The 72089-nt window shown below is 41.0% G+C and overlaps 3 protein-coding genes across 3 annotated transcripts; all 3 read left to right on the forward strand.

Annotated features, from left to right (window-relative positions):
- Positions 1-9751: 9751 nt before the first annotated feature.
- On the forward strand, positions 9752-10641 carry LOC140362017 (ictacalcin-like). Its single transcript, XM_072448011.1, has 2 exons — positions 9752-9927; positions 10343-10641. Exons 1-2 carry the CDS (start codon positions 9790-9792, stop codon positions 10484-10486), a joined length of 282 nt encoding a protein of 93 aa, XP_072304112.1. The 5' UTR covers positions 9752-9789; the 3' UTR covers positions 10487-10641.
- Positions 10642-20868: 10227 nt separating this feature from the next.
- On the forward strand, positions 20869-21805 carry LOC140361455 (ictacalcin-like). The gene is made up of 2 exons (XM_072447166.1): positions 20869-21113; positions 21507-21805. The coding sequence occupies exons 1-2, from the start codon at positions 20976-20978 to the stop codon at positions 21648-21650; spliced, it is 282 nt and encodes a 93-aa protein (XP_072303267.1). The 5' UTR covers positions 20869-20975; the 3' UTR covers positions 21651-21805.
- Positions 21806-27287: 5482 nt separating this feature from the next.
- On the forward strand, positions 27288-55941 carry snx27a (sorting nexin 27a). The gene is made up of 13 exons (XM_072448012.1): positions 27288-27712; positions 34198-34423; positions 37095-37287; positions 38542-38606; positions 39055-39159; positions 40397-40475; positions 40973-41136; positions 45616-45705; positions 47109-47258; positions 49010-49141; positions 49922-49981; positions 50110-50158; positions 51171-55941. Exons 1-13 carry the CDS (start codon positions 27420-27422, stop codon positions 51239-51241), a joined length of 1677 nt encoding a protein of 558 aa, XP_072304113.1. The 5' UTR covers positions 27288-27419; the 3' UTR covers positions 51242-55941.
- The last annotated feature ends 16148 nt before the right edge of the window (positions 55942-72089 follow it).

Raw genomic sequence — 72089 nt, forward strand, 5'->3', positions numbered from 1 at the left:
GTATGCTTTAAAACAAATAAGGCATATATTAAAAACAAATAAGGCATGCATTAAACAAATAAGACATGCATTAAACAAATAAGGCATATATCAAAAACAAATAAGGCATGCATTAAACAAATAAGACATGCATTAAACAAATAAGGCATATATTAAAAAGAAATAAGGCATGCATTAAACAAATAAGACATGCATTAAACAAATAAGGCATATATTAAAAACAAATAAGGCATGCATTAAATAAATAAGACAAGGACTTTGCCCCAAAATGGCAGATTAGAGATGGGCCGGTAATTACTCAGGACTGCGGCATCAAGACTGCTCTTCTTTAGGAGAGGCTTTATGCCTGCAGTTTTCAAAGACATTGGGAATGTTCCAGATTGAAGCGACATGTTAACTATGTGAGTGAATGGTGCTAACAAACTGTTCAGCACAGACTTTAGAAATCTTGTGGGTAACACATCGAGGCAGCATGTAGATGAACTCAGACTGGTGATGATCTAATGGACAGTTTTGTCAGTTACTGGTGCAAAGTGAGTTAGCTCTAAGTGTCTTGGTGGTTTTAGGGTAATTTTTTGCATTGTGGGATTTATTGCATTTTTAATGCCCTGAACTTTGTCATTAAAGAATAATGCAAACTCATTACACTTGGATGTGGAAATGAGTTCTAACGGCAGCTGAGCTGGAGGGTTTGTTAATCTGTTTACTGTGTTGAACAGGACCCGTGAGTTGTTACTGCAGCTTCCAATTATTTCAGAAAAATATATTTCCCTAGTTCTACATAAGATTAGGTTGTACATGTTCAGCTTCTCTTTGTAAATCTCTTTTTGAACCTGGAGCTTTGACTTGCGCCATTTCTGTTCGGCCCTGCGGCACTCCCTTTTCTGTGCCCTGACCGAATCATCATTTCTCCACGGCGCCTTCTGCTTATTTTTAACCATTTTAGCCTTTATAGGGGCGATGGTGTCCAGAACATTCAAAACACTAGATGTAACAGAGTTCAACAAATCATTTACGTTAGAACAGACATTTTCAAAGTTTATCATTTCCATAAACAGTGCACCTGTGCCATCACTTATGTGTCTCCTCTGAACAACTGCAGGACCAGCCGATGGTTTGGGAGAAACAGACAGGTCAAAGAAGACACAGAAATGATCAGACAGAGCAACATCGATCACATTAATATTTGAAATATTTACCCCCTTTGTAATTATGAGATCTAGAGTGTGCCCTCTGCTGTGGGTGGGGCCTCTCACATGCTGAGTAAGACTGAAAGTTTCAAGGACAGCATCAAGCTCTTTAGCGTTTCTGTCACAATTGTTATCAACATGCACATTGAAATCACCTGTAATGACCAAACCATCAAAGTCTGTGCATACAACTGAAAGCAACTCAGTAAAATCATCAACAAAACGTTGGCAGTGCTGGGGGGGGCTTGTATAAAACAATGAAGAGAATGGATGGAGACTGTTTTAGCTTTAGCTTCATTATAAAGGATACACACTCAAATGATGAAAACACCCCAAAAGACAACCTGCGGGTGATTATTTCATCCCTAAAGACAGCACAGACTCCACACCCTCTTTTGTTTTCTCGTGTTTCAGATTCAAAACGGAGAAGATTCTATCAGAACTACATTTCCTGTGTTTTTGTCAAGCCAAGTTTCAGTTAAAAACATAAAATAAAGATTATAAGAAGAAATTAAATTATGAATTAAGAGTGATTTGTTACATAAGGATCTGACATTTAGCACAGCAAGTTTCAGACTAGTTTCAGTGGGACCGGGCCTTATCTTTTCACAGGGAATATGAATCAAATTTCTGAGATTGGGCCGCCTGACTCGCATTTTGTTTTTCCATCTGTGTGATGTGACTACAGAAATAGCACTAGAGGGGGCTATTTTTACATAGGGCCCCGGGTTGGTTTGATTTTTAATATGACAATAAGTCCTGGCAACGCTGAGACCCAGTGCATCTTAGCTATGGGAGATACCAGGTGAAAGACGAGGGGGGATGGGTGGTGGGGCTTTTGTAGCCGGGGAGAGTTTGGGACCAGGTGAAAGACGAGGGGGGATGGGTGGTGGAGCTTTTGTAGCCGGGGAGAGTTTGGGACCAGGTGAAAGACGAGGGGGGATGGGTGGTGTGGCTTTTGTAGCCGGGGAGAGTTTGGGACCAGGTGAAAGACGAGGGGGGATGGGTGGTGGAGCTTTTGTAGCCGGGGAGAGTTTGGGACCAGGTGAAAGACGAGGGGGGATGGGTGGTGGGGCTTTTGTTGGTGTAGTCGGCTTGTGCAGGGAAGAGTTGATAAGTATAACCAGTGGTACAATATCCTAATTTGAGTCGAATAAGGTACATTTTGGAATTGTGTATTGTTAAGTCAGATAGAAAATAACTTTGACCTGATTTACATTGGTCACCAATTTCAGATTGTTGATGTTGTCCATACGATAAGACATATTTCTACAATTAAGAATTTTACATTTTTAGTTGGTCCACTGCGTATCCTGAGATACGCAGTGGAGTCAACTTCAATTGAATAAAAATATAGCTTTGATTTTCTCATATCTTAAGATTAATTGGATAAGGTATAATTTTGAATTTGTTTATTGTTACTCTTTAGTTAGATAAAAATAACTTTGTTTTTTGATAGACATTGGATCTATTTGTACTCTTTAGTCATTTTGAATTTTGGTTGACATTGGACAACAATTTCTTTCCCATCCGCTGAGATTGGCAAACGATCTTTGAAGTTTTTATCAAACGGACTAAATAACTTGGGAAGTGTTAGAGAAAACACTACGTTGAGGTAAATTCATTTAATAAAAGAAAACAAAATACATCTAAATAAAATACTTTAAAATATAGCAAAATGGCGACACCAAGACTGATAACTCCAGTGGGATTGGTGCAGAAAAACAACCCTCTTGTTAAAAATGTACCGAAGATTTCCAAAAAATGGAGCCGTCGCTGGCCGGACATTGAACAACCCTGGCCAACTGAAGGAACTCTGAATGTGGATGTAATCAAAACACTACAAGTATTGATTACAACATACAGAGTCGACCAAAAGAAAGGAAGAGTCGGACGAAGACGCAAAGAGAAGAGAAGAATCGAATTGGGAGTGATGCAATTGTTCCAGAACGAAGGAGAGAAATGGGTAAAGAACAATAAAGAGAAATGGGAGAAAATAAAGATGGAAATGGAGGATAAACCAAAAGGGGACAAGTTGATGGAATAGATCAATAGACCATACTCACAAATGCAGGCGACACTGAAAAAGACGCCGCCACCTTACAAGAAATTCAAGGATATTGCAAAAGAATATCCACAGCTTCCAGTGATGACTCAAGATGGAAGATACAAAATTGAAGATGAAAATGAACAAGTAATAGAGACTGGTAAAGCTACAACAACTGTAACAAAGTATCCAAAACTCAAAAACAAAAAGAAGAAGAAAAAGACAAGCTCAAAAACTGTGGGACAAAGACTCAGAAAATTGTCCACCAAAAATGACAAAAGTGATGAAGAAGAAGGAGCAGCTAATGGATACGATCCAGCTGTGAAGAGAGTTTTGGCTGCCGCGGAGAAGAAAGGAAAGAAGTCATTAAAGGTGACATGCAAAACACAAAAGGAGAACAATGACACTGAAACAGAGGACAGCGATGAAGAGTCAGAAGATGGATCGGATTCAAATGAAGAGACTCAAGATCAGAGTGATGATTCTGATTCAACATCCTGGAGAGATGCAGAGAACAGACCAAAAGCATCTAGAAAACATCGACTTTCGTTCTCAGAGCCTTCGCATTATGAACTGCACAACAGAACAGTGCCAAAGGGAAGAGACCAGAAGATGTGCCCAATAATAATAAAAGGACAACGTTTGGAATACAAGCCATGGCAAAATGTCGATATGTCGGATTTGATGGAAAAGTTGCCCATACTCCAAGATGGTGCACACCCCTGGATAGCTAAACTGGAGGAGATGCTAGTGGGGACACAAGCGGCAATGGGAGATATGAAGAGACTACTAGCAACTATTCTTGGCATGGCAGGGATGCAAGAAGTCTTGACAAAAGCAGGACTGAACCAATATGCGAAGACAGCAGTGTACGACGCAGAGCTGTTCGTTGCTTGTAAAGGAACCATTTGTAGAGCTATGTGTGAGATGTTTCCAACAAACGTTCATCCCGACAACATCATTCTACAACCGCTCGGACAGGAGGAGAATCCAGGAGCATACGTATCAAAAGCTTATCAAGTCTGGAGAAATGTCACTGGCAACAATCCAGAGTTGAATCAAATGGAGAAATCAATTCTGCGAGCTAAAATTCAAAAAGGCTTGCCCATACCAGTAAAAAATAAACTGGCAGAAGTTGTTGGCCTTGGAAACATGACAAATAAGGTTTACACAGACCACATAGCTCACCAAGTGGAGCTATATCGGAAAAAGAAAGAAGATCAAAGAGAGCAAGATCAAGAAGTGCTTCGAAAACTGAATCAAGTAAAAGTTGGAGGAGGAGAACAACGATTCATGAAGATTACAATTGAGGAAAGACTTCCCATGGGACTAAAACGGAGTCTAACATTTTTGAAGAAAATTTTTGAAGAAAATTTGGCTGAAATTGAACAAGAATCTGAAAAGGACGATTATTCAAAGACATGGATGACATGATAATTATTCACTGAATAAAGACTCTATCAAGTGTTACAGAAACTATTGGAAAGAGGGAGACAAAGTCTCAAAAGAAGTTACCATACTGCAAGAAGAATTGGATTATATAATAATAATAAATAAATAAATAGCAATAGCTAAATGTACTACGTAAATTAAGTGCTCAAAGTCTCACAAAGTGAACAGAACAGCCGAAGAAGCTGCAAACCTTGTGACTGGTGAAAATGCAGTGAGGAGAAGTTCTTTAAGTCACATATTAGGTGAATTTGAAAGAAAATATTAAATTAAAGATGATTTTGATTTTAAAGATTTTAAAGATTTGATTTTAGACTGTTGGTTCTAATTATTCTTGAAGCACATGGTGCAAGGGAGGAGGTTAAGAGACAATTAGACACCAACCAGAGACAATATTTACTTCGAACTACTTACAAAACTTGAACAGAAGAGATGCATAATCTGTTGCCAAGTTTGTGTGTAGTGAAGTTTTGTGTAGACAATCAAAAGGAGGTGGAGCCTGTCAAACAGAATCTTTCTGGTGAAAGACAGAATTTGTGAATAATAAAAAACTGAATAAATTTAGAAATTGAATAAAATTAGATCAAATTGGGGTTCAATTGGATTTAAGGGGATTAAACTAGATTAAAGACTAGATTAATGTAGGAAATCAATTAGAAATAGCGTTTTGGAAAATAATCTAGCAAAATAGAGGTTTGAACTGGGAGAAGAGCTTCCACTGACATTGACAACGTTCAAGTGAGTGACGATTTCAAATGAAACCGCATGAGTGGTGACAGGTACACATATGTTAACGCAGCGTTTGCACTAGTGGTAAGAACCATAATTTAAAGCTATTAGAGAACAAACAGATGTTAATATATGATGGAACATTTGACGAGAAATTATCTACAGACATTGCAGACAAATCGGTCTGAAATGGGGGAAAACGGTGGTGACAATTGGAACAGAAATAAATCTCTAAACTAAGGGTTTAAGCAACTTCCACTGACAAAGTTGATTTGATAACTGGGTCCAAAACCAAATAGGAAGCTAAATTTAGTAGTGACTAAAAAGGGGAAATCTTGAATTAAGGGAAAATACGGAAGAGGAAATAATCAGAGAAGATATATTCTCTATAATAATGGGAGAAATATTTAGATTAGAAGAAATTAGGAATGGCGTTTTGCATTAGAAAATTATAGGGGAAGACAAAATTATAGATTGGTGCTGTTTAGAAATATTTGCATTAATGATTACATTAATGATTAAGTACAAGATGACTGTGAGTGAAAGTCAACGTTGACATCAACATTAACTAGGACAACAGCAAAGATGAAGTTGTCTGTTATAACAGCAAGAACATTGACTATTACATCAACAGCTGAAATGGAAATGGGGTTTAGAATTAGTTAATAGCAAATTAGCTTAACTCAACAGGAGTTATCATTCATGGGGATGGTTCCTTAAAGGGGATGCATGCACATGATCATGAATGATGGTTAGCCTATCACTCACATAGAAGGAGTGTTTTGGTTTAAGGGAGGAGTACATTACAGTACATTACATACATTTTTACATTTATTTTCTATTGTTTTTGTTGTATACGTTCCATGGATTGTTTACTTATTAAATTTGGTTAACCATTATATTATCACACTTATATATATATATATATATATATATATATATATATATATATATATATATATATATATATATATATATATATATATATTCTGTTCACATAAAAAAAAAAAAAAGGATGTTTTTACATGAAAAGATTGCAAGCTACAAGATACTGTTCAGTTATTTTTGTTCCCAGGACGATGCTGAAATGCTGTTAAAAGGACAATGGACATGGACAATAACTGGAGTGGACATTGAGAATATCAGAGGAGAACGCTGGAGCCAAACATCACAACATATCAACGCCGTGAAGACAACATAATCATCGCTGAGAGGAGCGGTGAAAAGAGTTATAATAGAATGTTAAAAGGGTTAAATAAATGATCGGGGTAAATAAGTAAAGGGTTGATGAAATAAATTATACTTCTGTGTTGATGTGCTGATGTGTTGAGGTGTTGTTGATAATCCAGTGCTGATGTTTAGGTTGTGCGGCGACACGAATATCCTCACACAGTAGCGATTAAGGATTGATTCAATTGGATAATAACTTAAGACTAAATACAAATTTACTCTTAAAGTTAATGATAATTAAAGGAGTGAGGCTGTTTAGGTCGCTAGATAACACGATCAAGGACAGCCAGAAGGGGTGGTAGCCAAGATCGGTCAGAACAACTGACGGTTGGTGCCGTGAGAGAATTTTTCCTGCTAAACAAAAGTAAGCATCGACAAGCAGGTTTTTGCTCTCGCTTGTCGCTGATCGTGTCTAATTAATTAATTGATCTGAGAATTTGTCGGTGTAATCCCTCATTCGTCCAGGCGTGTTCCATAGTAGAAAAAGCTTCAGTTGTAGTCATCTGGACTCAGTTTGAAAAAAATAGACGTTTCGACTCTCATCCAAGAGTCATTGTCAATAAAAGAATTTAGATCGAGAACTCCGATATTAATACTGTTCTGTGGTAAGACCCGCCCATTGGGAGGAGCCTTCCTGAAGTAGAAAGAGTTGTTTGTTTCAACAGAAACTCCCCCCTTGTATCTACCGAGCTAGCCTATTCAGAATCTTAATGGGCTATTAGAATCCTCTTTGTCTTTGTGAGACCCTGGCTCAACCACCCTGAGTACCTGATTAGCATCTAAATGTCCTGGTCCTGGTCCTCTACCTTTCCAGGGGTTCAGTAACCCATTATAAATAACAGGAAGATTAAACCTTAGCCCTCCATTTCTGTTTAAAGAAGGTCTTTCTTTTTTAACAAAAATAGCTTCCTTGACTTCTCTTTCAAACCATCTTTTCTCCCTGCTTAAAACCTTCACCTCACCGTCTTCAAACGAGTGATTAGAGGCTTCAAGATGGAGATGCACGGCACTCTGAGGTCCTGAACTAGTATTTCTTCTGTGCTGATAAAGCCTCTTGTGTAGAGGCTGTTTTGTCTCACCTATGTACCGTTCTTTAGAACGGTACATAGGTGGATGAGAGTCGAAACGTCTATTTTTTTCAAACTGAGTCCAGATGACTACAACTGAAGCTTTTTCTACTAATTGATCTGAGCTTAATCACTCAGAAGGGAGGAATCTGAAGTATCTGAACTGTACATTCTGTTCTATCTATCCCCCTTGGTTTGTTTAAATCTTCTACAAGTTGTTAGGAGTACTGAGGCCTGTTGTAATTTATTGCTAGGAGTAAGCAACAGGCGAAGCGATAGGCCGAAAAAGGAGATATAGGTCTGAGCAACTTTCCCCCACGTATGTTCTCATCCTGTAACTTTCCCCTGGTGCTACCCAAATAAGGATACCTTTACATCTTGTTCTCTCATTGGCTAATCCGTTGGTACATGGATAGGGTCATACCTGTCAGATATTGTTTATCGGTCTTTGTGCGGTTTCAGTATATAAGGCGAGGTGCGCCCAGAGACTGGGTTTTCCTGATCACCAGCGGACCCAGGGCGCTGTTTTCTGCTGTCCTGTATTTGACACTGCTTTCTCTGTAAATAAACTACTTTGAAAAGTTGCAAAACTTTGTCAGCGTGAATCCTTTGTCTACACCCTACGCCCCAAACGAGCATTGATCCAGCCACCACAAAGGCCCATGGGTGAGGGTGGAGATGAGAAGGAGAACTCTGTAGTGGGAGTAGATGTTGCAGGGGGGACCCAGGGCTGGTCTGAAGGCAGGGGCGATGACAGGAATGTTGTCAAGCCTGTCACAGATGGGTCCGAAGGCCTTTGAAGATTGCGGTGGTGCTGTTGCTGATGAGTCCTTCGCTGGAGGCGGTGGAGGTGAATGTGGAGCAGCTGGAGCTGCTGGAGCTGAATCATTTTCTGGTGGTGGTGGAGCGGGTGCTGATGAATCCTTTGGTGGAGGCTGAGGTTGTGATGCTTTTGATGTTAAAACATTGGCTCAGTCTCTGGCTGATGGAGCAGGATTATCAAGCACGTCGAATAACTTCAAGAAGTCTTTTTTTCAAAACTTGAGTCTGTTCTCGCCGCATGTCCACTGCACCCACGTGCACAATCAACTGTTTGGCTCCTTCATGTTTAGCCAAAAAATTTGGAAGGAGTGATGTTATCTCAGAAACAGTGGCGCTGGGAAAAGAATGTGTGTTTATCTTTTCATGCGTCACGTGACTTATCACACCGTCTCCGATAAGCAGTGTCTGTGTCTGAGTGACCTTGACGCTTGGCACAGATCCTCCTTCCTGTATTTTGGACACGTCACGTATTACATTTTTCCTTTTTTCCTTTAATTCCGTCTCTGAAAGTGGTAAAAATCTGTTTGTGAGCTGTATTTTAGGTGACTTCACGTTATCTTTGTATCGTTTAGGCTTTGCTCCAAGTTTGTTCCAAGAAACAGCCCGGTCTTTTTGGTTTTGAGACAGTTTTGGAAACGTCACAGAGTCACTGCGGCTTAGGTTGAAACTACCTTTTTTTCTTTGAAAAAGTGTGCTCTTCTTACCATCGGTTGACACAGGAATGGTATCGTGAAGAACTTTTTCAGATTCCAAAACAAATATCCGTGTTTTCAGCTCATTCATTTCTTATTGATATTTCCGACAGCATTCACAGTCTTTCTCCCTTCTTCTCCCGGACATGTCGATGGCGTCAGATATGTCGTTAAAACTGGAAAAAATGTTCTTAAAATCCTTGGTTTACTTGAAGAAGTCATAAGAAAAAATGTTTGGAAGACAAAAACTGATTAAAAAGCAAAATAAGTAAGGAAAGCGGCGATAGCAAGCTGGAGCGCTCAGGCAAAGTGTCTGCACTCTTCGAAAGCACGAAAGCAGGTCAGTTCCAGATACACAAAAAATACTTAAATCTCTCTTAAACACTACTGACAAAAAAATGTATGCAGTAAACGAAATTAATGAAGTGTATCTCCAGCTCCAGTAGTGGGCAGTACGTGACAAACAAATCAAGTATTATGTAATTGTCTTTAATATAAACCCATTACGACTCACATGATCATCAACAGTGATTTATTTGTGTGTTGTTTTCCAGACTTGTATCATGTCTGACGTCCAGCAGGCCATGGCTCTCCTCATCACCGCCTTCCACAAATACTCTGGCAAAGAAGGAGACAAGTACACACTGAGCAAGGCCGAGCTGAAGGAGATGCTGCAGAATGAGTTTGGAGACACACTCGGTGTAAGTCACACAAACATGTGCAATGCAAAAACACAGAAATAAATAAAACTGTATAAATGTATGGTCTGATGTCACTTTTCTAGAGGATTTACTTTTTGCTTGTGTCTGAATAGATTATTTTTGCTTTGTCCAGAATGTTCCAAAGCAAAACTGACCAAACTAAGGTTTTTTTGAGTCATACAAAACTGTAAATAAATAATTGTTGGGTAGATACTTTAATGTAATACTGTGGCGTGGAACATTCCAATCAAAGAAATAAAATCCGAAGCTGTTGATGGACACTCCACCAGAAAAAATACCTATAAATGGCTTACTTACTTATTAAAATGAACACAAACTGTACATTTTCTTGATTCAAATGAGTTGTGCAAGTGTAAAATATAGTTATAGTTTTCTTTTGCGTTTTGTGTCTCAGAAAGCCAGTGATAAAGGTGCACTGGACAACATCTTCAAGGATCTGGACGCGAACAAAGACAACAGTGTGGACTTTAAGGAGTTCTGTAACCTGGTGGTGTGCGTCACCCAGATGTGCCATGAGTACTTCATCAAGAAGAAGTGAGAACCAGCGCCATCAGGTGGTCAGAGCACATGACCAACGGCGATCGTGAAGGAAAATGTTTAGTGCAGTTTGAATAAGACATGGAGATCGATGGCTTTGTGGATACAACTAATCTGACAGAATACAAAGGCTAATAAAGTATGTAGAACCGTTAAGTGTTGTGTGCTTTGTCGTGGTGCGCAAAAGGGAAATATTGTGTTTAGTTAATTTTAAAGACATGAAACATGGTGCACGGTGGCAGAATGGTTAGAGCTCTTGCCACATCATCCAACATCCTATGATCTCTCTGGGTGGAGTCTGCATGTCCTTCCCTTGTTACCGGGGGTTCTCTCTGGGTTCTGTCTAAAGACTTTACATGTGTCAGGTCAATGGCAACAGTAAAAAGAACATTGCCCCTTGTGAATGTTTGTCTGTGTTTCTCTGTGTTTACCCCGCGACGAGCTGGCCTATGTCCAGGGTGAGCTCCGCCTAAGGCCCAAAGTCACTGGGATAGGCTCCAGTCACCCCGAACGGAAACAAGCGCTAGAAAAAGATTGAATATGAAATATTAGAAATGAATAAAATACAGATGATTTAAAGAAATAAATTGGAATGTGTTTAACTTGTGTTTGTCTTTTTGTCACTTCTATAACTGTCACCAGCGTGTGTCTTAACCAGGTCTAGATTTTATCTTGAAGGATTTAAAATAAATAAAGACAACTAAAATGAAATAGAGTCAAAAGCGATACTAACTTTGCCCCCATCCAACAATGCAGGACTGAAGTTATATTAACTATATGTAAGGTAAATGATCCTTTAGCAAACCCTCATCAGGGAAACTCTTTCTCTGTTTAAACTCGTCCTTCAATGAGTCAACACTGTGAGTCAGCCACTGATCTGGAGCTAGGTCAGGACCCCAGAGCTGAGGGATTTGACCTGTTGCATGTTTTTGGGGGAAACTGGAGGACCCTGACCTGGTCAGTGCTTTGTTCTCTCTTTTAAATGCAAATTGTACCTAGTTTGACGGATTACATTTGTTGAGTGATTATTTATAACAGTTTTCAGCAGATTTAGACTGCCTTTATTTCTTTTATCGGAGCTAGAGTTCAAAGAAAAAAAAATACATTAAAAGCATGTACAAATAAGTAGAATTAAGATAAGATAAGATATTCCTTTATTGTCCCACATGGGGAAATTTCATTGGTGAAACGCAGGTAGATACAGAGGTAGATACAGAAGAACAGAACAGATCACTTATAGGAAGTCTGAAAAACACTTTCAGTAGAAGATCTCCTATAAATAAATAAAAACTCCCATAGACAAATGAATAAATAAATAAATACATAAATACCATTGCATGTGATCACGACAGTAATTGCACATGAATATGTGTCACGACAGCACATAGATTGCACATGAATTTCATAGTAATTGCACATGAATTGCACATGAATTCCAACAGCAATTGCACATATGACAGAATTGCACATGGTTAGGTCAGTATTGCGAGTGTTCAGTACTAACAGTTTTTGTTATAAAGTCTGACAGCAGCAGGAAGGAAAGACCTACGGAACCTTTCCTTCACACATCGAGGGTGGATCAGTCTCTCACTGAAGCTGCTCTCCAGAGCGGAGAGAGTGTCCTGCAGGGGGTGACACTCATGGTCCAGCATAGATGTGAATCTAGCCAGGACCCTCCTGTCCCCCACCTCCTGCACCGAGTCCAGAGCACAGCCCAGGACGGAGCTGGACTTCTTGATGACTCTGTCCAGCTTCCTCCTCTCCCTCTCTGTGATGCTGCTGCTCCAGCAGGCCACACCATACAGGAGGGCTGATGCCACCACAGAGTCGTAGAAGGTCTTCAGGAGTGGCCCTGTCACTCCAAAAGACCTGAGTCTCCTCAGGAGGTAGAGCCGACTCTGGCTCTTCCTGTACAGTGCGTCTGTGTTATGAGTTCAGTCCAGTTTGTGGTTCAGATGAACACCCAGGTACTTGTATGAGTCCACTCTCTCAATGTCCCGTCCCTGGATGTTCACTGGTGAGGGGGCAGTGGGGTGGCGTCTGCGGAAATCCACCACCATCTCCTTGGTCTTCCCCGCGTTGATGAGGAGGTGGTTCCGCTGACACCAGTCCACAAAGTCCTGCGCCAGTCCTCTGTACTCCGCGTCATCGTCGTCCGTGATGAGTCCGATGATGGCAGAGTCGTCAGAGAACTTCTGCAGGACACAGCTGTCCGTGTCATGTCTGAAGTCTGCAGTGTAAAGGGTGAAGAGAAAGGGCGCGAGGACAGTGCCCTGGGGCGCCCCCACACTGCAGGTCCGAGTGTCAGACACACAGTTCCGGGCTCTCACAAACTGGGGTCGGTCTGTGAGGTAGTCCAGGATCCACTCTGCCAGGTCATACTCCACACCAGCAGTCTCCAGCTTGTCCCTCAGGAGCAGCGGCTGGATGGTGTTGAAGGCGCTGGAAAGATCGAAGAACAGGATCCTCACAGAGCTGCCAGGCTTTTCCAGGTGAGAGAGAGAGCGGTGCAGCAGGGAGATGACGGCGTCTCCACTCCGATGCCAGACCGATATGCAAACTGCAGCGGGTCCATGGCTGAGCTCACGGTTGAGCGGAGGTGGTCCAGGACTAGCCGCTCCAGTGTCTTCATCATGTGGGACGTGAGAGCCACTGGCCTGAAGCTGTTGAGGTCTTTGGTGCGCGGTGTCTTAGGCACAGGTACCAGACAGGAGGTCTTCCAGACCTGTGGTACCACCCTCAGCTTCAGGCTCATGTTGAAGAAATGCTCCATAACTCCACACAGTTCATCTGCGCAGGACTTAAGGAGCCTGGGGCTGATGCCATCAGGTCCTGCTGCCTTCCTCACTTTAATCCTCTTCAGCTCACTCCTCACCTGTGCTGCTGTGACAGTCAGTGGTTGGCAGGGGGACCGTGTGCTGGGGGGATGGGTGAGTCCAGGCGAAGTGGGGAGCTGATGGTCCGGGGCAGATAAGCGAAGAGGAACAGATGCAGGGCATTGTCCAGCTGTGGAAGAGGGAGCATGCAGCTGTGCAGGGGGAGGGGCGGGTGACCAATCAAACCTCAAGAAGTGAGCATTTAAATCATTAACATGTACAAGTAGAACTAGCATGTACAAGTAAGCAGAACTATCATGTACAAGTAGAACCAGCATGTATAAGTAAGTAGAACTAACATGTACAAGTAGAATTAACATGTACAAGTAAGTGGAAATAACATGTACAAGTAAGTAGAACTAACATGTACAAGTAAGTAGAACTAACATGTACAAGTAAGTACAACTAACATGTACAAGTAGAACTAACATGTACAAGTAAGTAGAACTAACATGTACAAGTAGAACTAACATGTACAAGTAAGTACAACTAACATGTACAAGTAGAACTATCATGTACAAGTAAGTAGAACTAACATGTACAAGTGAGTAGAACTAATAAGTACAAGTAAGTAGAACTAGCATGTACAAGTAAGTAGAACTAACATGTACAAATAGAACTAACATGTACAAGTAAGTAAAACTAGCATGTACAAGTAAGTAGAACTAGCATGTACAAGTAAGTAGAACTAGCATGTACAAGTAAGTAGAACTAACAAGTACAAGTAAGTAGAACTAGCATGTACAAGTAAGTACAACTAACATGTACAAGTAGAACTATCATGTACAAGTAAGTAGAACTAACATGTACAAGTAAGTAGAACTAACAAGTACAAGTAAGTAGAACTAGCATATACAAGTAAGTAGAACTAACATTTACAAGTAAGTAGAACTAACAAGTACAAGTAAGTAGAACTAACATGTACAAGTGGAACTAACATGTACAAGTAAGTAGAACTAACAAGTACAAGTAAGTAGAACTAACAAGTACAAGTAAGTAGAACTAGCATATACAAGTAAGTAGAACTAACAAGTACAAGTAAGTAGAACTAGCATGTACAAGTAAGTAGAACTAACATTTACAAGTAAGTAGAACTAGCATGTACAAGTAAGTAGAACTAACAAGTACAAGTAAGTAGAACTAGCATGTACAAGTAAGTAGAACTAACAAGTACAAGTAAGTAGAACTAACAAGTACAAGTAAGTAGAACTAACAAGTACAAGTAAGTAGAACTAGCATGTACAAGTAAGTAGAACTAACATGTACAAGTAAGTAGAACTAACAAGTACAAGTAAGTAGAACTAGCATGTACAAGTAAGTAGAACTAACAAGTACAAGTAAGTAGAACTAGCATGTATAAGTAAGTGGAACTAACAAGTACAAGTAAGTAGAACTAGCATGTACAAGTAAGTAGAACTAACAAGTACAAGTAAGTAGAACTAGCATGTACAAGTAAGTGGAACTAACAAGTACAAGTAAGTAGAACTAGCATGTACAAGTAAGTGGAACTAACAAGTACAAGTAAGTAGAACTAGCATGTACAAGTAAGTAGAACTAACATGTACAAGTAAGTAGAACTAGCATGTACAAGTAAGTAGAACTAACAAGTACAAGTAAGTAGAACTAACAAGTACAAGTAAGTAGAACTAGCATGTACAAGTAAGTAGAACTAACAAGTACAAGTAAGTAGAACTAGCATGTACAAGTAAGTAGAACTAACAAGTACAAGTAAGTAGAACTAACAAGTACAAGTAAGTAGAACTAGCATGTACAAGTAAGTAGAACTAACAAGTACAAGTAAGTAGAACTAGCATGTACAAGTAAGTACAACTAACATGTACAAGTAGAACTATCATGTACAAGTAAGTAGAACTAACATGTACAAGTAAGTAGAACTAACAAGTACAAGTAAGTAGAACTAGCATATACAAGTAAGTAGAACTAACATTTACAAGTAAGTAGAACTAACAAGTACAAGTAAGTAGAACTAACATGTACAAGTGGAACTAACATGTACAAGTAAGTAGAACTAACAAGTACAAGTAAGTAGAACTAACAAGTACAAGTAAGTAGAACTAGCATATACAAGTAAGTAGAACTAACAAGTACAAGTAAGTAGAACTAGCATGTACAAGTAAGTAGAACTAACATTTACAAGTAAGTAGAACTAGCATGTACAAGTAAGTAGAACTAACAAGTACAAGTAAGTAGAACTAGCATGTACAAGTAAGTAGAACTAACAAGTACAAGTAAGTAGAACTAACAAGTACAAGTAAGTAGAACTAACAAGTACAAGTAAGTAGAACTAGCATGTACAAGTAAGTAGAACTAACATGTACAAGTAAGTAGAACTAACAAGTACAAGTAAGTAGAACTAGCATGTACAAGTAAGTAGAACTAACAAGTACAAGTAAGTAGAACTAGCATGTATAAGTAAGTGGAACTAACAAGTACAAGTAAGTAGAACTAGCATGTACAAGTAAGTAGAACTAACAAGTACAAGTAAGTAGAACTAGCATGTACAAGTAAGTGGAACTAACAAGTACAAGTAAGTAGAACTAGCATGTACAAGTAAGTGGAACTAACAAGTACAAGTAAGTAGAACTAGCATGTACAAGTAAGTAGAACTAACATGTACAAGTAAGTAGAACTAGCATGTACAAGTAAGTAGAACTAACAAGTACAAGTAAGTAGAACTAACAAGTACAAGTAAGTAGAACTAGCATGTACAAGTAAGTAGAACTAACAAGTACAAGTAAGTAGAACTAGCATGTACAAGTAAGTAGAACTAACAAGTACAAGTAAGTAGAACTAACAAGTACAAGTAAGTAGAACTAGCATATACAAGTAAGTAGAACTAACAAGTACAAGTAAGTAGAACTAGCATGTACAAGTAAGTAGAACTAACAAGTACAAGTAAGTAGAACTAGCATGTACAAGTAAGTAGAACTAACAAGTACAAGTAAGTAGAACTAGCATGTACAAGTAAGTGGAACTAACAAGTACAAGTAAGTGGAACTAACAAGTACAAGTAAGTAGAACTAGCATATACAAGTAAGTAGAACTAACATTTACAAGTAAGTAGAACTAGCATGTACAAGTAAGTAGAACTAACAAGTACAAGTAAGTAGAACTAGCATGTACAAGTAAGTGGAACTAACAAGTACAAGTAAGTAGAACTAGCATGTACAAGTAAGTAGAACTAACAAGTACAAGTAAGTAGAACTAACAAGTACAAGTAAGTAGAACTAGCATGTATAAGTAAGTGGAACTAACAAGTACAAGTAAGTAGAACTAGCATGTACAAGTAAGTAGAACTAACAAGTACAAGTAAGTAGAACTAGCATGTACAAGTAAGTGGAACTAACAAGTACAAGTAAGTAGAACTAGTATGTACAAGTAAGTGGAACTAACAAGTACAAGTAAGTAGAACTAGCATGTACAAGTAAGTAGAACTAACATGTACAAGTAAGTAGAACTAGCATGTACAAGTAAGTAGAACTAACAAGTACAAGTAAGTAGAACTAACAAGTACAAGTAAGTAGAACTAGCATGTACAAGTAAGTAGAACTAACAAGTACAAGTAAGTAGAACTAGCATGTACAAGTAAGTAGAACTAACAAGTACAAGTAAGTAGAACTAACAAGTACAAGTAAGTAGAACTAGCATGTACAAGTAAGTAGAACTAACAAGTACAAGTAAGTAGAACTAGCATGTACAAGTAAGTAGAACTAACAAGTACAAGTAAGTAGAACTAGCATGTACAAGTAAGTGGAACTAACAAGTACAAGTAAGTGGAACTAACAAGTACAAGTAAGTAGAACTAGCATGTACAAGTAAGTAGAACTAACATTTACAAGTAAGTAGAACTAACAAACTGACAAAATCCATAATTTTGATGACAGACAACAAGCTGTTTGTTTCTTAATATCATCATAAATATTTGGTCACCTGAAGACTATCCAGTTACCAAAACTTTAAAGCGTAAGCGAAGCCCATACACTGTGAAATATATTACTCACATATTTCAAGTTGCTCCAGTAAATGTGACTGCAACTGTGGACATATATATATATAAAGTTCAATATTTTGATGCACATCTATATTTCTGTTTAATGGGATTCCAATAACGTTCATTGAATATTGATGAAAATCTCTGTCATTCTTTTTTGAGACAGTGAAATAAAAAAGACGCAGACGGAACTTTTACTTGAGACAGTCCTAAAAAAATAGCATACAATTAAGAATACTGTCGCCTGTCATCCGGGCAAAGTCATGCATTTCCATTTCAAACCTACTGATTGTGCTCTGGTAATGCACTAAAACAACCTGCCAAGTGTTATTTGATGAGCTATTTTTAAAGCTAAACCCATTACAAATAAAAACAGATGCGGGCGTGTCCCCATGTGTCTAGTGACATAACAAGTATACTTCAATCTCCTTTTTCCTGACTTTTAAACAGGACACTCTGCACAACCAGCACATCTTCAGGCAACACATTTTAAAACAGAAAACAGAAAAGTATAGCACATGCAGACTGTAGTTGTGCACATACAGGAGCGTTTACTGCTAAGAAAAGTAGTATTTGTTGACTTACATTTGTTTGTTCTTTGTTTTATTAGAAAACCTGCACATTTCATCTTATCTTTTGAAGACGTTTACACAAAGAGCAGTAAAAAGCATGTGTAATGCCTCTTACACAACCATAGACTTTAATTACACTGTGGCTGAACCAGAGAGGAACCAAACAAGCCTAAACCATATACTTTATACACAATCTACCATTTACTTTGATATGCGCTTGTTTATCGGGCCGCGTTGTATAGTAGTAACAGTTCTTTTAAGCATTTGTTCAGTATTTTCGGTCTAATATTGTTCTGAAGTAGTCCTTTTGCTTCACCTCTTCTATCAGTTGCATGCAAATTTGACCAGTTTGGAGTTGCGTGAATGGTCACTATGGGTTTGTTTGTCTATTACCAAAGCAACAATACAGTGATCCTTTAACTAAATCAAAAAGATGTGAAAACACTGTGACACTGAGAGAGAGAGAGGGCGGGAGAGAAGAGGAGGAGGAGGAGAGGGGGAGGAGAGGAGGGAGGGAGCAGGGTGTGGCGAGGTATAAACGAGGTTCTGCATCCTCCGCTGTCATTACTACTGACCCACAGGGACTCCAGACTGCAGACCCGCACACCCGACATACAAGTGAGTACACGCAGTATTTACAGTAGTGTTTTCTGCAAAGTTACAGCCGTGCAAAGGAGATCAACTCATTCACCAGAGGGAACAGGGGAAAAAACTGTCATACGGATAAAGACGAGGGGAAAATGCAGAACTTTATTTGTGCTTTGTGTGGAGAAATGCATAAGGGTTCAGTGTGCAAAATAAGAAACTATTGCATTATTAGTATTATCACGTTTAAAAGTTAAGGTTAGCACATGTTTTTGACAGACTATTTGGTCAAAGAAAGTTAGTATTAACCTTTAGTATATAAATATGACAGCACACACATATTAAGACATTACACTTTTGAAGAAAACATCTAAGAAAATAAAAACACATCTACATTTAAAAGCACAGACATTAAAAAAAAAAAAAAATTCACTTTCTTTGACTTTTAAAACCGAACAAAAAGTTGGAAAATGCCTCAGATCTGCAAACAAATATCTATAAACAAGACATTTGAACGTGTCTGCAAATGTCAAAACTATACACTTTTTTACAGGTTCAGTTTTCATACATTTGCTGTCATTTGTGTGCAATTTATTGCTTATTTGCGCTCGCACACACACACACACACACACACACTTTCCTCAGAGCCTGACCTGCTCCCCGGGGTCCGACTTTGTGCGAGGAAAAAAAACACTTCAACAAACACACGCCATGACGTGACTTTGGGGACAATGGGCTCATGCCGTGGCCTGCTTCTTTTTTTTTAAACATATATACCTGATCCTGCAGCAGGCTGATGCAAGGGTTGCCATGGCGTTGCATTGTGTTATGTATATTAGAGACAGAGGTAAACCACTCTGACCTGGTCCCGGTGGAGATGGGTCTATTTCCGTGCGGTGGAAAACTGTCAGGGCTGTTACACATTGCTCCTGGGCTCTGCTATGGTCACGTTAAGTATTACAGCTTGTACTGTGTCATGTGACAGTGAAGTATAAGAATCAGAATCATTATTGCCATTGGTGAAGAAAATGTAGAAACTGGGAACTTGCTTCGGGGTTTAAGTGCAACATACAACAATAAATAATGATAATAATAATAATAGCAAATAAATCTCAAATAAGGTATACATTAAAACAAATAGGGCATATATCAAAAACCAAATGAGGCATGCATTAAATAAGGCATGCATTAAACAAATAAGACATGCATTCGACAAACAAGGCATGCATTAAACAAATAAGACATGCATTAAACAAATTAGGTATGCATAAAAACAAATAAGACATGCATTAAACAAATTAGGTATGCATAAAAACAAATAAGGCATGCATAAATGGATGGATAGAATTAATTGCAAAAGCTGCACATTATTGTCAAAAATGTGAAGAAATGTGTCTTTGGTCCTTCACAAAACATTACTCATTGCTGTTCTTTGTTATATTAGTGCCATAATAAAATTACATAATAGTAATCATCATATTACTCATGATCAAACAAATTAATTAAAAAAGAAACAAAACTTTAGTTGCTGGAAGTTTTAACCGTGCTCTTAAGGAGAACGAAACCAAACCAAACTACAACCACAATAAAATGTGATAAAAAGTAAATGTCTGGTGCTTTATACCAGATGTTCGTGTCTGAAGAAGCTGACTCATAGTTTACACCAGTGCCCACTCTTTCCTCTCAGAAATAACTGGGATTTCTGAGGCCCCTTGAACCACTCCCTGCAGTCTGGTCTAAATGATGCCCTTTGTTAAATTTCACCAAGCTGACCACTCCTCGTGTCTGCCTCTAGATGGCACCATCGCAGAACATCCATTCATTAATTACGCTTGTTCCCTTTTGGGGTCGCGGGTGACTGGAGCCTATCCCAGTGACTTCGGGCCTTAGGCAGGGTACACCGTGGACAGTGGCCAATTTGTCGCAGGGCCAACACAGAGACATAGACATTACAGACAGTTCACTCTCACATTCACTAGGGCCAATTTAGAGTCACCAATTTTTGCCTAACACATGCATGTCTTTGGAGGAGCCAGAGAACCCGGAGAGAACCCACGGTAACACGAGGAGGACATGCAGACTCCACCCAGAGAGATCATGTGATGTTGGTCTGGTCCAGGAATCGAACCCATGACCTCCTTCTTGGGAGGCAAGAGCGCTAACCGCCTTTGCCACCGTGCACCCATCGCAGAACAATAAAGCACAATAAAGCACTGTCAGTTCCAGATACACAAAAAATACTTTAATCCCTCTAAAACTCTACTGACAAAAAAAAAATGGTATTCAGTACTAAACTAAATTAATGAAGTGTATCTCCAGCTCCAGTAGTGGGCAGTACGTGACAAACAAATCAAGTATTATGTAATTGTCTTTAATATAAACCCATTAAGACTCACATGATCATCAACAGTGATTTATTTGTGTGTTGTTTTCCAGACTTGTATCATGTCTGACGTCCAGCAGGCCATGGCTCTCCTCATCACCGCCTTCCACAAATACTCTGGCAAAGAAGGAGACAAGTACACACTGAGCAAGGCCGAGCTGAAGGAGATGCTGCAGAATGAGTTTGGAGACACACTCGGTGTAAGTCACACAAACATGTGCAATGCAAAAACACAGAAATAAATAAAACTGTATAAATGTATGGTCTGATGTCACTTTTCTAGAGGATTTACTTTTTGCTTGTGTCCAAAGAGATTATTTTGCTTTGTCCAGAATGTTCCAAAGCAAAACTGAACGAAACTAAGGTGTTTTTGAGTAATACAAAACTGTAAATAAATAATTGTTGGGTAGATACTTTAATGTAATACTGTGGCGTGGAACATTCCAATCAAAGAAATAAAATCCGAAGCTGTTGACGGACACTCCACCAGAAAAAATACCTATAACTGGCTTTCTTACTTTTTTGTCTTGATTCAAATGAGTTGTGCAAGTGTAAAATATAGTTATAGTTTTCTTTTGCGTTTTGTGTCTCAGAAAGCCAGTGATAAAGGTGCACTGGACAACATCTTCAAGGATCTGGACGCGAACAAAGACAACAGTGTGGACTTTAAGGAGTTCTGTAACCTGGTGGTGTGCCTCACCCAGATGTGCCATGAGTACTTCATCAAGAAGAAGTGAGAACCAGCGCCATCAGGTGGTCAGAGCACATGACCAACGGCGATCGTGAAGGAAAATGTTTAGTGCAGTTGGAATAAGACATGGAGATCGATGGCTTTGTGGATACAACTAATCTGACAGAATACAAAGGCTAATAAAGTATGTAGAACCGTTAAGTGTTGTGTGCTTTGTCGTGGTGCGCAAAAGGGAAATATTGTGTTTAGTTAATTTTAAAGACAAGAAACATGGTGCACGGTGGCAGAATGGTTAGAGCTCTTGCCACATCATCCAACATCCTATGATCTCTCTGGGTGGAGTCTGCATGTCCTTCCCTTGTTACCGGGGGTTCTCTCTGGGTTCTGTCTAAAGACTTTACATGTGTCAGGTCAATGGCAACAGTAAAAAGAACATTGCCCCTTGTGAATGTTTGTCTGTGTTTCTCTGTGTTTACCCCGCGACGAGCTGGCCTATGTCCAGGGTGAGCTCCGCCTAAGGCCCAAAGTCACTGGGATAGGCTCCAGTCACCCCGAACGGAAACAAGCACAAGAAAAAGATTGAATATGAAACATTAGAAATGAATAAAATACAGATGATTTTTTAAAAAAATGGAATGTGATTTAAAGGCACAATGGACGATTTTTCGGTGATTTGAGAACTCAGGCGGAAGTGCGCATGCGCAATCCCCCGAGCGGACTGATACAACACACACGTGCGTTTGTTTATTAGCGCGACGGATCGCATCGCATCTCTCGTCTCCCGTAGATTTCAGTCTTCTTCTGAGTCAGCTCGAAACTGTCTTTCTCCGTCTTCATTTTCTCCCGTACACTGAGGGAACTATATTATGATAGATCCATGCGCTTAGACACGTGGAAACGTGGGGATGAGCCACATGCGGCTGCAGGTGAGCGGTAGGTGTGTTTTATGATTGATACGTGGCAGGACTAATCGGCAGTCCACGCCACGAGGAAATAAGACTGCGCCAAAAAAACGTCCATTCAACCTTTAACTTGTGTTTGTCTTTTTGTCACTTCTATAACTGTCACCAGCGTGTGTCTTAACCAGGTCTAGATTTTATCTTGAAGGAGTTAAAATGAATAAAGACAACTAAAATGAAATAGAGTCAAAAGCGATACTAACTTTGCCCCCATCCAACAATGCAGGACTGAAGTTATATTAACTATATGTAAGGTAAATGATCCTTTAGCAAACCCTCATCAGGGAAACTCTTTCTCTGTTTAAACTCGTCCTTCAATGAGTCGACACTGTGAGTCAGCCACTGATCTGGAGCTAGGTCAGGACCCCAGAGCTGAGGGATTTGACCTGTTGCATGTTTTTGGGGGAAACTGGAGGACCCTGACCTGGTCAGTGCTTTGTTCTCTCTTTTAAATGCAAATTGCACCTAGTTTGACGGATACTGTGGACAACTCTTAAAAACAATTATGAACACATTAAAAAGAATAAGATTGTTAAATTTGATCAAATGTTTAATTGACACAAACCACAGAAAGAGGGATTTTGTCTGAGCCTCCTTTCATTAAAGACACATTAGCGTAATCAGGGGGTCTTAACATGTCTACCTCAGGGCCTTTTTTCTGTACAAAGTATCCTGGAGCCCAAGCTGATATTTAATATATTGGATTTTGCGACCCCCAAGAGGACCCGACTGACTAATATGTTTTTTTTATGTAATATAGATAAATATGTCGGTGTAATGCCTCATTCGTCCAGGAGTGTTCCATTGTTCCAATGTTTAGTTTTTCCTAAAAAACAGAGTCCAGATGACTACAACTGAATCTTTTTCTACAATATAGATGAATCCACTGCCTGTCACCAGTTGATCTTGTATTGATGATGTGAGAGAGTGACCACTGCACAAAGCCTTCTCCAGCTCGTCCCAAACACTCTCACCCAGGTTCACATCTGTAGTACATTAGTTTCTGCTTCTCCTTAGAGGTTTTCTCTGCTTAAAGCCAATGATTTGACCCTTTTCAAACATTTGACATTTTTTCCATGACCAGGGGATTTGTCTTTCCACATGGTTGTTTTTGAATTGAGAAGCCGCTCACTGCATCAGTCGGGTTGAAATACCGTGTTGCAGCTGAAAGATCATCACCTGCAGCAGTTCTCCAGTAGGAGGCTCGTACATACCTGGGCAGTGTAGTTTGCTTCAGCACTTTATATTTTTATGCCCGGATTACAATGGGAAATATTCACAAGATAAAGACCATATTTCACTGATATTTCACTGATCATCAAAACACAATTAAAGTGAATGAGGCTGAAATTCTTTTGTGAGGTAAGTGCAAACTTTATGCCTCTTTGATTGTTTGTACGTGCAAATACTCTGTGATTAACAATCTCTCAGTCAGTTTAAACCTCTGGAACATGTTGGTTTCAAGTGTAAGCGTCGGTCATATAATCCTGTGACAGGGCATGCTGACAACTTGCAGGTTCTCATTCCAACAAGGGCTGATTGAAGCGATTTATGGAGCGTCGCATCCTTATGGTAAGCGACAAGTGGCGTCTCTAATGCACCTGACCTTTCGTTTCTGGAAGAAGAACAGAAGATAACGTCAGTCAAGTCACAATCATAGCAGCGGTCGGTATGCGAGTCACAAGGCAGTGGTTAAGGATGAAAGTTGGGGCGTGGCGCAGAGTAAAACGCATGACACAAACGCGAGCCTGACACAGTGACGGAAATGAAAACACTGACGGTCATGTGGCCAAAGAAAAGAATGTGTCCCTCAGGAGCAGAGGTGAGTGTGAAACCTGAAACAGTGGCTCAGAGGGCTTGAAATAGAACACAGCTAAAACAAGATGACAAATTAACGTACCTTAATTAGTATAATGGGAAATTACACCAGCGGGTAAGGCCTCTGTTGAAGTAAGTCTTGATTGTAATTAAAAAAGAAACCATGACTTGTCTCAGCTTGAGCGAGACCATTACGCTTAAAGGTACACTGCGTAACTTTTCTGATGGAGGAACATTACAAAAGGCATTGGCATTATTAAATCAAAATGGGAACATAGAATAAACCATTTCTGATTTTCATTAACAATAGGGCTAGACTTTATTCATAAATATCCTCTATCTGTTCTAGAAGCTTCCAGGCATCGCTCTTGAACCTTTATTCAGTCAAAAGGGTATTATACAAAGAGGCTACTGTATTTTAAAAATCTCAGTGTGCAGTAGAAATAACCAATTGACTTCTCAAATAATGAATTGCTGACTAGTCGACGACTAAAATAATCATTAGTTGTAGCCCTAATTATAATATATATCTTTCCAATATACATCTTTCTTGCAAAGACATTTAGACTTGTTTCAGTGTTTGCTTGCGGCAATAGGTGCCAACGTATCAATGTTATAATGTTTCAAATGTAGTCATCTGGATAATGTTTTTAAAAATCAATACATTTCGAGACTTCCCTTTGAAAGTCACTTTCAATCTGACTATGAAAGATAAACCTTTGAAACCCTTTCTACAATGGATCGCTGGACCAGATACACATCAAATATATTATAATAGTATAATTCTAAAATCAAATCTCTGTGCGTTATGATTGTTGAAAACTAGAAAACACGTCAGAATCAGAATCAGAAACTAGGATCTTGCTGTGGCATTAAGGTGTAACATAGAACAATGAAAAATAAATAAAATAGGGCATACATAGAATTTTGAGACTAGAGGACTGGGTGGGCATCACTGGCACTGTCCTAAACTGGTTAAGGTCCTATCTGGAAGACAGGAAGTACTTTGTTGAAATTGGTAACTGTGTCTCAGACCACATGACCCTGACCTGTGGGGTTCCCCAAGGGTGAGTCCTGGGACCCCTTCTGTTCAACCTCTACATGCTGCCGTTAGGTCAGTTGATACGCAGGGAAAATGTGTCCTATCACAATGATGCAGACGACACTCAGATCTATGTTTCACTGTCGGCAGGTGAATATGGACCAGTGGATTCACTCTGTCACTGCATCCAACAGATCAGTGTGTGGATGCAAAACAACTTTCTCCAGCTGAACTCAGACAAGACTGAAATAATTGTTTTTGAGAAAGTGTTAGCGGTCACCTCCAGAGTCTCGCTCTGAAACCTACAAACCAATATATATACCTGGGGGTAATAATGGAATCAGACTTGAACTTTAACAGCCGCGTCAAATCAATAACATCAGCAGCTTTTTACCATCTAAAAACATTGCCAAAATCAAAAATATAGTGTCTAAGCCAGATTTGAAGGGATTTATCCATGCGTTTGTCTCCAGTAGATTAGACTACTGTAACGGCCTGCTCACTGGTCTCTCCAAACGAGCTGTAAAACAGCTGCAGTTCATCCAGAACGCTGCTGCTCGGGTCCTGACTAGAACCAGGAAGTATGATCACATTAGTCCTGTTCTCAGGTCTCTGCACTGGCTCCCTGTGGCTCAGAGAATAGACTTTAAAGCAGCTCTGCTTGTGTACAAGTCTCTCCATGGCCTAGCACCAAAGTACATCATGGACCGGCCTCCTGCTGGTGCCAGAGTCAGGACTAAACATGGGGAATTTGCGTTTCAGTTTTATGCAGCTAAAATCTGGAACAGTCTTCCTGAAGATGTGAGACAGGCTTCTACTCTGACAATGTTCAAATCTAAGCTAAAAACTATTTTGTGCATATGCACTTTGCACTCTTCTTTTATTTCTTAAACTGTTTTGTGATTTCTGTAATTTCTTTGTAATTTTAATGTGAAGCACTTTGAATTGCCTTGTGTATGAAATGTGCTCTACAAATAACTTGCCTTGCCTATACACAATTTACAGTTTGTCAGAATAGTGCAAAAAATGAGCAGTGCAATGAGGGGTTATTGGTTTGAATAATTGTTAAAGTGGCAGGCGTTCATGAGTTAAATGTTTATTTCAAATGTTTTTGTTCTTGCATAGCTCTGATGTCGGTTGAATGACACAGAATGGAAACAATAAAAACGAATTTAACCATCAGTTCTGGCCTTCTCATTTTGACTGGACTCCCCTTTTTTACTCTAACTTTAGAACTTGCTCTGTTACTGTTACTATTGTTGTTGTTTTTTGTTGTGGTGTTACTTTTAATGGTGGATGGCTTCCAACTGGAAATGTGCATGTTTCTCAATCCTTTCTGCTTTGATCCAAAGGGTTTGAAGACAATGAAACATTTATCTCTTTTTATATTAACATAGTTATAGTAGTAGTATAACAACAACTAATCTCTTTCCTTCTCTCTCTTTTTCTCTCTCTTTTTATCTCCCTCTTTCTCTATTTTTACAGTATAGTGTAAAACACATACTTTGAAGACGTACAACTACAGTAGGTGGCGGTAAATGCTGCCAACCACCATTAAAAGCAACAACAACAACAACAACAACAACAACAACAACAACAACAACAACAACAACAACAACAACAACAACGCAGTCTTTGTCTGATGGTCGTGGACCTGCAGTGACAAAAGTGATCCATATTTACAGCAGAGGCTGTGGGGGGTGTGGAGGGGCGCACGACAGGTAAAGTTTGAGAAGCTCTGCCCTAAACTTCACCTGGTGGATGTGAAGTTTCACCCTGGATTGCTGAACCCTCCAGGCTCAGGCTGCAGGGGGCGTCCTGCAGGACCGCCCCGGAGCTCACGTGACCGGGCCACGTCCCGTGACGAACGGAGGGGCGGACCGTCAACCACAGCGGTCTGTGCGGCGCAGGGACATAGCGTGTGTTGGTTTGAATTTACTAGAAGACACCGACCGACCGACCGACCGACCGGAGGGGGGTAGGGCTCGTGGATAAGATGGCGGATGAAGACGATGAAACTCGGCCAGCTTTTCCCTCTGCGTCCCGGAACGGCCCGGTGGTGGTGGACGGCTCCTCCGCGACCACGGTAACCTCTGGTCCTCGGGTGGTGCGGATCGTCAAGTCTGAGTCCGGTTACGGGTTCAATGTGCGCGGACAGGTCAGCGAAGGCGGCCAGCTCCGGAGCATTAACGGAGAGTTGTACGCACCGCTGCAGCATGTGAGCGCCGTGCTGCCCGGAGGAGCCGCTGACCGAGCCGGGATCGCCAAAGGAGACCGGATCCTGGAGGTGTAAGTAGCTCCTCTCACACACTAGCATGGACATTAGCATTACAGTGCTAGCTTCTGTCTTCACTGCTACACTTGGTGAATTTTAAGCATGTTCTGTTCCGTTCCCTGCAAACGGCACACGAGCATCTGAGTAACACTGAAGCTTTGGATTATTGATGTGGTTAAAATATGTCTGCACCGACATGGCTACACCAGGCTAATGCTAATTATGGAAAGGGAAAGCTAAGCCTTACATAAGTTGGATAACAGCCTGTGCATGTTGATTAGCTCTGGCGCTAGCCTTTAGCAGCTCAGGTAAACCTCATCCCCAGAGCTCAGTCTGCGCAGCGATGTCCCGGGATGGACTTAACCAAACATGACCACATCCGACTGTAAACCTGTGTTCAGGCAGGTCACTGTGGCTCCTCCAGTCAGAGCTGTCATCTTCAGCACCCTCATCATGTGTCCCACTTGTACTCGGACCACCCTCATCATGTGTCCCACTTGTACTTGGACCACCCTTATCATGTGTCCCACTTGTACTTGGACCACCCTCATCATGTGTCCCACTTGTACTCGGACCACCCTCATCATGTGTCCCACTTGTACTTGGACCACCCTTATCATGTGTCCCACTTGTACTTGGACCACCCTCATCATGTGTCCCACTTGTACTTGGACCACCCTCATCATGTGTCCCACTTGTACTCTGACCACCCTCATCATGTGTCCCACTTGTACTCGGACCACCCTCATCATGTGTCCCACTTGCACTCTGACCACCCTCATCATGTGTCCCACTTGCACTCTGACCACCCTCATCATGTGTCCCACTTGTACTCTGACCACCCTCATCATGTGTCCCACTTGTACTCTGACCACCCTCATCATGTGTCCCACTTGTACTTGGACCACCCTCATCATGTGTCCCACTTGCACTCGGACCACCCTCATCATGTGTCCCACTTGCACTCGGACCACCCTCATCATGTGTCCCACTTGTACTCTGACCACCTTCATCATGTGTCCCACTTGTACTCGGACTATCCTCGTCATGTGTCCCACTTGTACTCTGACTACCCTCATCATGTGTCCCACTTGTACTCGGACCACCCTCATCATGTGTCCCACTTGTACTCGGACTATCCTCGTCATGTGTCCCACTTGTACTCTGACTACCCTCATCATTTGTCCCACTTGTACTCTGACTACCCTCATCATGTGTCCCACTTGTACTCGGACCACCCTCATCATGTGTCCCACTTGTACTCGGACCACCCTCATCATGTGTCCCACTTGTACTTGGACCACCCTCATCATGTGTCCCACTTGTACTCGGACCACCCTCATCATGTGTCCCACTTGTACTCTGACCACCCTCATCATGTGTCCCACTTGCACTCGGACCACCCTCATCATGTGTCCCACTTGCACTCTGACCACCCTCATCATGTGTCCCACTTGTACTTGGACCACCCTCATCATGTGTCCCACTTGTACTCTGACTACCCTCATCATGTGTCCCACTTGTACTCGGACCACCCTCATCATGTGTCCCACTTGTACTCTGACCACCCTCATCATGTGTCCCACTTGTACTCGGACCACCCTCATCATGTGTCCCACTTGCACTCTGACCACCCTCATCATGTGTCCCACTTGTACTCGGACCACCCTCATCATGTGTCCCACTTGCACTCTGACCACCCTCATCATGTGTCCCACTTGTACTCTGACCACCCTCATCATGTGTCCCACTTGTACTCTGACCACCCTCATCATGTGTCCCACTTGTACTTGGACCACCCTCATCATGTGTCCCACTTGCACTCTGACCACCCTCATCATTTGTCCCACTTGCACTCGGACCACCCTCATCATGTGTCCCACTTGCACTTGGACCACCCTCATCATGTGTCCCACTTGTACTCTGACCACCCTCATCATGTGTCCCACTTGTACTCGGACCACCCTCATCATGTGTCCCACTTGCACTCTGACCACCCTCATCATTTGTCCCACTTGCACTCGGACCACCCTCATCATGTGTCCCACTTGCACTTGGACCACCCTCATCATGTGTCCCACTTGTACTCTGACCACCCTCATCATTTGTCCCACTTGTACTCGGACCACCCTCATCATGTGTCCCACTTGCACTCTGACCACCCTCATCATGTGTCCCACTTGTACTCGGACCACCCTCATCATGTGTCCCACTTGCACTCTGACCACCCTCATCATGTGTCCCACTTGTACTCTGACCACCCTCATCATGTGTCCCACTTGTACTCTGACCACCCTCATCATGTGTCCCACTTGTACTTGGACCACCCTCATCATGTGTCCCACTTGCACTCTGACCACCCTCATCATTTGTCCCACTTGCACTCGGACCACCCTCATCATGTGTCCCACTTGCACTTGGACCACCCTCATCATGTGTCCCACTTGTACTCTGACCACCCTCATCATGTGTCCCACTTGTACTCGGACCACCCTCATCATGTGTCCCACTTGCACTCTGACCACCCTCATCATTTGTCCCACTTGCACTCGGACCACCCTCATCATGTGTCCCACTTGCACTTGGACCACCCTCATCATGTGTCCCACTTGTACTCTGACCACCCTCATCATTTGTCCCACTTGCACTCGGACCACCCTCATCATGTGTCCCACTTGCACTTGGACCACCCTCATCATGTGTCCCACTTGCACTTGGACCACCCTCATCATGTGTCCCACTTGTACTCTGACCACCCTCATCATGTGTCCCACTTGTACTCGGACTATCCTCATCATGTGTCCCACTTGTACTCGGACCACCCTCGTCATGTGTCCCACTTGTACTCGGACTATCCTCGTCATGTGTCCCACTTGTACTCTGACTATCCTCGTCATGTGTCCCACTTGTACTCTGACTACCCTCATCATGTGTCCCACTTGTACTCTGACTACCCTCATCATGTGTCCCACTTGTACTCGGACCACCCTCGTCATGTGTCCCACTTGTACTCGGACTATCCTCGTCATGTGTCCCACTTGTACTCTGACCACCCTCATCATGTGTCCCACTTGTACTCTGACTACGCTGGATCAGGTCAGAATTGTATGGTAGAATTTGTTGTTGTACTGTCAGGTTTGTTTACCTGGCTTATGGTTCATATTAGTTAGGGCTGCACAATTTGTGAAGAATATCTAATTGTGATTTTCCTCTTAAGAATAGCAATTGCGATTAGATTTGCAATTTATGTTTTATTAAGGCATAAGGATTCTGTTCAATGTTCACATGAAACACACACACAATTTGACATGATATTCTTTTTGGTTTGTGGGTAAAATAATGGCACTTCAAAAATGTCAGCTTTTGCAATTTGCTCAGTTTGTCCATTCAAATTTCAATTCGACTGTGATTTATTTTGCAGCCCTAGTTTGTATCTTTGTTATTGCTGGGCCTATTCACATGAAACAAAAACTGTCACAAAAAAGTGTTGTATATTTTTTTGTTTAGCTTCAGAAAGTTGTGCCATTATTAGACCCAGAAGGCGTGATTGTAGAAAGGACTTTAAGCAATAAGACTGGTCCATAAACCTGCAATATCAAAGAGGAGACTCTTCCAGGCCAAGCACGAGTCGGGTTTGTGGAGCCTCCAAACACTAGGGACACATGTTTTTCAGTGCAATAAAAACATGCTTTTATTTTAGACTGTTTTTTTGGCCAAAAAGTTGTGTACTGGGGCTTTAAATACATCCAAGAGCATCGACATTTGAGAAAAGACTCATCTGAAACTAATACAAGAATCCAATACCTTTTAGACCAGTTTGCAGAGGGTTTTGTACATATAAAGCCAGGATACTGTGTTGTTTGCAAAGGACATATAAATTGCAGTCTTGGTATGCTAATTGCAGCCATTCAAATTGCGATTTTGATCTGATTGCAGTACACTTTGCAGCCCGAGTTTGCATGACGTTTGCATGGGGCTGTGGACGATGGCTGGTGTTGTCCTTGAGCTCTTGTTCAGCGGTGCACCTGTGTATTTGTTCAGTCACCATAAAGAAACAACGTGTACATTTATTTTTAAAAATATATCAGCATGTAAGCGGGCAGGTGCAGAATTTATACAAAAATAGGACGGTGTTTTCTGCTGTGGTTATGCAAATATCTCTAATATGACTGTATATTACTGTATATCTCCAGTATTATGAGAACACGTTTGAATCCCTCCTTGTGATATAATGGAGAAGAGAAACCTAGAAGAAGGAACAGTCGTAATGGCGCTTGCTGAAGCATCAAAAAGGGTTTCACTCGACCTGCATTTTCAGCTGCACTGCTAATCTTGTACTTTGGTCATATGACAGAATAGGTTGCAATCATGTGACATCGCAACCCGCTCTGCTATTTAAGAAAAGATCATTAACTAAGGAGGAGGACAAACACGTGAAATCTGGTGTTTGAACGTGGCAGTTTGAAGTAGCAGGTTATTGAACATCTATAGACGAATATCTTCAACTTATGAAAAGCCATTTGCCCAAAGGCTATTTTTACAATCCTAAACGTGAGGTTAAGAAGTACTGTGTTCCATTGTAAATTTAGTTTGATGGTTTGTTCACTGGCTGATGTGCTGACTAGTATTTCTAACAGTCGCAGTTATGTATCTGTGGTTAAAACGTAACTAATACTCACGTGCCTTCTATAATTCACCTTCTTTACCTGGTGTAAAGTAAACGTGCAGCTCTCAAACTTTTCATACCAAGCCTGAGTCTGAAATTTGGTGGTGTTCGAAAGCTTACTATTAAGACTACTAAGACTATTATTCAGTTTTGAACTACACTTTCACTCAAACCTGACTCATTTGGCTCTGGGTTAATCCAGGACTGAGACTAGTGTCATGTCGTGTTACACGTTTGCTCTAATTATTGTGAAAACACACATCAACATTTGCCTTTTTGTCATTATGGGCACCATCAGCAAACAACTGTGAAATCCTTAATTTTCTCACATTGTCACATTAGTTTATAGACCACTCTTGTATGTGAAGTCTGAATAACAATGTAAATTTGACACAAAGTGGACAAAAATCACTCTTTATGTTGACTTTTTTGAGAAAACATGTTGAATGACTATTATTGTGACCTATATACTCTTCTCCTATACTACCTACTTATATTCTACATCAATTGATTTATCATTACATCCCTTTTCCCCGCTGCCGTCCCGCTGGTTCTCGCAGAGGATTAGCGGTGACACCTGATGCTCGTGCCATCTGGCCACGTCCGAGTGTAGACGGCAGCATCAAAGGCCGGGACGCATTAAAGGAGCTGCCGTGGCTCAGCTCTCCTTTTTTTTATTCGATCAACAAACAAAGCCTGAAGATCTACACTTTTCTTTGAGGGGGTCACCTGTCTGCATCTACATTTCCTTTGCTTCATCCTCGTTTAAGTCCTCTTTTGAGTGTCTGTTGATTTAATATATGGTTTTGTAATGCACGATGTGGGAAATGCACGTTGATAAAATTGCATATCTAACAGTAACTGGACAAGACTGTGGTCAAATGTGTTGTGTTCAAGGTTTGCATCTAGTCTAAATCTACCTGTGCATTTGAAGACTACTCTTTCCTCCACTCGTCTACGCTCTGTCCGCCTTCGTAAATCCATATAACCATCGTGCTCTCTCACCCGCAGGCGTGGAGTGAAGTGGAAGTGAAGAGTGAAGCCGTGCGCGGGATTTTGGATTCATCCCACGGCTTAAATTTACATTATAACTCCAGTATATGTCCACGAGAGAAGGAAAACTGAAAATCTATCAGATATGTTTTGGGCCGTGATAATGCCCCAGTGTTGATGCCGACTCTGTTATTGATTTAAGGAAATGAAAGGCTACGTCGTGATACAGAAAAGTGTCTGTTTGTTTTTTGATGTTTGGTTTTACAGACGGTAGTTAGTTCAGTTTCATTCATACTGCTGCAAAATGCGTCAAGCCACAGACGATGCGACAATATTCACATACTTTAAACACATTGTAATACGTAACTTAAGTAGTGGTTTAGCTGTGTTTTTTGGCCTTTTACCCAAATCAGATTTTTCTTTTCTTTTTTTAAGGTAGAGCGTGAGTATGTTAGTTTTGAGTGTCGGTCCAGTCCTTAGTCGTCGGGGCAGTTTATATCATCCTTTTTTGTTTATGATGGCCTTTTCCCCTGCTGCCAGATTTATGTTCCAAAGGTATCCATTTATGTTGTCCATGGCAGCGGTTTTGAGGCCCAAATACATAGCAATGATTTGTTAATTTCTGTCCCGTTTAGGTTTGGTTTTTGGTTTTAGGACTTTCCTCATTTGTTTTGGCTTTTCCAATTCACATTCTTCATCCAGAACTGTATTTATTGTTCAGAAAGCCAAATATTGCCCTAGCACATCCCCAAACCTTACAAACCGCTGCTCTTATGAATCATGTCCATCTCCATCATTTTCATTGACCCCGATCTCCTTTCATTTCCTCTCGTCCCGCAGGAACGGCGTGAGCGTGGAAGGAGCCACGCACAAGCAGGTGGTGGATCTGATCAGAGCGGGCGAGAAGAAGCTGTCCCTGGTGGTGCTGTCCGTCCCGCAGCAGGAGGTGGAGGGGCTGGAGGGGGGCGAGGACATCCAGCCCAACTACGACTACAGCGACAAACAGGCCGTGCCCATCTCCATCCCCACGTACAAGCATGTGGAGCAGCACGCCGAGAGGTTTGTGGTGAGTCCATTTCAACGCTTCCTTTTCGTAGGTGACCTTTTCATGGACTTTTTGTTTGTCAGTTGTTGTGGCAGCGGTCCTGATTTTACATCACGCTTAAACCAAGGAGACTGTATGTTGAAACGCAGTTAAAGATGATCAATGACGTCTATAAAGGAAGCAAATCCTTATGACTTCCTAATGTTGCCGTGTTCCACCGTTTTCAGTCAAGTAGTCCCCATGGACCTGCGTGACCCATTTTTACAAACAAAAATAGTCTTCTTTACGGTTTGCAATTTTGTACTACTTGTTAAATACATAATCAGCATGTTCATTTTCACATAATAGAAAGTAGGGCTGCTGCTAACAATTATTTTAGTTCGCGACTAGCCAAACCATAATTCCTATTGCACATTGAGACTTAATACAGCTTTAACCAAATAAAGGTTGAATTACAGTTACTCTAACTGAAAATGAACGAATATTATTGACGAAGACCAGTTTGTTATTGTTGTTTTGATTTTAATAATGCCTGTCTTTGTTGTGTCTTGTCTTGTTCTTTTTTAGGCCCGAGCGCCACAAGCTGGCGAGAGGCCTATTAATCTCGTAAGGCCGTGCGAAGCACGGCTGCGAAAGTGCGCACATAGTGCGCACGAAATCGAGCGCGAAGCGCTCGCCCACTTCCAAACACTCACTAACGCACTCCTCCACTCACGCACGCCCCGTGCATACTAATTAGTAGTAGGAAAATGGAACATTACCGTTGTAAACGGGCGAAGCCCGTGCAAAAGTGCGCACTAAACTTCGCGGTCGTCATCCCCATATAAAGCACTCATTTGCGCTAAGTAGCTCACGAATACGTTCCCCATCTCTTGCATGTTCCGTGCATATAAGCATGTAATGCAAAAATTTAACATTATTACTGTATAGAGGGCCAAAAACACAAAGTGGGCGGAGCCCACTTAAAATTAACGAAAGTACCCGTCAGTGACCAGGGACCCACACCATGAGGTAGGAAAGCGCGAGCGCTTTCCGAAAATGTATAGTTTATGATATTTGGAAAATGGGAAACATTGTTTTCGCATCGGAATATTATTCTTTCTTCTTCTTCTCGGGACCAACCCCCCTATTTTTCACCCAGTGAACATTGACGAAAAGTCACAAAAATTTGCACACCTCTAAGAATCGTGCCTCTCTAAGTTCTGGCTATTTCCCTTTTCTAAAATAAAAAAAATTGTCGCGTCAGCGCCCCCAAATGTACCAAAAATGCATTGAGAGATGGGAACTGACCCAAAAAAAATTTGATCGTAGAATCATGAAATTTGGCGCAGAGGTCGATGGTGACAAGAGAAGTAAAAAATATTATTACGGCAACGCCGTCCGCCCAACCAAATGTCGGCCATATTGCTTCAAAAATGGCTAAACATGACTTCGGAGTTTTTCCAAACGTCGTACTTTTACAAACTCCTCCCAGGGCGTTGGCCCTAAAAAGCTGAAATTTGGTGAAAATGCTACTGAGGAGTGGGACATAAAAAGTTATCCAAATTACATTGATACCTGTCACGGTCTCTGTGCGGCGAAGCCGCAAACTGTAGCAAGAATTTCAGAAATCTCCCAAATTTAACATTTCTGCCGTTTGCGCAGATAAAGTCCGAATTGCGTCAAATTAGAATCAGTTGTTAAACTCTTTGCCCTAAATCTACTTGAAGTGAAATAAATTAATTTGGAGCCACAGCGCCCCCTACAGATTTTATATGGAGGTTAAATATTTAGTTTTGCGAAATTATATGAAATTTGACACACAACTCAATTTTGGCATCCCCATCAAAAAAGTCAATGAGACCCATGTCATAATTGTTATGGCGTTGCCGTAGCGATGACCAAAACCTCCCATGTTATTCCAATGGGGAAATCGCCAGAACATGTTTACACTTTAGACTTTCACAAACTCCTCTTAGGGCGTTAGACATATTAACCTGAAATTTGGTGAGACTCATCTTCAGGGGTGGACCATCAAAAGTTATCCACATTTTTATTCTAAGAGTCACGGTGTCTGTGCGGCAAAGCCGCACATTTTGCCAAGAATTCAAAATAAAATTGCTTTTTGATGGTAAAACAAAGGGGAGAAGATGTGACAGCGTCACAGATTCAGCAGTAGGCGTAATAAAAGGACAATTGGGGCGCGTTAGCGCCCCCTCCTCTTGCGGCGTGGCGGCGTGGCGAGGGCCGATCATTGCTGCTTGCGGCTATATTTTCATTTTCTTGTTGTGTTTTCGAGTCTATAGTCCAGATCATTTCTTTTTCTTGTTGTGTTTTCGAGTCTATAGTCCAGATCACGATTATGATGATCAAAATACAACTACGATTATTGTTTTCAAGTCGATTAATCGCTGCCACTCTAATATGAAGTGACTCTAATATTAAGTCATTACAATAATACAAAGTCAAACTAAACCGCAAAGAAACCCATTGCATAATAGTGTTTTAGAATGGAATATATCACAAGATCTGAAATGGTTTTATGAAGTTATAGCCTTATGAATAAACCTCTCCTTGTTACGAATGACTCCAAGTTATTTTAAATGTTGCTTCTGTAAACACACGAATGCGACCACAGTGGGAGTGTTTGATCTGATAAAGTCTTTCCAGCCTGGGTGTAATTTCCTGTGATCTAATGCTTTCATGTGTGCAGGTGTACAATGTCTACATGTCGGGCCGGCAGCTGTGTTCTAAGCGTTACCGAGAGTTCGCCATCCTGAACCAGAACCTCAAGAGGGAGTTCTCCAACTTCAACTTCCCAAAAATCCCCGGGAAATGGCCCTTCTCCCTGTCCGAACAACAGCTGGATGCTCGGCGCAGAGGCCTGGAGGAGTATCTGGAGAGAGGTGACACTGACATACTCTATATGGTTATTCTCTGGATTAATGATGGGTAATTTTGACAAAAATGTCTCTTTGGAACAATATTTATTGTAATTCTTCAGAAATTTGATTAAATGTGCCAGTAAATATCGCAGAAAACTTAAATCTACTGATGTTTCTACTCGTTCTTTTTACCCTTTATTTGAAAGAATACATTGCACAGTTAAAAGTACAGTGTAGTTCACTGTGTTTATGAGTAGCTGGAAGCTATGTTTGCTAGGGCTGTGTGAGATCGATATTTAAGACGTATCAATATAATTTTGGGTAAGATATACGTTTGGCCATATCGTAAATATTTATATATTTTAATAATTCAGTGTGGACTTCTTCTCGCTCAGAGCAGAGCTGTACTTCACGTCTTCAGTCCGTCTGTCACCGCTCTCTTCTGTCCCTCCTCTGGATTGAAGCTGGAATATCTCTCAGCAGTTGTCCAACACGTTGTTTAGCTCACATTTGAGTTTACAGAAAAAGCCGTTACACACAAGTCAACAGATCGGCACCAGTGACTGACCTAAACTTACTCCACTCTGTCCTGCGGAGGACGGTGCTTGTGGGCTGTAGTTTCTTTCATAGAAGTAAAAGTAGCTACATTATTAGCGTCAGGAGCAGTGCTAAACATGGCCGCTAACGCAAAACTTAACTGTGCTGGATGTGCTGCTGTTAAAGTGCTTTTACGCTCTCCAGCTGCTCTAAAATAAACCCTGTCACACAATTACACAAGCAGCACATAAATAAAACTGAAAGTACAAACAAAGAGGAGAGGTGAGAAGTTGATCAATTAGACTTATTCGCTGTTATATGTACCAGTAAATGATTCATCTGCCTATTAGTGTGTAACAAGTAAAGGGAAATATCTTTGATGCATAACATTTATTTTTGATGTTAGATTTAGTTTTAATGAACAGGCTTCACTAAAACACTTATATAGATTTACTTGTTCACAGTCTAATCTGCAGCATATAGACTTGGAAAAGGTAATTTAGCTCAAGAGATGTACAATTTTGTCCATATGGCCCATCCCTGTTGTTTTCAACCAAGACTGCATTGTACTAAATGAACGCGCCTACGTAATTAAGAGTTTACGTCTAAAGCTGTATTTTAGCCTCAGATGCTATGGCGAACACGTCTGTTTTTGTTAACAGAATATAGTTCATATCTGGCATTTACCTTGTCCTTTTCTAATTTGGTTTCTTCTGACCTTCATTCCTCTGTGTCCAGTGTGCTCTGTGCGGGTGATTGGCGAGAGTGACATCATGCAAGAGTTCCTGTCTGAATCCGACGAGGTTTGTCATCTTTTGGCCAAATGTCAATGCAATGCAAGTCTAGAGTTCCGTTCATGTCTATATAATGACTTAAACTGTGTAATATCATGCGTTTGGATGAAAAACCTATTTTTATCACTAGCTTTATCTTAGTCAAATTCAGGAAGAGTGCTATATTCCTAGGCTTTTTTGCCATCACAACAACTATAGATTTATCAAAACATGAATTGCTTGCTTAATGAAATATCAAAATAATCTTTGGTTGCAGCCCTGCATTTGAAATAATGCTGTTTTAACCATTATTTTTATTTACCCACCATTCAACCATCAAGCAGGTCCTGACCAAGAGCAATACAATCGAGACAATTGGCAATCGTATAAATTTGAAGATTAAAGGTTTTATTTTAGATAAAAGGAGAAAGGAGATAAATGATGTAAAATGTTTCTAATGGTCTGCACGTTGTTGCAGAACTACAACGGTGTGACGGACGTAGAGCTGCGAATAGCACTTCCAGACAAGACGACCATTTCGGTGCGAGTCCGAAAGAACAGCACCACGGACCAGGTTTACCAGGTGGGCTCGCGTAAAGAAACTCCACCAACCTTTTCTATGCTGTTTAGACACCGCGGTAACGTGGTCTGCCGCAGACGATTGTAATGTGGCCCGCTTGAGAAAAGCTGTTGCGCATGTTTTCCATCTAATTACGGTAATCGCAAAAAGCACGGCAGTGGTGTTATAGTTTTGGGACTAAACAAAACATGGAGAGTGAAATCCAAGTTTGGAAAATAAAGTAAGAAAAAAAGTTCATGTAATGTATGGCAAATATGTCAAACGTCAAGTGGTCAGCTACACCACCCTGAAGGTGCATAATATCTTATTCTCAAGAGGTGTGTAAACCTACACTGTAGATCTTTTCTTAGTGATCCCTTACACCGGCTTGCCAAGTATATTTTATGTTTATTGTAGGGATTTTTAATCATATTCAAAATATGACCTCCTTGAACCGACACCTTAACGTGGTGGAGGGGCTTTAAGCCCCTGGTATGGTCTCCCATGGCAAACAGGTCCTAGGTGATGGGTCAGACCAAGAGCAGTTCAGAAGCCGCTTGTGCTGTCGCAGAGGCAAAAACCGGGGGCTGGGAGGAGTTTGGTCGGGGACTATGCCTCTGGACTGGCAGACCGGGGTGGTGGTCCCTCTATTCAAGAAGGGGGACCGGAGGGTGTGTTCCAACTACAGAGGGATCACACTCCTCAGCCTCCCGGGTAAGGTCTATTCCAAGGTACTGGAGAGGAGAATCCGACCGATAGTTGAACCTCGGATTCAGGAGGAGCAGAGTGGTTTTCGTCCTGGTTGTGGAACACTGGACCCTATATATATACCCTCTATACCCTCCATCGGGTGCTCAAGGGTTCATGGGAGTTTGCCCAACCAGTCCACAATGGGAAAACTAAGGATTTCCATTGTCCCGTTGTACCCTTTCTTCTTAAGCGTGGTCTGGAGACCTGCCCCCGTCCATGTTCAATGTAGAGGAATTAACAAGGCAAATTTTGATTTTATTTTTTTCTGTTTGATAAAGAATGACACATGACCTCAATTTGCTCTCCATGTTTTGTTTTGTCCCTAAACTGCAACAACGCTGCCTTACTTTTTACGATTACCGTAATTAATAGCCAAAATGTGCAACAGCTTTTCTCGTGCGGGCCACATTACCATCGCCTCCAAAAGGTGGGCCACTTTACCGCGGTGTTTATACACACTTTATGAGCTCGTATCGGCTGCAAATAACTCACCGTTTTGTATTTCCCGTAGGCATTAGTGTTGAAGGTCGGCATGGACAGTATAATGGCGAGTTACTTTGCCCTTTTCGAAGTCATCAGCCACTCGTTTGGTAAGAACTGTTTTTAATTGAATAGCCCCAGGACAGTGACTATTACTACTGTCTAGTTATATCTAATTAGATACTTCCTACTAGGATTTATTTGTGTAATTGGCCCATGGGTGTGCTAAACAACAATGATGGATAATTAAGAATAAGCCTGGATTCATCCCCACAACAGAAACAAACATGAAAAGAAATACCTGGAATTACATATTGAAATGGAGAAATTAAATGGGTTAAACTTGTTTCAATTTCACTGTATTTCTAAAAATATGTGCCGAAAAGTGTCGATGTGCTGTCATATTTATGTTGCCAAAGGGATGACTTAAGTTGCCAAAGGGATGACTTTTGAAACATTTGTTCACTGTAACTGATTCCCAGTCCTTTTCAAAGCACTGAATAGAATTGAACTCTAAATGAAAAATGTAAAATGTTTATTCACATTATATTCACCAGAAAAGGTCCTCCGGCATTCACTCGTCTGTTGTTGTTTTTACTTGTTCCAGTGCGTAAGTTGGCCCCTAACGAGTTCCCGCACAAGTTGTATGTGCAGAACTACACGTCAGCCGTCCCGGGGACCTGCCTAGCGCTGCAGAAATGGCTGTTCAGTTTCCAGGAGGAGGAGCTGCTGCGGGACAACCCTCTGGCCCTGCACTATCGCTTCCACCAGGTAACGACAGCCCCCCCCCCCCGCCGCTGCAGAGGATTCTGGGGAATGGGGGTGTCACAATCTCTAGTTTTAGTTTAGTTTTAACAGTTATTGAACACAACCCTAATAAATATATATATCTCTATCTCTATCCACAGGATATATTTTCATATAGAAAAAGGGCATTTTGTGTGAAAAAACTGTCAAAATTGCACATATTTGGGAAATTTAAATAAAAAAAATGGACAGAGCCGGGTTTAAATTTCTTGCTTGCTTGGAGATATTTATTTTTTGAGTCAAATTGATATAATGAAAAATTGCCCAGTAAAATTGCCTAATTTTTTAGACTTAAAACTTCAATAAATCAGGCTTAGAATACCCTTCTGTATGATGCAGGAACATCTTTATGTCCCCGTGGGACTTTTCTTCAAGATTGAAACCAGCTTTATGAAATTTAACTTTCTGAATGAAAAACTTCAAGTTGATGTGACCAAAACCATAGTTTTTTTCGACGGTCGAGTTGAAGTAAAATGACTTGGTTTTGCTTCTTAAATGCTCACAATAATTATGTTGTAGTTCTTTATATTATATTGTGACATAAATAAACAGAATGATCAAAACGCGCACTAATCCTGACATCCTTGGGTTACATAGAGCACCTTTAAAACATTGGTTAATACTATTTACAATCCTTATTTTACAACGGTTTGATAGTTATTTCAGCCCACTTTACGAGGCCGGTTGTTTAAGTATCCTTTGGCCACATCTGTTTTCAAATCTGGTTCACCATTTTGTGTAATTAAATGCTATTCCGGCTCCATATTACCACAGTATTTCTTTTCCGTTTGCATAACTGTCTGCCATGTTTAGACGTACTTTCACTCAAATGTTTTCACTCCGATTCGTGCCTCGCTTTTGTGGCTCCAACTGTTTACTCTCCAAAACACACACGCCGTCCATGCCAAAATTGTAAACCGCATTCATTTCATTAAAATACTTTTGCAGGAGCCGCTATCGCCTGAGGCCATGGTTTGACTAATGAACTGGAGTTACCTGAAGCATTCGAGGCATTTGCACTTGTATAATCGTCTGTTTAGGAAACGCCACATATCACTGCACAAACCTCCTGAAACTATTCACACTTACATCTGCACGGAAACAAACTGTATAGCTTAGTTACACGACTCGATTCAAAATGTCGATTGTAGTTTGAGTTTCTGAACTATTAAGATTTGTTGTCATTTTTAATTCATTTGCCAACTTTGTAAGAAAACGCTTTTAAAAAAAAGGTTCGTTAGTAAACAGTTTATAAAGCATTAATAAGCACTGGTTGTTTATTTATTTATTAGCACTGACTTAGACAAATACTGGCATTTGTAGATGTCTTATAAAACATCATGTTGCTGCAGAAAGTAATTGCAATTAATGATAATAAAGAACACTTTATGAGCGCTGCGCAATACGGCCAAAAATAACTACATTTTTACTTTCATTAATCAAATTTTCTGTGAGTTTTGTAAACCAGTCTTTCTCAACCGTCTTTGAGTCGCGGCGCCCAACCTACTGAGACAGAGCTTTTATTAACCAGTGTGGTGGATAATGTCTGTACCACTATCTGGTTGTCTAAAGTTGGTAATGATGGTTTTCCTTTTGTTTTTGGTCCAAATACCGTAAGTTCAGGATTCTCAAATGTCTGTGTGAATTCAAATTGGAAATAGTTTTCAAGGCACACTGGCAAAATCAAAGTCGTGAGGACGGATGTCACAATATTACATCTTTGTTACAATTAATGTAAATGATTTGTTGAACTCTGTTACATCTAGTGTTTTGAATGTTCTGGACACCATCGCCCCTATAAAGGCTAAAATGGTTAAAAATAAGCAGAAGGCGCCGTGGAGAAATGATGATTCGGTCAGGGCACAGAAAAGGGAGTGCCGCAGGGCCGAACAGAAATGGCGCAAGTCAAAGCTCCAGGTTCAAAAAGAGATTTACAAAGAGAAGCTGAACATGTACAACCTAATCTTATGTAGAACTAGGGAAAGATATTTTTCTGAAATGATTAGAAGCTGCAGTAACAACTCGCGTGTCCTGTTTGCCACAGTAAACAGATTAACAAACCCTCCAGCTCAGCTGCCGTTAGAACTCATTTCCACATCTAAGTGTAATGAGTTTGCATTATTCTTTAATGACAAAGTTCAGGGCATTAAAAATGCTATAAATCCCACAATGCAAAAAATTACCCTAAAACCACCAAGACACTTTGCACCAGTAACTGACAAAACTGTCCATGAGATCATCACCAGTCTGAGTTCATCTACATGCTGCCTTGATGTGTTACCCACCAGATTTCTAAAGTCTGTGCTGAACAGTTTGTTAGCACCATTCACTCACATAGTTAACATGTCGCTTCAATCTGGAACATTCCCAATGTCTTTGAAAACTGCGGTCATAAAGCCTCTCCTAAAGAAGAGCAGTCTTGATGCCGCAGTACTGAGTCATTACCGGCCCATCTCTAATCTGCCATTTTTGGGCAAAGTCCTTGAAAAGGTTGTTTACCAACAGCTCACAGATTTCCTCTTAATAAACAACTCATTTGATGTTTTTCAGTCAGGTTTTAGACCTCATCACAGCACTGAGACTGCTCTTGTCAAGGTGACAAATGACATCCGCCTGAACACTGACACGGGCAAAGCCTCAGTCTTAATTCTGTTAGATCTGAGTGCTGCTTTTGACACTGTCGATCATGGGATCCTCTTACAGAGACTAGAGGACTGGGTGGGCATCACTGGCACTGCCCTAAACTGGTTAAGGTCCTATCTGGAAGACAGGAAGTACTTTGTTGAAATTGGTAGCTGTGTCTCAGACCACATGACCCTGACCTGTGGAGTGCCCCAAGGGTCAGTCCTGGGTCCCCTTCTGTTCAACCTCTACATGCTGCCGTTAAGTCAGTTGATACGCAGTGAAAATGTGTCCTATCACAATTATGCAGACGACACTCAGATCTATGTTTCACTGTCGGCAGGTGACTATGGACCAGTAGATTCACTCTGTCACTGCATCCAACAGATCAGTTTGTGGATGCAAAACAACTTTCTCCAGCTGAACTCAGACAAGACTGAAATAATCCTTTTTGGCCCACAGAAACAAAGAGAAAGTGTTAGCGGTCACCTCCAGAGTCTCGCTCTAAAACCTACAAACCAAATTAGAAATCTGGGGGTAATAATGGACTCAGACTTGAACTTTAATAGCCACGTCAAATCAATAACATCAGCAGCTTTTTACCATCAAAAAAACATTGCCAAAATCAAAAATATAGTGTCAAAACCAGATTTAGAGAGACTTATCCATGCGTTTGTCTCCAGTAGATTAGACTACTGTAACGGCCTGCTCACTGGTCTCTCCAAACGAGTTGTAAAACAGCTGCAGTTCATCCAGAACGCTGCTGCTCGGGTCCTGACCAGAACCAGGAAGTATGATCACATTAGTCCTGTTCTCAGGTCTCTGCACTGGCTCCCTGTGGCTCAGAGAATAGACTTTAAAGCAGCTCTGCTTGTGTACAAGTCTCTCCATGGCCTAGCACCAAAGTACATCTTGGATATGTTAGTGCCATATGAACCATCTCGGACTCTGAGGACCTCAGGGACCGGCCTCCTGCTGGTGCCCAGAGTCAGGACAAAACATGGGGAATCTGCGTTTCAGTTTTATGCAGCTAAAATCTGGAACAGTCTTCCTGAAGATGTGAGACAGGCTTCTACTCTGACAATGTTCAAATCTAAGCTAAAAACAGTTTTGTTTAGCTGCGCATATGACTGAAAGGATTTTTTCTTTGCACTCTTCTCTTTTGTTTGTGATTTTATTAGTTTAGAAAATCAGTTGGATTGATAATTTTTAATTTAGTTAATTTTATTGTATTTCTGTTTCTGTAATTTCTTTGTGATTTGAATGCATTTTTCCTGCTGTGAAGCACTTTGAATTGCCTTGTGTATGAAATGTGCTCTACAAATAAACTTGCCTTGCCTTGCCATTATAGTGTGGAAAATAACATCACGATTTAACGATTCTCTACTACTGCAAATGTGAAAAAACAGCAAAATCTTGCATTTTCTTTCACTACTATTCTCCATGTTTGTGCCCAGCTTTAGGAAATCAAACTGAATGACAAATTGAAATAAATTTGACAAAAACGCCAGTTAAGTATTTTACATTTAGCTGTATAATTCAACCATAGATTGCTTTAAATTGACAATATTTTGCTTCTAAAATAGTCATGATTACTGTTTTTAGTTGTTTCGATTATATTGTGACCTGAATAATCACATTTATCGATCGAATGAATAAGATTAACATCCCTTGTTCTAAGCAACAGTCAAAACTACTCAAATCCAGATTAGATATTGTGTCATTTTAACCCATATTATGTTTTTTGCAGCGTGTTGTTTTCCGTTTGTGTTTGTGGACTTGATAAATTGTGTTTTGCTCTCTTCCTGTGTGCGTCTGCAGGCACTGGACGATGTGAAGAAGGGATTCATAAAAACAGAGGACAAATCCTACCAGCTGCAGAAACTGGCAGAGCAGCGCAAGATGGCCACGGTCAGTGCCACAAGCTCCTCTTTGTCCCGGGCGCGAGCGTGGATTTGAATATACTTTATGCCCGTCGGCGCCACAAACGTCAGCCATCTCCCAAAATCTACAGGAGAATCAGGCGCCGTTATAATGATATAATTGTTTTAAGAAGTGATAGCGGTGATAAAAGGGCAAGTTATTCAGAGTGATTATAGTTTATTGCGTTGTAAACACTACTTAGGGATGACTACACACTGCACACCGCCCTAATTCACGAGAAGAGCTAAGCAGTAGTTCCAAAGTTTACATATTTACAACTATTTACTGCTGTTTAAGCCCAATTTTTCTTAAGGTTGATATTATTTGTACCATTAAAGCATGTTTTTAGTTGAATAGTGATAAATATTGACATAGATTAGAAAGTCCTGATAAGTTGGATAAAACAGCGCATACATTCAACCGCAAAATCAGTCCAAGAAAAGCTCACGAAAGAAATTGCTGAAAATTATTCATCATAAGACATGTTGGGGTTCCTCTTTTACCGTTGAATATTTGTGTCATTGCTGCTTCATCTCCTCCATTTGCTTGACACGCGGGTTAAAATATTTCAAAAGTGGGTTGTACCAGTACGAGATTGGCTCTACGAGAACGACAAATCAATTGCGCGGTTTAGGTTGCCGATATTGTCACTTTATGTGCATTTCATGTGCATATAACTGATGTAAATAGTTTATTTTACCATTATTAGTATTATTTTGTCTTACGCTGTTATTTTATTTTATCTTTATTTTCCCCCTCCATTCCTTATTAAGAAATGAGAGTTTCTGTCTATAGAAGTTTTTGTTTATAAGAGTTTTGTTTATAAGAGTTCTTCTATTGAGAGTGTTTTTTAAACTTCCTATAAGTTATCTGTCCTTTTCCTCTGTATCTACCTGCGTTGCAACAATGAAATTTCCCCATCTGTGGACAATAAAGGAATATCTTATCTTATCTTTATTTAACACGTTTCCTGTCATTGTTGTGTTCCTTTTGGGAACCACAGAATGCAGGAACTCTGTAAAGTCTTTTCTATTATCGTTAGACGTGTAATAAATGAATTGCAGAATTAAACACTTACGCACTTGTTTAGTGTATGTATTTAATCATAGAAGTTACTTATTTGGCCTGCTACAACTCAAATCTTATTGTACTACAAACAAAATACCAAAAATTAAATAAAATGTTCACATGATGAATATTGAAACCCACAAAATATGGTTCCAATGACCGATCGAACTCGAACGAAGTGTAACTCACCAGTCTTCGACTCTTTCTTTTGTTCAAACCAGATGTAAACGCAAAGAAATGACTCTCCTTTTCAGTTCTCATTACAGTATAGGACACACTTGTACTCACTACACGCAGTACATGACTTCTCTCTCTCTCCTCAGTACTTGAGCCTATTGCGGTCGTGCGAGGGCTACAACGAGGTGGTCTTCCCGCACTGCGCCTGCGACTCGCGGCGGAAGGGTCACGTGATCACCGCCATCAGCTTCAACCACTTCAAACTGCACGCATGCACCGAGGACGGCATGCTGGAGGTTAGACTGTCACTGACCTCGCGCACACAGGGGACTTACAGTGCCTCTAATCTGATGGTTTGGTTTCTTTTTTGCCCGAATCTGACTGTTTTTGCAAAGTGACTGCAGTCTTAACGCGCAGGTCACATTTATCTGACTTCTGACGGGTGCCGCATGTTTTTTAAAGGCGAAAAGACGGGAATTGAACCTATAAACCTTCCAAATGCCTCTCGGACAACAGCAGGAAAGCTAGAAAGTGCAGTACAAAGTGAAGTTTTGCACTGAAACGGTTTTGTAAAGTTTGACAAAGATAAAATTTTCCCATCATAGACAAATGAAGAAGATGACTTATTGGCTGACTAAGTGGCGCTTCCTCTTTAAAATCTGTCTCATAATGCGCACGATTCTTTGTTTTGTCCCGGTTCTCCTCTCCACATAGGACACTTCGGGGCTGCTGCGTTCACACTGGGAAACTGATTTGATAGTCATAGTTTATTGGCTGAAAATATGGAGATGAAAATGTAATCGTGATCTGATCCCTGCTGGGGTTTTGTGTGTGAAATAACCATATATCACTTAATTTCAGTTAAATGTGGCTAATATGCTCAAAACAGACACGCTCCTCCTCCTGGTTATTCTCTTTCATGCTCTGAGTGAGTGACAAGTGGATGCAACCAATTAGAGTCAAGTATGACGTTTAATTTACCTTTTTATATTTACATATTTAAGGCAAAAACGAAGAAATTGCTCCAAAAGAATGATGATATACAGTTTGTTGGCATAAAACCGACACACAATGCACAAGACCGTTTTATACGGCTGGGCAAATCACAATGTTTTATTCAATTTTATTTGAACAAAAACAAATTTATACATCATAACAAGATAGACTTTTAATTAGTGCCACATAAAACTATTTTACGCCTCAACTCTGCTTGCAAATCATGAGCTTTCACAGCAAAAAGCTCAAACTGATCATTGACAATTTTAAAAGGATTGGTTCTAAATTTGATTAAAATGGGATTATTTCTTAGTCCTCCCACTTCAATCCACCGACACTGCGTCCCTAAAGCGGGAGAATCCAAGTGAACTCTGAAGTCTCATCAATAAACACGAGGAAAAACTGTGAAAATGCAGCTTTAAAGGTCCCATAACATGCAAAATCGACTTTTCAGAGCTTTTAACCTTCTTACATTGCTATTTGTGCTTCATATATGTACCCAGAGTGTTTTTTTTTGATTGATTCCCGCAGTGTTTAGCTATATTACAGACTATCTCCTTTCCTCGAATCTCCAAACTGACGGGCGGTGGGGCAAGACCGCGTCATAAGGGCAAGCACGCGTCCTCATCAAAAGTAGTCTCAAAGTAGTGTTGATCTGAAGTTCTATCGTTTCTCACTCGCCGGCGCACCGCGGAGCAGACAGCTGTGGGGCACACACTACGTCACGGGTGGGCGGGGCACACACGCGCTCTGAGACTACGTCACAAGTTGGGCGGGGCACACAAGCGCTCTCTGAGACTACGTCACGGGTTGGGCGGGGGAGCCAGATCGCTCTTCACAAGGGTGGGGGTGAATATCAAACCAAGCCGTTTGCATTTCCGGGTTGGTGAGGGGGTCCAAGGTCTGGGTGCTATTTCTTAACTATTATGTTAAGGGTGTTGTACAACCCTTATTATTATCAATTATACACTTAGGATAGACTACGAAACGTGAAAAAAAGCATGTTATGGCACCTTTAAATGACTTGGTTATTAACCCTTCGTCCGTTCAGAACCAGGTGATAGCGTTCGAGTGGAGCGAGATGCAGCGCTGGGACACGGACGAGGAGGGCATGGCGTTCTGTTTCGAGTACGCCAGAGCGGAGAAGAAGAAGGCGAGATGGGTCAAAATATTCACTCCATATGTGAGTATCTGAATCGTGCTTTATGCTTTATCTGCTCTTTACCCGGTTTCTCTTCCAAAACAGGCTCTGCTAATTACATGGAAAGAAAAACAGTCTCATTTTTGTAAAAAGCTCTTAAAAAATGGCAATTTTGTGTAGATGTTTGTTGTCTAGAGTGTTTCAAAATATTAGTTGTATTGAATTTGTTATTCTATGCCCTGCAACGATTAATTGGTGTAATCGTTGACTTTTAATTATCATCAGTTGTTATTTCTTTGGAGTATTAACAGACTAACTCATGCCATTCGCTTAATAACTTGATTCTACCACAAAGACTGCACCATTACTGAATAAGAATTGAATGTATTTTCTATCAAAAGCTTCCATGTGGCATATTTTAGCTTCAACTGGTCTTTTCATATTATTTAAATCTCTATGGCAGATTTAAGCACTTTGCCTTGTTTACTAATGATTAGAAAATAACCACTTTTTGCTGAATTGTCCGCTGCTGCTACAATAATCCCTAGTTGCATCCCTAATGTATTTTATACCTCTGCAATGAGCATAAACCGTTTATTTATTTGCAATGCCCCTGAAATCCAAAAAAAAGTGTCTGTAGTTTTACCGTTATGCAATAGAATCACGGCCTTTCCGAGTCTTTAGTAATTGTAAACCGCCCTGTCCACGTGTGCAAGTAAAACACATCCCACTGAGTGAGACGCAGTAATCCGTAAAGTATCCGGTCACCGCAGTAGTCGTGTTGTATTGCCAGACTAACCGTTGTTTTCCGCCCCGTCCCAGTTCAACTACATGCACGAATGCTTCGAGCGGGTCTTTTGTGAGCTCAAGTGGAGGAAGCAGGTACGGGCCACTCCTTTCCTCTTTGCATTTGGAAGCGTCTGACGCCGAGCCAAGTTTAATAATAACCAGTTTTTAGCTCTGAATATCAGAGTCCGAGATGGTTTGTTTAACCTTCTGCTTCACTTCAGGTCGAGGAGGAGGCGTCGGACAAAGACAACAAGAACTGCAGCGACAATGGTGAGCGCAGACTCTTTCACACTGGCAGCTGGAGTTTATATGAATATCCCGTACTTCATTGTCACTTCATAGTTAGTTTTTTTTTTTTTTTACATCGTTTTGTTGACTTCTGAGCACTGATTATACATCACTTCAAATACATGGATAAGCGTGTCTTTTTACCACTTTGTTTGTGTAATCCCTCAGGCGTCCAGACGGGATTCAGAGCAAAAGAAGGTTGAACTCTGTCGATTTGGATAAACATTTTGAACACGTGTCGCCACTCGTCCAAGCAGCGTCTTTAGCTGGTCGTGCGTTAGTTTCAGTGGAGTTATCTCCTTCCTCCAGACCGATATTTAAACCAGTTTCTTACCAGAGCTGCGCCCGAACTGAAGAAGCGACTTGGACGAGTAGCAAAATATTCCCTCATAAAACGTTGACAGAATTCGCTCTTTTTTGCTTTCACCCCGTTGTTCGTTGACTCGGAAGGTTGTATTGTTTGATGCAAGTACTTTATTTTGAGTAAAGCATAAGGTTTGATGCTCAATATCAATTTAGATACCGCAGCGTAACTCTTTTCCAGGCATTAGCACTCATTTTCAGGGCAAAATAACTGAAGTCTTTAATGTTTATTCTAGTTATGAGCAAGAAAGACAATTCCAAACCTTTTGAGGAGGCGTTCCATTTTGCTCTACTGGTGTATTTTTTCAGTATCAATACTTGTTTAAATAGAATATCTTGTTTTGATTCAAGTTTATTGATTCGCATCTGAGAAACAATCAGATTCACCCATAAGAAACTGATTATAATCTAGATTCATATTCTCGTTTGCTACAATGTTGGAGCTGCATTTTTGGATTTCAACTTCAAAATGACCAATTATTTTTTGATAATCAGATAAAAACCCTTTTGGATATTACCATAGCGACTGTTGCCAGTGGAAGCCGATGTCTGTGTTGTGTCTGTGTCGGTGACGTGAGATCCAATAAAGCTGGTCAGTGATGGATGGTTTCTGCGTCTTGTGTGTTTGCAGAGTATCTTCCGCCTTTGGAGACGCAGCAGAAGGGGTGGTGCCACCTAGGGGGCGAGATCGCAACGTCCTAAAACCTCCCACCTGCCCTCATCATCTTCTCCAACTAGAACCTGGTCCACTAGCATCATCACCTCCACACAAGAGAGAGAGAGCGCCACCTGCAGGCACGGCCGGAGACGAGGCGGCGCTGGTCCCGTGTCACGGCAAAACCAAACGGATTTAGGAAACAAAAAGAACATTTTCAAAAGTCCTGGGATACTCGAACGCAGCAGCGGTGAAGGAGCGTGAACAAAGAGCCAACCTTCATATCATTCACTAGATCTCTCACTCGGTCATCATACGTGTCTTTAGTTTTCCTCGACGGACCCAGACGAGAGGACGGTGCAGTAGCAGGACGCTCCACCGCTCGGAAAAAGAGGACTCCAGAGGCAAACTCGGGCGGCGTGCATCTCGGACGAGATCGGGGGCAGCCCTCGTCGTATGCACTAGAAGAATGAAGTCTGTTTAGAAAGCGATCGGACGACTCTGATGCTGGACATTGACATGAAATGTTTTCTACGCGGTATCAGATGGAAAAATGTATTTGGGTTTTGAATATAGCAGGAGAGATGAAGACTTGACATTCAAACTGCTACTACTACTCTTATTTTGACTTGTTTTGCTACAGGATGACACTTTTTGGCGGTCGGCCGTGTTGTCAGTATAGTTCCCCTCTTTAATTGTAGAAAAAACCCGTTGTATCATCTGGACACAATTCGCACTTGGGTGAGAGTCAAAATATTTTGTTTTTCTAAAAACAAGAGTCCGGATGATACAACTGAATATTTTCTACAATGGAACACTCCTGGACGAATGAGGGATTGCACCGACTTCCCCTCTTTAAGTGTTTTCTTCTGCATCGGCTAATTGTCTACGGCCCTGGAGCGTGTTGGCACCAAGTCCCAGATTATAAGTAAAGAGGCTGACTGACACTGGATGTGTTTTTCTAAGCAGGCAGCAGAGGGCAGCAGAGCATAAAGAAGTGGAAGGATTTGAGCCGTAAAATCCTTGTTTAGAAGGGGATCCCTGGGGCGCAGTGAGCCAGCCTGCTCGTACCTCTCCTGAGCGTTAACTACACCAGGAGCAAAGGTGTGCGCGGCCAGGCGAGGAGAGGGTGCCACTAGCTTACAGAGTCTACTTTCAATTCAGTATTATGTACTTATCTATGTGCGTCTAGTCAGTTTTAACACTGGTATTCTTTCCTTTTAATTTGAGGAGCATTTCATGTTTGTTGCATAAAGATGATGCTATAGTATATTTATCTTATAGCTTTGGTGTGTAGAACGCACTGTTATTTTTGGAGATGTGTAATCGCTGATTGGAATATTAATCATGCATTCAATTCTCACTGATGCAATAGATTTGCTTATGCCGCCAAGGGCTATAATTATTACTGACTTCTTCTGCTTCTTCTTCCTGGCAAACAACAACCAAAAAACAAAGAGATAAACGATAGCACCCCAGGTTCAACGTGATGAAAATGTCCACTCCAGTTTTGCCTCAATAGTAGTTTTTCTGCATGATTTGCTTGCTTATCCGTCTGTTTGTGTGCGGGGGGGATTGTGCGCGTGTCCTCTGTGTTTACCGTTGACATTGCTGATAAGCTTGTGCGCTCTGATTGGACTTGTGTGTTGTGGAGCTGTCGGAGCCCCCAAATGGAGATGGGATTCGGTCGCGTGTAGACGGCATGCAGATTGAGACAAATGATATTGCCCGTGTCATTCAAATTCACACGCTTGTTATAGCGTGCCGCAGCTGTTATACAGTGTTTTTTAGCCCGTTTGCTCAGTGAAGAATGTTGGCAAATGTTCAATGTTTAGGGGGATATTTTTGAACTTGCCTGCCTATTATGTACGGCGCACACACACGCCCGATGTTTGTTAGTCGATGTTTATTGTCTTTTTGTTTGCTCTGAAGAGGGGCACTTAGCTGCTGTCAGAATACGTCAAAAGTTGAGGCGTATAAGCGGGAATTGGAGCTGAAAGATGCTCGCCTGGAAGCTGTGTGGTCATTGTGACGGCCAGAGCTTCGTGAGAAATGACATCTGAATTGGACTTGCTCAGCCATGATGCATTTATTCCATTGTAAAAAGGAATGAGTGGCGGAGGTGCGGTCTGGCCTTAAGCCTTTCCATCTGCAACTATCGCCAGCGGTCTCCTGGTTCTGTCGTCGCAGAGATGACGGTGGTTGCCGTGGTAGCAGCGAACCTGACAACGGCAGCGTCACCGTCTTTATTTTAGTTTTATATTCCTCTCTACAGCGTGATGTCAAAAATCCCGGATGGAGGGTAGGAGTCTGTAGGTGAGGCACTATTTTTAAAAGAAGAGTCTAAATGTGAGATCTTTGTTGCCGGTGAGAAGACAAAAGCACAGAAGAGAACACAAAACTCAAACTAATCTCTTAATAATAAATGATCTTTGAAATGGCATCAATTTACCAAATAACGAACCAGCTGGCGATTAGATCTGCCGACTATTTATCACATGACTTAAAACCACAACGTGAAATCGCAACACTTAAAGCTGCAGTATAAAAATAGTCATATATTTTTATAATCTGTGCGGAATGAAAAGGCTTAACTAAGTGTTTGTCCTCGTCAGTAAATCAAAGCAAGGCAAGTTTATTTGAAGAGCACGGTTCGTACAAAGTAGCTAGCGGTGTACATGATGCATTCAAATCACAATACAAACATTATTGATCAATGTAGAATGATTTCAGTCATATGCGCTACTGTTTTGAGTCTAGATTTCTGCATTGTCAGAGTAAAAGCCTGATGTACAGCTTCACGTAAACTGTTTCTGAAGATGTGAGACGGGCTTCTACGATGACAATAAGACGTGACCAAAAACTAAGCATCTGTTATTTCCCTTTTGACCTTAGACCTTTCGCCTCCATCTCTCACTTTGAGCCCCTCAGAATGTCAAAGGAACCAGCTCTGTCGATGTAGGCAGTGTTTTATAACGTTCGTCTTCTCTGCGTGGCTTGTGACGCTGATGCGAGTTTGCTTTGTAGGGAAAAAAATCGATATATTGCGGCGTGTTTGTCCTTTTTTTTGTAATGGGGCTGCACAGTACTTTAAAAAAAAAAAAAGTATTCCGATGAAAAATGGCGGGCGATATGTTGAAACGCTACTTCGACACTCGATATCGTACGTTCAGTTGAAGCAGGAATAGAATTAATATATTAGCTTTACCACTAAAATGGTTTGAACAGGAAGTATTTGTATTGACTCGCACTGTGCTTTTAATTGCAAGCCCAAATTGGAAAATGATTTTATTGTTTGTCAAATTAAAAAGCCACCATTGCTGCGCGTTAGCTTGTTGGTTGTAGCATTTGCTCATTTTAAATAGAGAATTGCTGGTGAATAGTTGATGTACTATGCAGCCCTCTTCACTGTGCGTCACGGTGTTTCATGAAGTCCGCTGGTGTAATCAGTATTTTTGGGGTCGGACACAAATCTGAAGTGAATGTGAACGAGTCCTCATCTTTTTAAATAGTCGACCCGTGATTGGTATTTTTGAGTATGTTCTGGTCGTCTGTGTTTTGTGCCGCTGGACGTTTTTCATTCCGTGTCTTTGTGGACAAAATATTCAGAAAGGTACATGGATAAATCATGGTGGTCACAAAATATTGAAGCGTAATTTTTTTGCTTGACCCTTTGGAAGAAAAAAATGAATCACCACAACGTTCGCTGAACCTGATCAAAGTGTTGCTGTTGATATTGTAATATGCTCCGACTCCGATTATTCACAGTTCAGCCATTACATTATGACCACGAACGGTGAAATTAAGGTTGAGCAAGATGACTATTGATCATATAATCTATAACAGAAAAAGGTCTCAAGAAAGATCTGATCAAAAGAAGCATTCATTGTGCAAAGATATAATCCGTTTCTGCAACAATTAATCGAGTAATTGTGACTCGTTATCGGAAATGCAGCGTCCACAAATACTTTTTTTTATAATTAAGACCGCAGCGTTAATAAATCAAATCATTCTCTTTTGTAAATACTGTCTAGAAGCCTTCAGTCACCAATAAAACTTATGTTTTGACTAGTCAACTCAAAGAATTTAGGAGAGACATTGTGATTGGTCAAAGCTTCTCCAAAACTGCAGCTCTCGTCCAGTTTTCCCCAGTCTGCAGTTGTCCCAACCAAAACTGGTCCAAACTGTGGTGAATGTGCGTAATAGTCATAATGTTATGGCTGGTCGGTGTATTGACTGTTTTCTATCTATTCTGGAGACTAAATTTTGACTCGCTGACCTTTGACCTTCAGCAGACCTAACTTGACGGGGGTATGTTGGCCTTTCTGTGTCATTTTGCTTTGAGGCGTTTATTTCCAACTAAACATTGATTGATTAAATGCTTTGTTTGTCTGTCTGCAGTGTAACCTGTAAATAGTTGTTTAAAAAAGTTAAGAGAATATCCTTTGACAAAAATGCACTCTTGTTTCTCCAAGACTTTTATTTATTTAAGCAGAAATTATGACATTTGGGGAAATGTTAGTGTAAAAATACTAGCAGCACTGTTGATCTTTCAATTTTATGCATTAGTTTGGTTGGATGAGCTAACTTCACAAAGTCACGTACTAAAGGTAATGTCAACAACAAAATGAGTTTTATATCTAAAACACAAGAAGGTTTACTCACCAATGTAAGAACAAAGGTTTAAAATGTTGTGTAGAGTAATAAATTGTAACAATATTTTAAATAAAGTTATATATATTGGGAACTGTCTTTTGGTTTGTTATTTCATCTTGTGCATTTACATTTGAAACATTGAGTGTTGAGAATGAAAAGAGGTAAAAGCAGCCAGATCTTCACCAAGGCTTTGTCCCTATCTCGCAATGTAAAAGATCAGCGCTTTTATGAAGGCATCTTCTTATTTATTTATTTTCATTTAAATATTTTTTCACAGCACATTTATATTAGGAGTCTCACTTGGTCCAAAATATGTCAAATTTGTCCATTTCCAATTTAAGTCAGTAAGTCGTTTTTGTGCATTTGTCTAACGTCTGTTACAATGTCAGTCTTGTCCTTGATCCTTAATGAGGTTTATGTCATCCAGGTATCCATATACTGTGTCCATGGCAGGAGTTGTAGACCCAAGTACATACCGGTAGTTCTAAATTTGGGGCGTGGCAATGTCAAAAACAGTGCATTGTTAATTTCAGTCCAATATGTTTGAGCAACAAGACAGTCCCAGGACATGATGGTGGTTCAGTTTGCATTTCCTTGTAAATAATGGGCACTTTGACACGGTGTTATGGAAGTGACAAAATTCCCTCCAAACTTATGATTTAGTGGTGCTCCACTGGGTGTACATATATTTTCCCACTCTTCGTTTGTCAGGAAAAAAATCACCCTCTTTCACATTTGTTTGTTATCTTTATTAGTTTTAAATACCTACAAGCCGAATGATTCTTTCAACATATCAACGCTTTCAAAAACATTTCCTTTTGTTATACCTGTTGTAATCCAGACCTTGAATCTCGAGTCAATGCCGTTTGGTGCAAAACTTTAGTTATAAACCAACCAGTTTACGATTTTTTAACATCTTTGGTTAGTTTGTATGTTTTGATTAGCTCTTTCTAGTTCGTAAGCACATATTTTACACAGGAATTCTTCATTTCCTCCATTTGTCATCTTCCATTAAAGCCTGTACAAGAATATTTTTCCTTTTTTTTTCTTGCCTTGCTATTCAAATATTGAGAGTTTTATTCCATTCACTGAATAACCTGTTTTGGATGGAAATTGGGAGAGTTTAGAATATCCAGAAATCTGAAAGAAATTCATTTTTATAGTTTAAATCCTTTGACTTAGACTTAAGTATGGAATAAGAGTCAATTTTTCAAGGTCATTCTTTATAGTGTAGAAAAAGGGAGTATAGTTTTCTAAGTTTCCAGACTAATAATTTAAAAATGTTGATCTACTTTCATAATATCTTGGTTCGGCACAGAGCATTTTCTTGACTCTTTTCTATGTGGTCATCATCATTAATTTCCTGCAGATGATTTAGCATGTTCTACCATTGTTTCTGGCTATAAATTTACCTCTCAAAACTGCTTTAGCAGCACCCAGAGGATGCATTATCCGTTCGCAGGTTCACCACCTCGGCTCTCATCTCCCACAACTCATCTGTATTGTCTGTAACTACGCTGTTCCTCCTCAGCAGCTCACCGGGCGCCTTCTTCTGCCCACAGCGGCTTCTATTTTGTCGAGGTGCTGCTCTCAGCCTTCATCTCAGCTCTCGTTAACACAATGTCGTTCTGCAGCCCACGTACAGTAACTTGAGGCCCATCTGTTGTAGAGTTATGTCCTCTCCTCTGTCTGCTCCGTGGAGGGTGCTTGTTGATGCGCCGTTCGCCTTCAAAAAGCCACGTTGAGGTTACAACCCACCAACTTCGATTGTTTGTCTCCCGAAGCATATTCTTTTGCGTGTTTTTTCTCTGTTTAGTCGTCTCTCACAGCGTCTTCGTCCTCAGTGGGATTATGTGGGTGAAATGGAGATATTTAAGGCAACCTGCGCCATACCCGGAAGTCACATTTACCTTGATTTAACTTAAGAATGCAACAAGAGTCCAGTGTTTCCAATGTAACCACAGCAGCTTCGCAGGACTTTAAATGTTAATGTCATCCCAAGCACCTCTTTGCTAATGCACCTGGTGGACCGCCGCCTGTATAATTTGGTATAATTCTGTATATTTTGGCAGGATGGAGCGGAGGATGCCTTTTTCATTAAACCAGACTTTTGCTGACTACAGGCTGCCACTGTCACTTCACACACTTTACATTAAATTAGGATGAGAAAAACTCACACTTCTTAATGTATTTTAATTGACAGTATTGTTAACGCCGGAGGCTCTGTATCCAAGTGTACGGCTGAAATGTACAATTAGCAGCAGAGGGACTGTGGTTTGACAAGTTTTGTTCCTTCTTGTCATGGATTTTTTAGTATTGAACACAATTATTCATAAGTTAGCTCTGCTCCCATATTGCATCGAGTCTTTAAGGTATAAGCATGCAGGGGAATTTGATTTGTGCTTTTGGCCTAAAGCTTATATTATACATTTACATTTCCTCCTATTTAGATTTATCCGTTCTTTACTACAGCCACATGACATTTTCCAGTACATGTCCATGGCTAATTGCTGCAAAATCTCCACCCAAAATGTATTTCTGTCACTTGGACAAAGTCCTCTACGTCTAGAGTTCCCAAACTTTTAAGACCATGACCCTGAAACTAACTGAATGTGAAGTACTCGGGACAAGTAATGTAAAGTCTAAAAGGCTTTACAACCCCGTACATAGAGCACCTTTAAGCCAAAAAGCACAAGAAAACATAGGTCATTTTTAGAGTCAGCCATAATAGTGGCGCAGCTGCTATGGAGCAAAAAGGTCCTGGTTTGGGCTCCTGGGGGCGTTGGGCCTTTCTCTGTGGAGTCCGTGGAGCCTGTGTAGGTTTCCTCTGGTTTACTGTACCACTAAAACCATGTACCATAGGCTCCTCCCCCCTGAGGCCAGGACTCCCCTGAAAAAGAGATTCTAAATCTCAGTGGGACTTTCCTGGTTAAAGATGTCAACAGTTTCGTACACAGCTTTAAATGCTTTTTTCAGATGGAAAAAATTAATCTCTGGTCGACTTCTGGAAATCACGGTAAAGAGTGACAGTGCAACAAGACACAGCCAAAATGCTCCCCTGACAGAGTTGTCTCCCCTTCATGATCTGACCCCAGAATAAAAGATGAGTCCAACTTATCAAGGCACAACAGGTGCCACCTTTGCACAAAACCAGTCCAAACTTATTACAAAGACACACTCAATGTTTTACCGCATGTGAGACATCCTTGGGTCCCATGTTTTCCCATGTTTTCCCATGGATACTTACATGCCGAGCCATAATAAGTGTGTCCTAGATGTTACACACATGTTGTCTTCATGGCATCTCACACCACGCAAACAGCCAATACTTTGCTTTGACTAGCTTGACAAGAAATATAATAATTGATAATAATTTAATTAGATGTAGACAGTACAGAACTGTTTCATTTGTGTCACAAAGTGCTGCTATGAAATGTACCCCATCTTTAAGTACAGACAATAAAGTAAAGTAAATTAAAGCCCAAACACCAAGGATTGTGATTTGTTGCAGTTGCAGTTTCACTTTTTTATGTGGATGCTTTTTGATTACACACAACTTCAACAAAAGCTAACGAGACTTGACAGCTGCAAAAGGTGGAAAAGGTAAAAAGAATACATGTGGTGTGTATTTAAAGAGCACTTACTAACTAAACTCACTAACCCTACAAGAGAAAGCTTCAAACAAACTGTCTTTCTCACTGCTTGGATGTGAGTTTGTCTTATTCATCTGGACACAAACATAAACATTATCACGAACTGATCTTAATGCGAGATCAGACACATGGCACATTAAAGTCCCTGCTGGTGGTTTTATGTGAAGTCTGCACTGCTCCGTCAGACTGAAGTGTCCTCAGCAGTAGCATCAGTAGTTTAGTGGTGTAAGTGGTTAACACAGCGGTCGAGTCTGAGGCAGATCTGCTAAATCCACTTAATGTGCACTTTATTAAAGACTCAGAGAGAAACAGTGTGGGAGGGTCTCTAGTCCGCCAGTCTCTGTTTCTACTGTTGTACTGATGTTCAGGCCAGAGACAGAAACTATGGCAACGTGTAGAGGGGGATGAATGTATGTATTTTAAATTCAAAAACACATAAATATATGAATAAACAACCCTTGCTATACAGTTATTGATCAGAATTAAAACAACCTGTGAAATGATCATATATTGTTTGTTTATACTGAATAGTGATAGAATGCATGGTGTTATATTTAGTTTTATCCATTAAATCTGTGCACTAAATACAAACTCTACTACTTAATATCAGACAGCTGCAATATTAAACCAAAATGTAAAAGTTTTCCATTTTAATTTTAATATTTCTCACTATGTTTCAACCTTTATTTGGATGGCTACTCTCACCTCACAACAAGAAGGTTGCGGGTTCGGCTCCCGGTCCAGACCCGTGTCTCCATCAACAAAAAACATGTACAATAGGTAAAAATCCTCCAGCAAAGGTAGTCCACTCCTGACCAAGCAACAAAGGAGAAGGGAGAAGGGTCCCTACGGAGACAACGAAGTGCACCTTGACCTTAAATAATTGGTTGACGAGTCGACTAATCAGAAAAATAATAGCTGACTAGTCGACTACTGAAAAAACCGTTGCAGCTCTGATTATAATTTTCCAGAAAATCCATCATTAAATGTTAAGGTATTTGTTGTAGTCCAACTCTGTAAATATACAATCATTTAGGAGATACATTGTGATTGGTCAAAGCTTCTCCAAAACTGCAGCTCTTGTCCAGTTTTCCCAGTCTGCAGTTGTCCCAAACAAAACTGGCCCAGACTGTGGTGAATGTGCGTAATAAACAGGCGGTACTTTTGACTCGCTGACCTTTGACCTTCAGCAGACCTAACTTTAAAAAGTTAAGAGAATATCCTTTGACAAAAATGCACTCTTGTTTCGCCAAGACTTTGATTTATTCAAGCAGAAATTATGACATTTTGGGAAATGTTAGTGTAAAAATACTAGCAGCACTGTTGATCTTTCAATTTTATGCATCAGGTTTGGTTGGATGAGCTAACTTCACAAAGTCACGTACTAAAGGTAATGTCAACAACAAAATGAGTTTTATATCTAAAACACAAGAAGGTTTACTCACCAATGTAAGAACAAATGTCATATTGTGCATTTATATTTGAAACATTGAGTGTTGAGAAGGAAAGTAGGTAAAAGCATTCAAACATTCACCGAGGCTTTGTCCCTATCTCGCAATTTAAACAGTCAGTGCAGAGTCTTTTATCAAGGCATCTTCATAGGTAAATATTCACTGAAAAAAATTCAACAAAACACAATCATTTGTTCCTTTATTGTCCCTTAACCTGGCGGATGTCGAGAACCCTGAGAGCCACGTGATTAGGAATAAAATGTGCTAAAGATTATTTACTACATTACTGCATTAATGCTTTTAGTAAAGTATCTTTTAAAAATGCTGCTATAAAATTCACAAACAACAAACCAAATCATGTTAATGTTGGCTGGTTGTCCAGTCTGTCAGTAAAAGCAGAGCAGTTTCAGTGTGAGGGAAAAGGACTCTCTGCAGCTTCTCTCTAGTGTATGTGTCACCAAAGATCTGTGTTTGTTTCCACGGGGACTCCACGCTGCCATGACTGCCTCTTTAAAAAGACATAAAGCAGATTCCATCACTCTAAAGGGACCAATTACCTCCTCAAAGTTATCCACACCCCAATAAGCTCTCAATGTCCAGAAAATTAAGAAACTTTTACAGCTCTTTTGAAAAGGATCACGTTTTCTCCAAGAAGGTGAGTTTCCTCTGCAATATCAAGGATACACAGAGTACTTTATTCACATAAGCACTGTGGAAGGTAAATTAAGTTCATTTCTATGTGGCAAGAGTATCGCTAGCAGGAGAAATATAGTTGTATACAGGCAGCAGTAGTATTACGATCATGAATATAATGAGTGAATTAATTAGTATTTCTCTTGAATTGAGTGTATTTCGACTGAAGTGAGGCTTCCATTAGGGCTCCACTGACCAATCATTGAACTCCTACAGACTGTAATCTAGATTCGGGATGGTCCGATATGAATCCTTGGAGTCGATACTAATATTCGATATGTTTTATCGTTGTGGTAAGAGGGAGAAGGAAAAACATGCTCTCTCAGCCTGTGGTTTACACTGATTTGGCTCTAAACAAAGTTAAAAGAGTCAAAAAATAGGACAAAACAGAACCAAGAAGCTGTGGAGTCTCTATCCATTCTGGACTGTCTGAAAAACTACACACGCTTTAGACGGCACAAAATCCCTATTTTAAACCGACACAGCCTGATTCACCCTAAGGACACGATGCCCAAAACAAACAGAGCAATGTAGTGTTTTCAGTCCAACGCAGAGGAAAGTTATAGTGGAGAGACTAAACAGTACAAAAGTCTTTATCTCAAAGCCACAAACCACTTTCATGAGGCAGTGAGTGATTCTGAGCAGGAGAAGAGGGAGTACATAACACTATTTCTGACTGTGTAAACATATATTTTTAGCCTAACATGCATCCTGTTTCTATTTTTACTAAGTCGAGTCAGCTCAAAAAGTCTAGTTTGATTAACACACACGACATCGCCGATATAACGATAACGATATTCCATCCCAAACAGAGGTGGATTATAAGATAAGATAAGATAATCCTTTATTGTCCACACATGGGGTCATTTCATTGTTGCAACGCAGGAAGATACAGAGGAAAGGACAGGATTATGTTCAATTACTGGCAAATATTAACAAAAATTGAATATCTCAATATTTGGGCCCCGATAACCACTTTAAGACTTCAATATGTCTTTTAACGTATTAGTTGAGGTTTAATTATCAGAGAAATGTCTCTAAAATGAAGAGTAGAAATATCACCTTTACCCTTAAATGAACGTTTACACTATAAGTTTGAAGCATTTTTTCTATAAACAATATACTCAATATTCAAATTTAGCATCTCCTCAAAACGACATTCACAATATGATCTATCTTATCTGATATATTTGATTCATGCCCACCTCTATTTTCCACCTCTACCAATGACACAACAACAGTGATAAACCATCTTTGCCACTGACCCACACAAAGCTTCAGAGCTGCACTTTTCTCTGCACTTTTTGTCCATGTTTTTTGTACAATCAGCGCTGGATTCTCACCTTCAAAAGCTTGTCCTTGTTACTCTGCAGAAGGCAATTATGTAAATGTGCTTCATATCTGTTGGAGGCAGGAGGATGTTTGACTCTGGTGTCGATGGAACCAGGCTGATGTGACACTGGGCTTTTGTCTAAAGGCCTTTCAAAAGCAGCGAGCGGCTCTTTACAGCGCTGGCCTTGGAAGGAAGTGTGTTTGACAGAAGATACTTTGAACTTAAAGACGGAGATTAACCTTCAATCTGGACCTTGAATTAAACGAAATAACACACACCAACATATACTTTTTATATTGCAGCAAAATTAACACCTATATGTTAAGTGCTCGTGAAAAATACTGCTCACACTTCCAGTTCTGTTGTAGCGTTTTCAGGCCTTTTGAACAAAGTTTGATGAATTAAACAGGTTAAAGTTGAATTTAGCCACGATCCACATTCTCTGAGCTCTGGAGGATCAGAACTGGTGATGCAGAGCGGTTATTTATTTATAAATGATCAGAGACAGAAGTAGTTTGGGACAGTTGTGATTTTAAATGTGGTTAATTACTATAATGTGGCTAGAATTATACTCAATTACAAGTACAAGTGAATGTTTAAAAACATACCAAAGAGATTGACTTAATTACAGTAAGACTAGAACTATAATGTTCCATCCTTACTGAAAACATTCGGGTGCCATCAAATTAAATAGTACAGTTTACAGTCTCAGAAAGACATCATTTACACCCTTTTTCTGTATGTTAAAGTGTGAGTACCTCTGTGTGTCTAAAGCGTGTCCACGGCTGCTCCGAGTGCTCAGACCTGTCTCATAAAGGTCCACAGCCACGTCAATCTGCTCACGCTGACATTTGGACGGTCACGTCCGATTGTTCAAGTGTTTATCTGGGCCTGCGTCATCAGTGGTACATCACTCCCTACAACAGAAGCACAGCCAGACTGGACTTGTACCATCACAATGTCTCAGGGTTCATGTCTCTGATGTCTCTTCACATCTAAAACCTTGTCAGCTTAAAAACTCATCGGCCAACACAGATGTCTTGGCAAAGTGTTTTCATATAAATAAGGCCTTTTATGTGTCGAAATTGTATACATTTGGGACGTAAAAACACATTTTTTAGAGAGTTAAATCTTGAATGAAATTAGGTTTAGAATTAGATATCAACAAATCCTTCTGTACAATCTGTAAAACTCTTGTTACGTACAAGATTGTAAAGTTTGATGTGTGCAAGAGTTACTTTACGGGTGATCGTTATGGCCTTCAGAGTGACAATGTCCAGTAGAAATCATCATTAAGTTGATAAAATGAAATAACAAAAACCTTTATTAGATCAGAAGGTAAAGTTTATGTCTTGAGCGAGCGAACCGACAGAAATAAATGAATTAATGACTTGGGCCTGTAGTGTCTTGATTTGCCTTAATTCACATTTAGTTTTTTGGTAGTTTTTGGTATTTATGTAGAACTGTCCACTAATAAATACACAATTATTTTCGTTCAGAGAATTTCCCAAGTAACAGAAAATAGAGGGACAAATGCTGACCAGAGGAGGACGTCAGGTCAAGGCACATTCAAGTATCAGATTCTGAAAGACTTAAAATCTGGGCACAATTAACTTTTTGTAGTAGTATGAGTAAGTTCCATAATCTGTCATTAAACTTATCTTACATTGTATTAAAAAAGAAAAATGAATAAAATAGGTCCATGTGGGTGTTAAAAAGCCGTGCACGTGCCCAAATATTCATGCGCGTGAATACTAATGATGTCTCAAAGGATTTATGAGAAGATTCAGGTACTCCAGCTTTAATAATAGTTGTGTTGGTCGTTTTTGATTCACAGAAAATACTAACTAAGTCTTTGATCTCACAATATTCATCATTTACCTTGATTTAACTTAAGAGTCCAGTGTTTCCAATGTAACCACAGCAGCTACGCAGGACTTTAAATGTTAATGTCATCCCAAGCACCTCTTTGCTAATGCACCTGGTGGACCGCCGCCTGTATAATTTGGTATAATTCTGTATATTTTGGCAGGATGGAGCGGAGGATGCCTTTTTCATTAAACCAGACTTTTGCTGACTACAGGCTGCCACTGTCACTTCACACACTTTACATTAAATTAGGATGAGCTCAGAAAAACTCACACTTCTTAATTTATTTTAATTGACAGTATTGTTAACACCGGAGGCTCTGTATCCAAGTGTACGGCTGAAATGTACAATTAGCAGCAGAGGGACTGTGGTTTGACAAGTTTTGTTCCTTCTCTTCATAGAATTTGTAATATTGAACAAAATGATTCATAAGTTAGCTCTGCTCCCATATTGCATCGAGTCTTTAAGGTATAAGCATGCATGGGAATTTGATTTGTGCCTGTAGCCTAAAGCTTATATAATACATTTGATCCTATTTAGATTGATCTGTTCTTTATTACAGCCACAGGACATTTTCTAAAAAGTTGCTGCAAAAGATCCACCCAAAATAATAATAAGTGTATTGGAAAATGAACATTTCTGTAAACGTGCCAATATTAGCTCTAGTTTAGCTAATTTAGTTTCCAACTGTAATCCCAGGCAAGGTGTAAAATGCCATTAATATACAGAACTGACATTTATATTATATACATTCCAATTAAGTTTAGTAAAAAGCACATAAAAACTGATTACTGGATGAAACATGTACAGAACGGTTTGTTTCGTTCACAGCTTTAAAACAGTTTCAGACAGTGAAATGAAACTAGCTCAGCCAATCAGAGCACTGCTTTCAGCTCTTACTTCTGGGTTTTGGGACATTTGTCACAAAATGCTGCTTTTCTTTGGTGAAAAACAAAATGTACAGTAAAAAAAAGTTCAGTACCCCATTTTTTAGACAATTGTTTAGCCCAAAACACGACTTATTGTAATTTGTTGCAGCTGCACATTTATAAAGTATGCACATACTTTTAGATTGTACACAACTTCAACTGGACAAGACTGATAAGAGCAGCAAAAAGTCAAAAAGGTCTAATGAATCCCTGAGCACTGTGTACATTTTGTAAGAGAAAACTAACTTAAAGTATTATTCTTTATCATAAAGTTAGTTGATGGATGTGAGTTTGTCTTATTCATCTGGACACAAACATAAACATTATCACGAGCTGATCTTAATGCGAGATCAGACACATGGCACATTAAAGTCCCTGCTGGTGGTTTTATGTGAAGTCTGCACTGCTCCGTCAGACTGAAGTGTCCTCAGCAGTAGCATCAGTAGTTTAGTGGTGTAAGTGGTTAACACAGCGGTCGAGTCTGAGGCAGATCTGCTAAATCCACTTAATGTGCTCTTTATTAAAGACTCAGAGAGAAACAGTGTGGGAGGGTCTCTAGTCCGCCAGTCTCTGTTTCTACTGTTGTACTGATGTTCAGGCCAGAGACAGAAACTATGGCAACGTGTAGAGGGGGATGAATGTATGTATTTTAAATTCAAAAACACATAAATATATGAATAAACAACCCTTGCTATACAGTTATTGATCAGAATTAAAACAACCTGTGAAATGATCATATATTGTTTGTTTATACTGAATAGTGATAGAATGCATGGTGTTATATTTAGTTTTATCCATTAAATCTGTGCACTAAATACAAACTCAATATCACAATCATTTTTGCTGTGTAAAATTATGTCATAAACAACAAAATACTTGAAAAGTCTGGATTTACAGATATATTTATTCTCAGGCGTAACTGTGCAAAATTAAACCTTTATGCACCTCTCATACATAAAATCTTTGGTTTTGTTTTGTTTTTCAAATTATGGGGAAAATCCTAAACATGTTACACATCACAGGAAGTTGAAACAAAAGAATTAATACTATTATTTATTGATTGTCAGTTTGCCTTGGACTTAATCAGAACATGCTCATGGAAAATGATTTGAATCACTCCAGGCAGCAATAAAAAATAAAACACTTTGCAGAGGTTTACAACATTAGTTTTGTTGCAGTTTATCATAATAAATACCGCGGTGAAGTTAGTTTCACGTTGGACGTTGGATATTCGCCTCCGCAACTAGAGCGGGAGCTTCCTCTGAGTGTGCCCCGCCTGCAGTAGCTCGACACAGGGAGCTGCGCGCTCAAGTGCCGCTTTGTACGCCAGTTAGGGACCGTCTCTAAAGTACCGTTTGTTATCTTAAAAAATATAAACATATTTATAAAAAAAACAAAAAAAACAACAACATTGAGCATGAATCCAAGTTGCTAATCCCAGATGTCATAGTCCTTTTGGGCTAAAAAATTAACCCTTTGTAGATTTTTAAAGAATATTTTTAGTCAAAAAACAAGGATTATTTTCAATAGCTCCTAAATGAGCGAACCTAGATAGTAAACGCTAAGTGATTATAGTAGTTTGAGTCTCCAGGTATCACGCACACCTTTTACTTTTTCAAATTGATCCTTTGTTGATTTTTAAGGAATATTTTTTGTCAAAAATCAAGGATTCTCTTCAATAGCTCCTAAGTCAGCTGACCTAGAAAGTCAAACCCAAGTGATTATAGTAGTAGTGGTCTCCAGGTATCACGCACACCTTTTACTTTTTCAAATTAACCCTTTGTAGATTTTTAAGGAATATTTTTCGTCAAAAAACAAGGATTCTTTTCTATAGCTCCTAAGTTAGCAAACCTAGATAGTAAAAGCTAAGTGATTATAGTAGTTGTAGTCTCCAGGTATCACGCACACCTTTTACTTTTTCAAATTAACCCTTTGTAGATTTTTAAGGAATATTTTTTTTCAAAAGAAAAGGATTCTTTTCAATAGCTCCTAAGTCAGCTGACCTAGAAAGTCAAACCCAAGTTATTATAGTAGATTGAGTCTCCAGGAAACACGCACACCTTTTACTTTTTCAATTTAACCCTTTTTGAATTTTAAGGAATGTTTTCCACCAAAAATCAAGGATTATTTTAGCAGTTAGCAAACACCGTAGAGTTGCTGAACTGACTGATAAACGGTCAAGGAAACGGCCTGTGCTACTGGACCCTGGACCACAGAATGTCAGCAGAGCTTTGAGGCCTTAAAAGCCAAGCTCACCACGGCCCCGGTACTTTGCCTACGCTGACTTCTCCCTCCCATTCATTCTGGAGGTTGGTGCAAGTCATACTGGATTGGGGGCAGTGCTCTCCCAGGACCAGGAAGGGAAGGTGCGACCTCTTGCGTACGCCAGTCGAGGCCTGCGCCCGACTGAGCGCAACATGTCCAACTACAGCTCCATGAAGCTAGAGTTGTTGGCCGTTAAGTGGACCCTGACTGAGAAATTCAGGGAGTAACTGCTAGGACACAAATGCGTGATCTATATGGACAACAATCCCCTGAGTCATGTTGAGCAGCGCTGGGCCGCCCAGTTGGCCTCTTTTGATTTTGAATTAAAATATCGTTCAGGTAAGTGTAACCAAAATGCTGACACTTTGTCTCGCCAGCCTGGCACTTCCTTACAGGAAGTGGCACCGGGAACTTGGGGCACATGTCTGCCTGGGCAGTTAAAACAAGCCCTACAAGGAATGGTTACACAGGCAACACAGTCCCTTGTGACTTTTCTACCGCAAGTTGCCCCTGCTGACCTCCGCGAGCTTCAGCAGTCTGACCCCGCCATACAGGAGATCCTGACCTTTTGGCAACAAAATCGACAGCCCACTCGTGAAGAGCGACGAGCCCTCTCTTCGACTGCCCTCTTAGTGCTGGCCCAGTGGGACCGCCTGGTAGAGTTAGAGGGGCTGCTGTATCGGCAGGTGTTTCGTCCTGACGGTGGTGGGGCTGTGTATCAACTCCTTCTGCCTAAAGCCTTGGTCCAGAATGTCCTCACCCAGGTCCATCAGGAGCATGGACACCAAGGAATAGACAGGACTCTGGCCTTGCTGTGTTCCCGGTGCTATTGGCCAGGTATGTCACGGGAGGTAGCCCAATGGTGCCATGCTTGCGAGAGATGCCAGCATGCAAAGGACAACCAATCGGTTCCTCACGCCTTTATGGGCCACTTACTGGCTTCACAGCCAAACGAGATCCTTGCTATCGACTTTACCCTGTTAGAGCAGACCTCCAATGGTCTGGAAAACGTGCTGGTCATGACTGACGTTTTTAGCAAATACACACTTGTAGTTCCAACCCGCAACAAGCACGCGTCCACTGTGGCGCAAGTCCTGGTCACAGAGTGGTTTGCAAAGTTTGGTGTGCCGGCACGCATACACTCGGACCAGGGACGAAACTTTGAGAGCACTCTCATCCAGCAGTTGTGTAAGCTGTATGAGATTACAAAGTCTCGGATATTGAACTATTGGCTATTGGCATGAGACCATATTATCTGCCCCGGGAGTTCTCGCATGTGATTTTAATCGTAGTCTATGTGGCCCCGTCTGCCAATGCTGAATATGCTTGTGAAGCACTGCTCTCCTGCACTTGTAGGCTGCAAACACAGCATCCACAGGCTCTCTTCCTCATCTCTGGTGACTTTAACCACACTTCTCCCTCTTCTGTTCTACCAACATACACCCAGTATGTCACCTGCCCCACCAGAAACAATAGAACATTGGACTTGTTTTTTGCCAACACCAAAGAGGCTTATTCTTCTTCCCCCCTCCCTCCCCTGGGCAGCTCGGACCACAACCTTGTACATCTGAGGCCTGTGTATGAACCCATCATGCGCAGGCAGCCTGTGGTGTCCCGTGTGGTGAGGATGTGGTCTGCTGAGAGCGAGGAGGCTCTGAGGGACTGCTTCAGCACCACTGTCTAGACTGAGCTTTACGGCCATGGGGAGGACATCAACACCATCAGAGTGTGCATCACGGACTACATCAACTTCTGTTTTGAGAACATTGTTCCCTCCCGGACGGTGCGGTGTTTTCCAAACAACAAGCCATGGATTAACCGTGAACTGAAGGCTCTGCTGAAGGAGAAGAAGAGAGCCTTCAGGTCAGGGAACAAGAAGGAGCTGAGAACTGTGCAGAAGGAGCTGAGGAGGAAGATCAGGCAGGCTGAAGCCGGCTACAAGAGGAAGATGGAGGAGCAGCTGCAGCAGAAAAACATTCAGGGAGTGTGGAGAAGCCTGAAAACCATCTCGGCTTCAAAATCCCCCCTGCCCAGACAGAGGGGGATCTACAGTGGGTGAATGATTTAAATGCTCACTGCACAGCTGCATGCTCCCTCTTCCACAGCTGGACAATGCCCTGCATCCGTTCCTCTTCATTTCTCCACCCCTGACCATCAGCTCCCCACTTCGCCTGGACTCACCCATCCCCCCAGCACACAGTCCCCCTGCCTACCACTGACTGTCACAGCAGCACAGGTGAGGAGTGAGCTGACGAGGATTAAAGTGAGGAAGGCAGCAGGACCTGACGGCATCAGCCCCAGGCTCCTTAAGTCCTGCGCAGATGAACTGTGTGGAGTTATGGAGCATGTCTTCAACATGAGCCTGAAGCTGAGGGTGGTAACACAGGTCTGGAAGACCTCCTGTCTGGTACCTGTGCCCAAGACACCGCGCGCCAAAGACCTCAACAGCTTCAAGCCAGTGGCTCTCACGTCCCATCTGATGAAGACACTGGAGCGGCTGGTCCTGGACCACCTCCGCTCCACCGTGAGCTCAGTCATGGACCCGCTGCAGTTTGCATACCGGCCTGGCATCGGAGTGGAGTACGCCATCATCTCCCTGCTGCACCGCTCTCTCTCTCACCTGGAAAAGCCTGGCAGCTCTGTAAGGATCCTGTTCTTCGATCTTTCCAGCCCCTTCAACACCATCAGCTCCTGAGGGACAAGCTAGAGACTGCTGGTGTGGAGTATGACCTGGCAGAGTGGATCCTGGACTACCTCACGGACCAACCCCAGTTTGTGAGAGCACGGGACTGTGTGTCTGACACTCGGACCTGCAGTGTGGGGGCGCCCCAGGGCACTGTCCTCGCGCCCTTTCTCTTCACCCTTTACACTGCAGACTTCAGACACGACACTGCAGAAGTTCTCTGATGACTCTGCCATCATCGGACTCATCACGGACGACGATGATGCAGAGTACAGGGGACTGGCGTCAGCGGACTGGTGCAGGAGGTGGGGGACAGAAGGGTCCTGGCTGGATTCACATCTATGCTTGACTATGAGTGCCACCCCCTGCAGTCCGCTCTGGAGAGCAGCTTCAGTGAGAGACTGATCCACCCTCGCTGTGTGAAGGAAAGGTTTCGCAAGTCTTTCCTTTCTGCTGCTATCAGACTTTATAACAAACACTGTTAGTCCTGAACACTCGCAATACTGACTTAACAATGTGCAATTCCGTCATATGTGCAATATGTGCCGCCGTGACACATATTCATGTGCAATTACTGTCGTGATCACATGCAATGGTATTTATGTATTTATTTATTTATTTATTTTTATCTTTATTATTTTTCCCCTCCATCCCTTGTTGGGTAATGGGAGTTTTTGTTTATAAGAGATCTTCTACTGAAAGTGTTTTTCAAACTTCCTATAAGTGATCTGTTCTTTTCTTCTGTATCTACCTCTGCATCTACCTGCGTTGCATCAATGAAATTTCCCCATGTGGGACAATAAAGGAATATCTTATCTTGTCTTATCTTACTCCGTACCACCCAGCAGGAAATGGGCAGTGTGAGCGGTTCAATCGAACACTTCACAATATGTTGCGTGCTCTTCCTGCATCCCGTAAGAGGGACTGGAGTGGTTGCTTACCCCAGGTGCTCTACACATATAACACCACTCTCCACCAGTCCACTGGTGAGTCTCCATTCTTCCTGATGTTTGGGCAAGAACCACGTCTGCCTATTGATTTCTTGTTGGGTAGGGTGCAAGACCCCGTGGGGGGGAAGTGTGCATGAGTGGGTGTTACGACCACCTGGCTCAACGGCAGCCAAACAAAGAGGGGAGTCCACACAGCACTCACAATAATTAATAGTATATTTTTATTATAAATAATCAGGCCCTGACAAAAGAAACCAATGTATCTGTGTAGATGGCAACTAACTAAGTGTAGTGTGATATGTATCGTTGCAATGAAAATGTGCAAAAATAAACAGAATTAAACTGTGCTGCCACACAGTACAGCAACCAGTCTTGGGGCGTGGCGAGAGAGAGAGAGAGAGAGAGAGAGAGAG

The sequence above is a fragment of the Eucyclogobius newberryi genome, unplaced genomic scaffold, assembly GCF_026437365.1.
Source record: "Eucyclogobius newberryi isolate DKJ021-1_F unplaced genomic scaffold, fEucNew1.0.hap1 SCAF_16, whole genome shotgun sequence".
Lineage (NCBI taxonomy): Eukaryota > Metazoa > Chordata > Actinopteri > Gobiiformes > Gobiidae > Eucyclogobius > Eucyclogobius newberryi.

Bases quoted from the DNA above. Each gene is read 5' to 3' on its own strand.
- LOC140362017 (XM_072448011.1), top strand. From the start codon at position 9,790: ATGTCTGACGTCCAGCAGGCCATGGCTCTCCTCATCACCGCCTTCCAC. The intron at 9,928-10,342 runs GTAAGTCACACA...TTTGTGTCTCAG, and splicing joins AGTTTGGAGACACACTCGGT to AAAGCCAGTGATAAAGGTGC.
- LOC140361455 (XM_072447166.1), top strand. From the start codon at position 20,976: ATGTCTGACGTCCAGCAGGCCATGGCTCTCCTCATCACCGCCTTCCAC. The intron at 21,114-21,506 runs GTAAGTCACACA...TTTGTGTCTCAG, and splicing joins AGTTTGGAGACACACTCGGT to AAAGCCAGTGATAAAGGTGC.
- snx27a (XM_072448012.1), top strand. From the start codon at position 27,420: ATGGCGGATGAAGACGATGAAACTCGGCCAGCTTTTCCCTCTGCGTCC. The intron at 37,288-38,541 runs GTGACACTGACA...CTCTGTGTCCAG, and splicing joins GGAGGAGTATCTGGAGAGAG to TGTGCTCTGTGCGGGTGATT. The intron at 38,607-39,054 runs GTTTGTCATCTT...ACGTTGTTGCAG, and splicing joins TCCTGTCTGAATCCGACGAG to AACTACAACGGTGTGACGGA.